At 45.3% G+C, this 71,329-nt stretch overlaps 1 protein-coding gene across 1 annotated transcript; it reads left to right on the forward strand.

The window, feature by feature from the left end:
• The first annotated feature begins 388 nt into the window (after positions 1–388).
• On the forward strand, positions 389–30,167 carry LOC146757824 (uncharacterized). Its single transcript, XM_085520249.1, has 7 exons — positions 389–543; positions 6,254–6,483; positions 15,321–15,454; positions 16,455–16,614; positions 26,582–26,740; positions 28,916–28,985; positions 30,034–30,167. Exons 4-7 carry the CDS (start codon positions 16,466–16,468, stop codon positions 30,040–30,042), a joined length of 387 nt encoding a protein of 128 aa, XP_085376375.1. The 5' UTR covers positions 389–543; positions 6,254–6,483; positions 15,321–15,454; positions 16,455–16,465; the 3' UTR covers positions 30,043–30,167.
• The last annotated feature ends 41,162 nt before the right edge of the window (positions 30,168–71,329 follow it).

Consider the following 71,329-nt stretch of genomic DNA (forward strand, 5'->3'; position numbering starts at 1 on the left):
AACTTTGATGCTATGTAAAAAATAAATTTAATTACCCAGTGGTTATTTACACTGCATTTATTTCTCCCTTCTAGGACTCTTTTCAAATCTAAAACCTGAAGGTCACCGTCATTTTGGAGCAGTTTATTGTTCACAGATATTGCGAAGTTTCAAAAGGGAAAAATAGCTTTATTTTGAAATGAGAAGGCAGGAATAGCATTTTGAAATGAAGTGCATGGAGCCTGGTCCTGCAGGACACAGCTGCGGGTGTTACTGAAGGAAAACTGCAGGATTAGGGCCAGCATTTTCCTTCGTTAACAACAGTAATCTTAAAACTACCATTTAAATAACATGTGTGACGCATGCATATTTATGTAAAGATGTCAGAATATCTATCTTCTCTCTAAAGGTTTTCCCACGAGACTGGAGGGATCTTAGCAGGTAAATCTGCACGAGTGAAAGCCCCCAGGTGTCTGCGTGTTGGTGGGGATGTGCTCCATGTCCATGTGCTCCATTTGTCTGTGTTATCGGCAGCTGCTGACCTCCTCAAGGCAATTAAACAAGGTAGGTTGGCTTATGTCTGTCACATGAGTTGTTATTATCATTACAGTTATCTGTTAAAGTTAGTTTAACAACCTTTTTTTTATTGTGGTAAGGCAGATGAGTGCTTGGATGACCGGATTTGCCTTCTGCAAGAGGTGCAGGGTGTGGTGGTGGTGGCTGGTGTGGTGTCATTTGAAGGGTAACCCAGGCCTCAGCTCACCAAGGCCAGGTCTATCTCCATGGGAGTCAGGAAGCAGTAATGCTGTGAACACGGGGTGCCCACTTGTGAGAAGTAGAGGTTGAATTATTGCTGCGTTAGGGCTTTCAAGCAGTGGCTTTTTGTTTCTTGAGGCCATGTATAAACATGATAGTTCCGACCTCTGTTCTCCTTCCCCCATGCTTGTGAAAAAATGCAACATATTCAAGAGGTGCTGATGTGGGGATTCTCCCAGTCTATTCAGGTTGAATATTAGGAGGAGCAGTCAGATGCTGGTATGGGCTGCTCAGGGAGGGGTTGAGTCAATGTCTCCAGAGGTGTTTGAGAAATGTGGAGGTGTTGTACTGAGGGATATGGTTTAGTGGGGAAATATTGGTGGTAGGTGGGTGGTTGGACTGGATGACCTTGGAGATCTTTTCCAACCTTGGTGCTTCTATGATGCTGGGGCTGGGGGCAGCAGGTGATGAGAGCTCCTCACTGTGCCCACCTCTGGCTTTTTTAAGACTTAACTAAGTCGAATGATCAACTTATACATGAAGAATTGATTCTAAAGTAGCGAAACCTAAACCATGAAGGGAACCACCTATGTGGGCAAACTGCTGTGTGTGGTGTGATCAGGTCTGGAGCCATAGGCAGTTTTTGTCCTGCATGGAGAAGCTGACCGCAGGCAAGGCCTTGTTCCAGCACCATGGCACCATGCATCGTTACTGATGGCTCCTGTGCTGATGCCATGTGTGACAGCTCGGTGTTTTGCAGGGCGTCTGGGTGACTTACCATGCTTTTCCTACATCTTCCATATCATTGCCTTTAAACCACTCTTCCTCTAATTGGCTCAGGAGGAAGGGCTCGTTTCATTGCCTCTAACTTTTCTTTTTTCCTCCTATAAAGTATTTCGGGAAAAAAAAATGCAGAGTATGTAAACTAGAGATCATTAGAGGTTGCAGGGTTTTTTGTTGCTGTTTTTATTTTTATTTTAAAGTCTAGATTCAGCAAAATGCTGTTTTCTCTCAGGCTCTGGGTCTCTATTTAAGTGATTTTTAAGCTCTGTTATTTATTTATATATTTATTCATTAGATAGGCCCACAGTCAAGGAGAAGGGGAGCGCGGGGTTATTAATCTTTCCTGTCATCCACTCACAGATGTGAAGTTCACACCACAGCAAATGTGAAGTCAGCAGTACACAACCACAAGGTGGAAACTTCAAGCGAAGAGAGGCTTAGAGAAATAGGGTGGGAGAAGGGAGAGCAGGAGGGGAAGGGAGAAAGAGAATGGGGGAAGGGAAAGGAGGACAAGGGAGTGATGAATGATGGAAGGGAAAGATGGGTGAGCAAGGGAAGTGAAAGGGGAGAAATGAGACAGATGGAAGAGGGTAAAGACGAATGGCAGATAAGAGAGAAGAAAGTCTGAAGAAAGAGTGGGAGAGAAATGAGAGATGCCGAGACAGAATATTTAAGATAGGGCCTTAATGGAGCTGGGTCTGGGTGCTTGGATATCCAGAAGATGTGAGGGGTAATCACTCTCTCAGCATGTATATACTATTGATATGTTAATACAGTTTCCTTTTTTATCTGAAAGCAATGAAGTTTTCAAACTAGCTGATTAAGTAGGTCTGGCTGGTCCTGGGTGCACACACGTCTTCACAAACACGTCACATATAAATATTTATGCTCTGCACACAGTGGTGTCTGCAGAGTCCCGGAAAGCAGAGGCCAGATGTCCTGTTTGTATTGATGTGCCATTGGACAGATGTGTTTGTGCTGATATAACTTACTGCAGTAGCAACCCCAGCTCAGCTTTTTGTGAATGCCAAAATGTGAAGCCAACATTAGTGTGTTGTACTAAAAACAAGCCTACACTGATCAAAAGGAAGGGTCTCAGTTTACTTCTGGCTGCAGGTCAATTAACAGGGATGCCTTTCTTTATTATGATAAAGTTCATCTGTTTTTTTTTTAACGAGTAATTTCTCTTTTGTGTTGTATGTGACTTAGCTGTTAGAGCTGGTTATTTTTATACAGTAAAAAGAACACAGCTAAGTTAGCTCCTAATGTATCATAGAAGGTTTAAAGTTGGCAAAGACCACCACGATCATCTGGGCCAACCGCTGATGTGTAATATGTACCCATAGATCCACTAGTCCTGGAAACTACTTGTAAACCACTGTTTGAGTTGTATTTACTGTACTTCTGGATCTGTGCTGGCAAGTATTGGAGCCTTTCTGTGGCTGAGCTCATGCTGATGATCACAGCAATGCCATCTTACTTTGCTTTCTGCACAATGAGCCAACATGGAAGCCGCACCAGTGGGAATGTACACAAAAGACCCTGTTTTAATATCTTTTAAAATTCCCTATGTAATCTTAACGCTGCTCATTAGGACCTGAGGATATCTTCTCTCTGCTGTCCTGATTGTTACAAAATGGGAATATGCTACAAAATGGGAATTACAATATGCAAAGGTGCATATGAATATGTGGAGGCAGTTTGTAACGTTGCTGTGGATGGGTCAAAAATAAGCCAGGGGATTTAGGTTCAATTGCACAAGTTGGGAATTTGGCCCTTTACACCTCAATACTTATTTAATGCCTGAATTAATTTGGGAGCCAGTATGACCGAGGAAACTCCATTGCCTTCTTTTCCTAGCTGGACTCTCATGCTCCTGATAGAATGCCACTTTAATGTAGATTTCTGGCTTTGGTCTCTTGTGTGTGTGTGTGATAAAAGCAGAGATGAGACAAACGTCCCATTTCTTCTGCAAAGGCTCAAGATAGAAAGGGATAAAAAAAAAATTGTATAAAAATATAACTGCAGATTTCCCCTTCTTAGAAGGACCTCCCACTGACTATATCATTATCCGTCTCATGTAGGATATTGGATTCAGGATCTATAGGAGTGAGCTGTGTTAGTATTGAATCTCATTTGATGTAATAAACCTTCCTTCTCCCTTACTCACTTGGTCTTTCCAGCCCTTTTCATATGGTTGTAGCCCCCCCATAGTTCTGACCATAGAAGGATGCATAATTCACTGCCCTCTCTGTGGCAACATGGGGACCTACATGTACTATAGGAAATGCAGATGTTTGTTTTGCAAATACAGCTCCTTCTTCCCTCCCATTATGCATGTATGTCATATGGCCCATTTTATATGTTTGCTATTTGCTTGCTGTTGTTCTCCATAGGTGGACCCATTTACAGTGAACTTTTTCATCAATAAATATTTCTATTGAGCAGACTTAAGATCTGGAATTATTTCAGGGTTTTTTTTAAGTGTACAAAATACAGGTTGGGAAATAAGCTCTCTCAAAATGGGAGGGAAGAAAACAGGGGAAAGGATTTAATCTGTAGTGAAAAAGTGCATCACGAATGGTTGTCAGTGGACATTTTCAAGGCTGTAGGAAAAGGAGGACGTTAAAGCAGAGAGTAGAGTTTCAAATCTTGCAGAATTAACTGTGTAGCAGAATCAGTGCTTCAGGAAGAGGGAGCTTTCAGAACCTGTCTTTAATTTTCACATGGGAGCTTTTCTTGCAGGATGCGATGAGGGCTGGCGTGTCTCTTGGAATGTATACGGATAGCAAACTCGGTGTCTATGGGCTCCAATTTCCCCGAAAGAATTTAAATAAACCTTTCTCAAGCCAATCCGAGCTAACAGTACAGTAAGAAACTGTGCTCTGTGTCTATATGGAGCTTGGAAAAAATGGAATTCTGCTCTGATGTGTCAGGCAAAGCTGGCTTCAGTGAGTGTGCAGATGTGAGATTTTGTTTCAAGAACTGGAAAAGACTGAGGCTTGACTGCAGGCAGTAGGCAAACCAGCAACCCTTTTCAGCTTGTTTTAAGCATATGCTGTGTGTAGGTCTGAAGGATATTAAGTTGATAAGAATTTTATGGCAATGGGGTGCCTGGTGAGTTCTGGGTTCTAGCTGCAGAAAGAACTGTATTGTGAATGCAACTCCCAGTTTTACAGCAGAGGCTCCATGAGATCAAGCCAAAGAGATTGGCCTCACCTGAAGCCAATCAAAGCCTGTTGTAATGAGGAAATCCAAATATATTATATTAATCTGTAAAGTATGGTAACTAATGGAGCAACTTGAAGATAATATGCCGTGGCCATGGGAATTAGGGTAGCCAAATCCTCTACATCAACGCCATCAATATACACCAAGAGAGGTTCTAAAATTCACCTGCCTCTGCTGTAGGTTACTGACTCAGAGGAAGCAATGAAAACTTGGATCCCAGTAATTTCCAGCACAATTTTTCAGACCATTGAAGTACTATTATTCCTACTCAAGGAGATTTGTGGACAAAAGCACCAAATCCCATCCCCAAACACAGTAATTGTATTTTGAGTGCCTCCATCAGTCTCTTATCAATCCCTTTGCTTTCATAAGGGGTGTGCATTTCTTGATCCTGAAAGATGCAGTGTCTCCTAAAGCACTGCCCAGCCGTGCTAGGCAGTGGGAAAGGTGAGAACTGTTGTTTTGAATTGTAAAATCACCCTATTCATAATGCATGAAAGGACCTGTGCCACCGCACAGCGTTTCAGTCCTCCTGCAGCTCTGGAAAATTGGACAACTTCATAGTCTTTTATGAAAATATAATGTATCTTTGCTGCCTTTTGAGTAGTAAATTATGAATTTGAAAGTGACAAATATTAGCAAGCTGCCTTTATTGCTAACAAAACCAAAAGAGAAAAAGAGTCTGCAGAGCCTTTGACAGAATGTTTAATAACTTTTGTGATTACTGTTTCCCAGAGGTGATGTGTATAATATGTACTTTTCCTCTTTCATTTTATCAAAACACTTACGCTGGAGACCACTGTTGTGTCTCTGCATTCCTGAACTTCTTTGTCAGTCAGGGGTTATAGAGGTTTGAGCAAGCACAGTAAAAGCAAAGCTGTGAAGGCTTCAGCATCTTTAAAAGAGAATTGCACTACTTCAGCTTGGCCAAAAATTATGTAAATAAGCAGTAAGGTGCTGAAAGTCTGCAGTAGTAGGGCAGCTGTGACAGAAACATTTTGCAGATGGACGGAGAATAATAGTAGATCATGCCAAAATAGACTCCATCTTTGAGGTATTCAGGTAGAAGAAAATTCATTTTCATTGGTGGCTTTGGTATCTTGACATAGAGACATTCATAGGATTATATATACAAATTGATTGTTGAATAAAATTTCAAGAGAGAGCATTCTTAACTTCAAGTATAAAAGCAATATTTTTGGACTTAGCACACAGAGTGCAGTTGTAGTTGATGTGAAGGAAGAACAGAGGATGGGCAACAGCATGTGCGCTCCTGGGACAAGCACTCAAGGAGCTCGCCAAGGCTGTGGTTCTCAAGTCAGTGATAACAGGATGAGGTTGCAAGATACATTTAGGATGATATCATGCAAACAAGGAACATTTCTTTTGAATGAAAACACCAGAGCTGGAGTGAAAGCTGAGTTCCCACTGAACTAAGGAATGGTCCCACAGCTTCTAGACTGAATCACGTCTATTTTTTTTGCATCTGTTTTTGTAAATGCAGAATGAACTGCTCAGGATGATTTAACTTCAAGGAACCAGTGCTGCAGACTGTTACCCATGCTTGGATGAATGCTGGTATCAGCAACAGGTCAAGGATGCGGATCAAATCACCAGCAACCGTCTACTCCGCAAGGCCGAAGCTGACCATAAAGAATAGCTGCGCTATGGAGAAAAGGAGGAGTTTTCATCCTTTCATCAAGCTATCGGTTACAGAACACAAATGCAATTAAAGTAAGTATTAAAAGAGTGATCCTAACTTTTGGCATTGGTAAATAGCTCAGCTAAAGCAGTGCACATTTGCTGCTGTTCCGTAGGGCTGCCGCAAGGTGGGTTCTAGACAGCATCTAGATCCAAAACTGGTTGGTTCCTTGTAACAAAGCTCAAGCTACAGTCAGACAAACGTACTGAAACCTAGCATGAGCTTTGCTGCCTGCAGTTTGGGGTGGGCTGTCTCCAGCTTCACTTCACTTCTCTTTAATATATGGAAAAGTATTCAAACTCCGAGTATTGCTTTGAGGGTAATCTTCACCATTCCTAAAGACATCTCAAGTGCATTGAAGCACCTACACTTACTGGTCTCCATCTTTCTCCCTCTTTACTTTCACCCTGGTTTCTCTCCAGTCATGGCTTTGTACTGCACTTCATAGCACCTCCGAGTAAGAAAATGTATTCTAGCTTCCATCCCAAATCTGACTTCAGCACTCTTTTTTTCCCCCTGAACTTCAGTATTTTCTGTTTTGGTTCTTCCTTTAAACATATAGGATGATAAGTGGAACATGTTGTTAGTCTAAATGTTTTCTGCTCTTGGGTAGTAAGGTGATACAGTTTTGCCCACTGACAACTTTTCTTATTGGTAACCTCATAGTTTGTGTAATCAGAAAGCATAGTATTAGCTTCACAGACTCAAAGCAGAGAACAGATGCCTGAGAAAGGGAGGTGGAAAGTCACTTGAACTGTTTTTATTACCGGCTGTAGAAAGCCCAGGAAGGTTCCAAATTTGGAGATGGAAAGTAAGACATGATGCTATTTTTATTTGCCTGCTGTCCTGAGAATAGAACAACCGGTGGAATGATGCCCCAAAGTCATTTCTGGTACAGATGTACTTATGTCGTTAAGATCTACTAAAAGCCTGGATTTTCAGTGCTTAAATTCAATTGAAAATGTGCCTAGGGACTCAAACTGCACAGACTTGTTGAGAAGTTTGTTTTGAGGGAACTTCTTCATGGGATGCTCTCTCATGGAGCAGCCCCCAAAATATCTCATAATTTTAGGGCAAGGAATTGTTCTAAGTCATCACAGAAGTTCTTCGGCAGCACAGTTTGGCGCTGGTGATAAAATACACGTAGCTTTTTCATCTTGAAATATTTGGTATTTTAAAAAAGAAGACAATGTTATTTACTTCCCCCTTTGTCCCCCCCAGTGGATGGTGTTGCTTATGTGCTGTTGGCAGATGGGATGTGGATCATTTTAATTAGATTTTATTGGACTGTTATACGGCCCATAATTGTGATCATTACTCATTTTCACTGTGGTTCAGACAGATCCTCTATTTAGACATGATGATATTTTGATGAGACAAGCCCCATGTAACTTGTTATGTTCGGGGCCAGTAGCCAAAGCAGTGGAATTGGGTGTTTTCACACCATAAAAATTAGAGTAGATTAATAAAGGACGTAATGGTCAATTTGTGTTTCTAATTGTGCTCAGACTGTGGATGCTATGAGCAGAGTGTCTCCTTGGGCTGCTGGGTTCTGCTGCAGGCTTTTGCAGCCAAAGGAAGGGAGATATGGCAAGGGGGCAGGGATTGGAAGCAAGGTCTGAACTGTGAATGGATCCATGATCCAACAGATGTGAGGCTGTGTCCTTTTCTCAGATAGGACCATCTGCTTACCTCCACCCCATGGTCTCCTTATTGCTTGGTGATCAGAATCAGCTTTCGTCTCCTGGCTATCCAGAAGCACAACTGGCATTTTGGATGTAATATTTCTGGAGTATGGAGCTGCCTCTCCTTTTGTGCCCTGAGGAACTCTGGTCATACATGACCAATGACAGGGATCATGGTTCAAGGATATTGCCAGAAATACTTGGAAGAAAGATGTAGGTTTTGACATCTTCTGACCCCAACTACACTGTGTTTGCAGATGTTTGTGTTGGAGAGTTGAAAGTATTGGGGACTGTGGGCTTTGGGGTGCAATATTAGCAGCTGCTGATGCACAAATGTTAACTGCAAATATCTCCATCCCAGTAACAAAATTGTGAATATATTTCAGTAAAGCAATCAGCCACCTCCCTCCAGCTGCCTGGTTTGTGTGTAGAGCCTTTATCTACTTTTACTTTATCTGTCTCCTCCTCCTTTTAAACAGGGGATGAAACAAAGCAGAATATTCCAACAAATGGACACAGCTGACTTATAGATCACTTTATTAGCCATTATGCTCTTGTTTATGGTCAATGATTGTCTCATGCTTGAAAAATACGTAGTGCTCCAAATAAAATGCTTCCTGTGAAGAATCAGTTAGAAACTCAGTCGCTTTGTTCTGTCTAGTGGTTAATATTCTAATTTATTAATAAAATGCCTTTTTTTTCCTTCTTGGAATTGGATGAGCTTACCTCAGAACACTGTTTTTCTCTTTCGGTTAGTTCTAATAGACTCCAAATCAATGTTACTGCATAGGATGAGAGAACCTTTCCTAACAAGAGAATAATAGTCACTAAATTCTGGTGTGAATTTTCACAGAATGAAAGCGTACTAAAATGGATGAAACATCATGTTTCATTTTCTCATGCTGATTTTTCAAGTGAATAATTGCGAGCCATGATTAATGTCACCCCAGAAATCTGGCATGCTTATTTGTGAACATATTAATGAGTCTAGTTTTATTATTATTCAACCAACTCTAATGCCTCAGTGTGAGCCTTACATTTCCCAGTGTTTCTATCCTTATCCTTACAGAACTTTTTTTCTTCTCATTGGTTTTGCAATCTAGATTTTAAAGGCAGTAAGTTTTGGCTTTTCAGGACTTTTAACAGTCCCCTTTGTGCTGATGGTGCTATGGCAGAAACTGCTTTCCTTGTGCCATTTAATCTTAAGTCCCGCTGTGATGGATGCTGTAGATATGTGGGATAGGCAAAATAATTACACGAAGAGCGTTGGATAATCTTTTATTTGGTTCTTGACTAAATGCTCAGATAAAGAACATTACTCATTAAAACTGAATCTGTTGGGTGGAAAATTCATGCACATTTTCGCTGCAAACCAACCAGGAAACCTTTCCGAGTTGAATGTTTTAGGGGAGTGAAACATGCATTGGTTTTGTCCTTTGGTGTGTATACAGTTTGAATAGACAGTGGTTTTTTTTGTCCTCTTATCTCAAATACATGTTGGGAATCGAAAAGTTAGAGCAAAGGGGAACAAAGGTGATGTAAAAATGCAAAATAATTAGTCACACTGTATGGAGATGCAAACTTTGGATTCTTCAGCTTGGAAAAGGAATCTCTGCTGTGATAGAAGTGAATAAAAGCCTGAGCTGCCAGGAGGAAACACGTAGGGAGAACTTGATCATTGTGTTTCTCACAAGAGAAAATGAAAGACATCGTAATGATTTATCAGGTTGCAAATTTAATATAAACAAAAGATGATACTTTTTCATATGACATATGGTTACATTAAGGAGCTGTTTGCCATGCAGTAATGGGAGATAGAAGTTTGCCTGGGTTCCGGTATCCTGATACATGGGAATAATGTTATCACTAGATACTGAATATGTTGTTATGTATCTTGCTAAGGCTGCTTGACTTGCTCCTACTTTTTGTTTTTCCCAGGCTGGCTGCTGGTTGGAGGAAGGTCACAGAATCAAACAGGCTTTTAGCTGCCCCGTTTCTGTCATTAATTGTAATGATTTCAGGAGGGATGTGAAAAGGATCCCCCAAGGCCTGACATCTCATTGATTTCCCCATCAGTGTACCAGAGGGTCCAAGAAGCAGTTATCTTGGAGGTTAACACCTTCAGGACTGCACTTGCTGCTACCTGGATGAGTTTGTTCCAGCAAAGCCCCGCTGAGGTCTTTGAGAAATACGTGCATGCAAGTCGCTGCAAAATCTGAGTTCATTTCTGCGTTGCCAAGGATGAAAAGGGGAGCATGTCTCAGAATGGCAGAGAGGAAGGTAAGGAAGAGGGGACTGTCAGCAGCAAGAAAAGTCCTGCTTTACCTACCGAGAACAAATCGGACTAGGAAATATCTGGCAGAGTTCACAATAATTCAGACATTGTCCCAGACCTTAATTGCTGGCACAGGCAACCGTGTCCCTGGTAGGAGGGAGGTGGATCATGTCTGTGTGCTCCATCTGCTGCCTGCAGAGACGGGAACATTCCAGGCCAGGTGTTGCTGAGCATTGCTCTTGTCTAGCAGCAAGATAAGTTTAATTAAAGGGCTAATTATTCCCATTCTGGAATGGACCTATTCATTGTACTTGCAATTGCTTTCTAACTCTCTTCCTCTGGTGTTCATGCATTATACATTTATCTTCCATTGTCACATTACTGACTTGTTTTGCTTAAGTCTTTGGTGTGTGTGAAAATTGGAAACAAAGGGAATTGGCGAGACTTGAGTTTAGGTGATACTTCATTGTAATGGCATTTGTCAGCACAAAAAGGCACTTCATGCTGGCTTTCTAACTTTCTTGTGAAATAGGTATTTTACAGTTGTGGTAACGAAGGGCTCCTATCAGTGGGGAATTGGACCCAGACGGTTGTGTTCTGCTACAACTGTTAAGAGCATCAGGCAAAACTTTTCTTTCAGTTCAACAAGGAGTAACCCACTGATGTCCAAAGAGCTGCTGGATTTACTTCAGGAAGGCAGTCCACTGGAATATGTCTGATTTGAAGTGTTATTCTTTTACATTCAGTTTAAAGTCTTTAATGTAACCTATGCTTGCTTTCTTTGGCTTTGCGGGTCATGCAGAGCTCTGAATGTTTGCACTAGTAGTAGCAGATGATAGTTTTCTCTGCCAAAATGTTACAGACTTGCTCAATAAGATGCTGTGTTCTTGTGGGTTACCTTCCTTTTGACATTTTTGGACCTCACTCAAAAACAGCCAGTCTGGGTGAAACATTGGTTTAGAGCCATATCTTCCTCCTCACTCTTTGGAAACCTGCTGTCCTTTTGTAGGGTCCACAGAAAGGATGGTCATAGATCACGCTGTTGACAGTGCAGAGCTATTTGTTGGAAACAGGAGTAATTCAAGTCAAATCTATTCTGAAAAATGAGCAGCTCGATTGCATTTTCACTCTTCTCTTTTCTACCATACAGTAAGGACTTTGGTTTCTGCACATGTCCTGGAGGACTGGAAAGAGAGAGGGAATCTTCCTATGCCTAGTTTTGTACCTATAACATCCTACATTAAACATAAACGACCATTTTTATCTAGAGCAGGAATTTTATTTCATGTCTTTTTAGGCCTTTTGTCAGTTAAAGCTTTGAACCAGGTCAAACATACATGTGAGCTTTTTTACCCTCCATGTAGCCAAACTTCAAAAGTCACATTACTCATCCCATTTTAGTATTCAAGGCTTGCATTAATTAACCACGAAAGGCATCTTCCATTCCTTTTCCTTTCTTTCCTTTCCCTGGAAGCACTTTTTATCTTAATCATGGAGCCAGGAGAACCATCACTAGGATGGATAAGGATATACACACAGTGTCGGTAACCTGAATATAATCTCTGAATATTCCATGACTCTGTAATGTCTGTCATGCTGGGATTGAGCCCTGGTGCTGATGAACTGCCCGGGGCACTGTGTTGCAAATGCATTCTTTCACAAGCTAAAGCAAAGCAGAGAAAACCATATAATGAATTCCAGTCATGTAACATTATGGACTAAGCAGAAGTGCCACTCCTTTACTAGGATAGTTGTAAGAAGACATTTTTGAAACCACATAGCTCAAATGATAGCAGCCACCAGCCAAAACCCCAAAATATTTCTGCATATGAAACAGGCACATGTGGAATACATGGAAAAGCTTCGGACTGGTTTATAAACTATATTTGTAGAAAGACCATGAAATTGGAAAGTGATAGCACTGCAAAATATACTGCGAATATAGTTTTGTCAGAAAAACTAGAGGGAGGATTTGGATCTGAGAGCTGATCAGAAGAGCCACAGTGTGGGCAGTTCTGCACAGCAATCTTTTCTCATATTTAATGCCATGGAAGGGAACAAGGGACGTTCAGTGTCCTTTGTGAACAGACAGGATCTGCTCATTGACTCCGCTGTCAGTCCTTTTCCCCTTACGCAAGAGGAAAACTTGCAAGTACCCAAATTTTTTGCTAACTACCGAGGAGAAAAGGGGATAAAAATAATCTGCAATCTCTTGAAACCTATGCAAGCTATCTAGGATATACAGCACTGTGATAGGGCATAACTAAGCTCTGAGATCTCCTATCTACGTTTTCAATGTAAATGCATCTAACATGCATCCCATAACTACAATTGAAGGCTGGGGAGAGATAAAACCCTAAACCACAATTAAACATTTTTGCACCATGGGAAGACTGGAAGATGTAAAATGGTGGCAGTGGGACTCAGACTTGGCAGTATTTATGTGAGGAGACATTGATTTGTTTCAGCTTGTGTTTTGAAAATACGGTGTTTCAGCAGAGGTTTATGGTTGATGCATTTGTTGTGAAACCAAAGAAAACGTACATGAAGTTCTTGTCAAAACCATCATGGGAAGGAAAAGGGCAGCCAAAAGTGGAGGAACGGGCGTTCAGGGGCTTGTCAGAGAAGTCAGATGTATTTGAATGTATGGGTCCGAGAGAATCCACCCAAAGGTGAATTTCAGACCTGTGGGTTTGAAGGAACAAGGTGAGAATCTGAAAAATCAGCATGGGTTTATGAAGGGCAAATCATGCTTGAGCGGCACAGCTGCCTTTGGTTAAGAAATAACTGTATGGGTATAGCGCAGGACAAAGCAGCACATCTTATTTGTGGAACTAAAACCATAGCCTAATGCTGGCAACAGTACGGAGCAGCAGGTGGGATCAGAGGGCCCTTCCAACCATCATTTCCTAGATTTTGTGGGTTGCTGAGCTGAAGCAAACGAGGAGCTGTGAAAACATTTGTATGACTTGGTATGGTACTCAGCTATTCAGTGCCATGAGGAGCTATTAGCTTTGGGAAGAGTTCTAGTATATACATTTCTGTAAGAAGAGAGGTTTGTTCCAAACATTCATAGGAAAAACCAACCTTCTTTAATTGAATGTGGTCAGAGAAAGAGTTTATAATCAGGAAAGAAACCTGGCCTGTCATGGGTCAGCAAAGACCAAAAGCTAGGAACCCAGATTATTTATATTACCAGTGTCTTAAAATAATTTAAACTTCAGTCGGTTTTCAAAGCTTCCAAAAACATTAATCCACAACAATGTAGAAATCAGAGATCTCCAGCTTTCATTTCCACTGCCTGTGCCACTCAGGCTGAGCTGGGTGCAGAGAGGCCAGGGTGTGAGCAGGATGGATAAATGCTGCCCTTATCCACGCATCAGATCCTGCATGTAGAAATCCTTTGTATTCGTTATTCATGAATGCAATATGGCATGAGGATCCATGATCTTTATGGACAATGAATTCTGAACTCCCTGGGAGAGGAGAATATTTGCCTGTAGAAACCCGAGTCCAAGAACTGAATGTGCCCAGCTGGGGAAAGCACACACAGAAATAGTCTCTCGTTTCTGGCTGCAGCTCATACAGGCAGATCGCTTATTTACCTCATCTAAATATTTGACCTTTATGCTTTTTGGAATTTGTATTTTTTTTTCTTTTTCTTCTTAATTATGTGGAAGGAGCACCTCCTTTCAGTGCTCTGATGGACTTCTCTATAAATAGCCCCTCACATCCCAGAACTTCACAATGAAACCTTCAGCAAAGTCAGCATCCTGAGGACTTTTTAAGCCTGAGATGGGAACCACGTGGAGTTTAATCATTAATCACCAGCCTTTAATTAACAGCTCTGGGCTTTGAACAAAAGGTGCTTACTGCAAGGCTGCTGAGGGGCCCTGAGCTCTTCTGTGCGCTTTCATTTGAGGGACCCAGTGGCATTCCTAAAGGGGGCTGTTGGAGTAACCTTCTCCTTGTGGGAAGGGGTCACGCTTCCCAAGAAGAGCAGATGTTTGTGGCCCAATCTCCATTTTCACAACTGCCCTGCTGGCAGGCTGGAGGTCTGAGATGGCTCAGTGCAGGGATGCTACCAGTTCCCTAAGCCCTACTTTGCTCTGGAAAGGGCTTGAGCATCTCCAGAGCCTCGTTGCCTCCATCAGGTGAGGTGGGTTTTAACCAAAGGAAAGAGGAAAGTTGCTCCAGGCTTGGAAAATTTTATAGGGGAGTGTTCAAAATTGAGCACTTGGGAGAGAAAGAAAACATTGCTATAAAAGTTGACTCGGCCAATATTTTCTACATTCTTGCTGCTGTGATTGAAGATATTTGTTTTTAATATAGGTTTCTCCCATTTGTAGTCTGGCTTTCCTGTAGTAAAAACTAAAGGGCAGATCCTCAGCTGATATAAATTGGCTCCACTGAAGTTAATGGAGCCATGCTGGTTTGTACCAGCTGAGGGATCTGGCTAGTGCTGCAGTGCTCCATACCCCCATTATCCTGCCATGATTACGATACTAATTCAGTAAAATGGCTTTGCAGTGTAATAAAACCAACCCAGAGCATGGAAGATGAAAGGACTCCCTTCTCCATTTGACCTGATATTTTTCAACAGAATGTTTTCCCTTATTTTCTCTTTTGTTAGGAAATGCACTAAACTTTTTTCTTGCTTGCTTGCTTTCTTGCTTTTTGGCTTCAGCACGAAGGCTGTGTGTGTGCAGAAAGCATGTGGCACATGCAGTGGTGTGATGGGTCAGGGCACAGTGAGCCTCGTGCAAGGGAATGAATTGGTTCTTCAAAGGGCAGGGGTGATCCTGCAGAGCAGTTAAAGCCCTGAGCTAACCTTGACTTCTGAAAAATGGGAGTTATCATACTCCAGGGCAGAGCATTGATCATTTTACTCATTCTCTGCCCCGTGTAGTTTTTCTTGATCTGCCTGTGGTGGAAGACGCAGCCCAAGAAGCTCAATAAAGCTGCATCCACTTCTGTCATAGGGGAAAAAGACATGTTGGTGGCTTTCCTCCTTGTGATCAGCTCTTCAGCCATAGCAGAAAGGTGAGCAGTGGGGAGCAGGACGAGCTGTGCTATCTGGTTGCTTGGAGCTGTTGAAAACCGAAGGGGATAAAGAGACACAGAGATCTGAATGAAGGCAGACAGATGCGTGGCTGGATCCCTAGGATGAAACGTTTTGTTTGCCACAGCGCAGCTGAACTGCACGCAAGTTTTGTTCTGAACCAGGAGGGAGTTTCACAGGGATGTTGCTAAATGGAGGCAGTAAATTTAACTTTAAAGGGCCGTGAATGGAGGCTTTTGGCTAAAAGCTGAAGTGCTGTTACTTTTTACTGGGCCTGTTTAACTCCACTTGGAACAGGACAGTGCGTTTGACTTATAAGGCTCCTGGAAGGCTTGGCCTGTGGGTCCTGCTCCTGGCAGAGTAGCAACGAGCCATAAAGGTGAGTGTGTGCCAGCCTGGCCCTTCTGTGCTAAAGGAAATACAAACAGATCTCACCTGTAGCTTAGGGAGAGCTGTGGGTAAAAGTGCTGGGAGCAGGGCTGTGCCATGGCAGCACAGTTTTAACTGTCAGAATAGCTAACGGGTTCAAAGGCAGTCAAAATGTCCAATGTCCAGAATTGGCAGGTTTGCTTGAATCTTGCTTCCAGACCTGTGCTAATCCTCTAATATCATTGTAGTAATCCTGATTCAAAGGAGGGTTTTCTTACCTGTTTTGAAATTCATCATTTCAAAACAGTCTGAGCCTTCTTGTAGCATTATCCAATTTAAAACTGTTTAAACCTTCTGCTTCTTTTAGGGAAAAAAACATGCGTTTTGCACCAAAGTCTGCTCAGAAGCAGCAAAACCTCTCATGCTCATATCTACTAGTGTCTCATTGCAAGCAATTTTAAAACATGCCCTGTGTTTGGATTGTGTTTGAGACTCGGTTATTTGTTGTGGGTTTAGCAGACTGCAATCACCCGCTTAAGGTGGAACTTGGCCACCTTCATTCCTTTCCTCCCAACACTAAGGAAGCATCCCAAATTCTTGTATTTGGCACAGGTTGGCAGTGGATGCTGTCCCAGACTGAGACGACCATTCCTTATGTTGTGTGGTTGTGGTCTGAGTGTCTTGGCAGTGGGAAGCTCTGGTTACCAAGAACGATGGACCCAAGCTGCCTGGCTGAGGGGACAGGAGCATGCGCACAGGCCTTACCTGTGGGGTAAGTGCACCCTTTTCTTGCATTAATTGGAGAAAAGAATGAATGATCTGGAAAGCTCTGCAGAACACAGGTGTCTGTGTCCTTAACCAAGCATTGGTGGCCATGTGATGGCTGTGCAGAGCCCACTGTTCCTGAGAAGGGGAGGCATAGCTGGAGCAGTGGGTGCGGGCAGCCATCACTAGACCTAATCAGGCAAGGAAAAGCTTTGGAGCATATGGACCCCAATGTGTGGTCCAAGTACAACAGCTTGGTGAGTGTCCTGCAGGGAGACTTTTACTAGCGCTGCAACAATAATTCATCACTGCCTGAAGGCTTGATGTGTCTGGTACTCCTTGTCTTAATTGACCTCGGCTGGAGACCTGCGTTTCAGTCCAGCTTAGTCACAAAGGACTTGGGCTGTACCTGGGCCTTAAAGAGGATATTTATCAGAAAAATCACATGATTAATGGAACTGAGTGATGTCTGCTTGAGAGTGGATGGGAATTGAATTAACAGAATAGAGATTTTGGCAGGTGTGAAGTGCTGAGACCGATGATGTCTGGAGGACAGAGCACCCCAAGCCCCACTGTTGTGCAGCCATAGGCTGGGAGCTCAGGGTGGGGGGAAGAATAAGTGAAGAAATAATCAGAAAACACCCGACACTTACTTTCTTGCCTGCTTTTTTTCCCCACTCTTCTTTTTCCCTCCATGTCAACACCAAACAAGACAGGACTAAAATTAATGGGGAAAGCAGCAATTAGCAAATTAGGTTAGCGGTGTGTTGCAGTGTGCCATGGCTGCCAGGTGTGAGGGGCTCTGGCAGTATATTTATTAATGGCTGTCAGAAAAGTGACACTTTGATGAATGAAGCTGGGTAATCGGCACCCTCCGACAGCGAGCACTGAGAGGCCTCAACATGCTAAACTGCAAAATCAAACCTTTTTTAACCCCCATACAAAAATACAACAACAGAAATCGCTGCAAGAGGAGTGTGTTTTTCCATCAGGGGCTGGAATTCATGTTCTCCCCTAAATACCTCCTTTCTGTAACTTGCTGGGAGGAGTTGTCAGCATGGGAGGTTTTCCCTTTCCTTCTAATATGGGCCTTAAGAATTTATAAATGCAGGCAGCTTAAAAGTATGTTTTGGTTTGGGTATATATGGCAACCCTATTAAAGGCAAGGGTCCCATGCTCGCGCTTTTGGGCCTTTGCCCTTTAAACATGATGGTATCAGTAACCTACAGACTGAGATGGTGTGTTAGGTATCGTTTTCTCTTGACTGGTGGTCAGCACTGCTCCTCATTAGTGCCACTGATGTGTGATGTCCAGGAGCCCACGCTGCCTACAGGAAGAGAGAAAATGCAAAGATATGTAAGGTTAAATGTGTCTGATGAAACTTCACCTGCAGCACTGCTGCATACTGAAGTTTCCACTCTTGATAACCTCAGCTGTGGGCATCTCCCTTCTGATGAATGTGTGTGTGCTGTGGGACATCAGCTGCCATGCTCCCAAGTGAGCGTGGCTATATGCTATATGGCAGGGTGCATTGCTGGTCACTTGGTGAATGGGAATTCAGAATTACTGGCCAACGAGATGTGAGTTTAGAAGTTCTTTTCAGGAAAAAAAGACCACAACAGAACTGTACTGAAGTTGTTGAGATCAGCCCAGCTGCTGGGATAGCATCTGGATTAAAGATTGCTCTGCAAAATGCTGCACTATGTGGAATATTTCTTCCAAGTTTTCAGGCTTTGCGTTGCACGCCGGAGGTAAGTTCTGTGCACTGCTTTGATAGCTCAGCACGGTGTTGCTCAAATCCCCCAATTCCATAGAGAAATTGAATACCTTTCTACAAAATCTTGGTTCTGGGTTTGGCCAGCTAAAAGGACTGTGTAAGTTTTGATTAAAAACATGAGAATCAATGTAAGTCATATCCCAGGCATTCATCTGGTCTTCTAGTTTGAAATGAAGCTGAGTGATCTGTGTGGAGTTACTTGCCAGGATCTGTGGGCTTGTTAAGTTTGAATTGGCACTTGTAGCAGATCTGAAATTATTCTCTTATGCTTTAATAATTGTATTTAGTTTCCTAATTTGGCCGCTGAGTTTATCAGAAGATAATTGAACTTTTAAAAAACATAATCTGATCGGGCTGTAGGAAATACTTTAAAATAAACTTCTTCTGTGACTTTGATCTGTTTTCACGCCCTCTCTCACGAAAGCAGCCTGTCTGCAGGGCTCCAACCTGCTGAGGTGCGTGTTCCTAAACCAGGCAGTTCTTGAGCAGAACCGGGTTGCTCCCTGTATGCAAAGGAAGCCAGCAGCTCCCTGCCAAGACAAACTCTGGCTGCATGGACTGCTCCTGGGTGCAGCCACCTGCCTGCTTGCTCTGCCTGGGTGCAAAAATCCCCTTGTAAATGATTCCAGGGAGCAAGAGAAATGGCTCTCAAGTCACTTCAGTTTTTTGATACAACTAAAATTGTTACTTAAAGGTCAGAGTATTGTTTTCTTATGCACTGAGCGAGTAGAAGGGGATCAGTTGCCTTGCATGGAGCTGTGGGCTCAGTTCTCCTGGGCAGCTTGGGTTCCTTGCAAGCTGTGGTTTCAAGTGATGTGAGCTTTCCTGCCTTGTGCTGTTGGCTTCCATCAAACAGGCATGTTTTCCCTTTTTGGTGAGATTTAACCCAATTCCTGAAGTTCTTATAAGCAGTTCCTGAGTTTTGGGGGTAATGGAGTGCGGTTCTCCAGTTTCAGTGATAGCATGTAGAAGTTTATGGGCCCACTGCAGGCCTGTAAACTCAGGTTTTCCAGGTCCTACATTAGCACATTAACTACTGGGCTGTTTTTCCTGCTCACCTACCTGACTTCCTTCCTGTTTTAAAAAGGATTTGCTGCTTTTCATGTTCTCCATTTTATGAATTTGCAAAGACTTCTGTCATTGTATAAGCATGCACCAAACAGTTTATTTTCACTTACTTCAGTGCTTATGGTTTATATTTACTTCCCATTGACTCGCTCAGGACTCAACCCAGGGAAGACCTCTGACTTTCCTCTTGGTCTATGACATGGCTGGGAGGCTCCCAGCCCAGCAAGCAATCACTGCACCAAAGCTCAAGGAGTAAGCAAAGATGAATGATTGTCCAGGCTGAGCTTGTCTTGGTTTTTAAAGGGGAAACGCTGCTTGAAGTTCCCTCTGTGAGTGCCAGGAAGGTGAAATCACCCACTGCTCACTGTGGCTCTGCTGCACAAATGGTCTCTGGGCACCTGCAGTGCTGCCCCTCACAGCTCTGTCCATCCCCTCCATATAGACACAAAGGTTTGTCCATGACTTGTTCCACCTGCACAAGCTATTTTCTGATTCCTTGTCACTGTCAGCTCAGTAGTGCTGTCATTTTCCAGATACGTGGTGTGTAATTAATGAGAATGTCATTTCCAGATTGTTTCAAAAACTAGATTGAGCGCCTGAGAAATCATTTCACTCAGTGCCTTAAGATAGCTCGTTCTTTCAGAAAGCTATCTTGGCTGCTTGATTTGAGGGGAGTTGTGGAGGGAAGCAGCTGTGCTTATATTTTTAAGCACTGCCAGCCTTGAACTCTTCATGCAGATGCAAAGCATGGGTTCACGTGCTGCCAACCAGGCAGCTGGGTGCACAGGGCAGGGGAGGGATGTGCCCAAATTGCAGCAGCCCTGGCCATGACAGCCTCATGTCTGTGTGTTGTGAGCATGGTCTCCTTGTGGTGGTCTCTGGGGGCAGCAGTTGCATGCTGCAGGGCTGGAGGGATAGGAGGACACATTGTAAGTTGGCCTTGTCCACTCACTGCCCCTGGGGGCTCACCAGGCTGGGCAGAGATGTTGGCCAGGATATAAGTATTTTATTAGATCTATTATTTCTTTCATGGGGGCAATAAGTCTGCTTTATGTGAGACCTCGAGTGACTCTGTATGGAGCACGGAGATTGGTTTTAGCCACCTTTGCTCCCCAGGACATTGCTGTCCAAAGCACTGGAAGACTGTGCCCAGGTGCGGGCTCCAGTGATGCATGGCATATAGCCATGGCAAGGGCATCTCCCTTGGGTTCTTACTATGAGCTGTGTTTGGGGTTCATTTCAGGTTATTCTCTGCCATTTTTCTCCTGAGCAAACATCTCCAACTGTCTCCACTGAGGCTTATATTGCTCTATAATTTTATTTTGCTCTTTGTAAAATGAGGAGCGAAGGGAAGGACTTTGTCAGCAAATGCTTCTTTGCCTCCTTCCTGCCTCAGTGGGTTAAAGCAGCATTCCCCCAGCTGATAATGCCTCCAGGCATTCCAGCAATGCTTTGCAATTTGCTCTGCAGTGCCCCTCATGTCCTACAGGCTGGCCAAGGCTTTGCCTCCATGTGCTGGGGTGGGTTTGTGTTTCTACATTTTATATGTTTAATTTTTATATATTTGAAAGTAATTATTGGAAAACAATGAAGTGGTTGCTTCCATCAATTTTCTGTGGTTATTTTATTCCCAATAATCTTCAGGTGCCTCTTGAATGGGTGAGATTTGCACAGAGCTAAGCGTGTGCATGTGTCCGTGTCTTCTGTGATATACGGAGCTTTGGTGCTGCAGCTGCCATTAGTGTTAATGGGCTAAAAACCCCCCACATCAAGCTGAGAATACACTCCTGCTAATTGTGTACCAGCAGTCCCCTGAGACCTCTGTGAGAATGATGCATCCGAGGATAGGCGCTTCCGATGGTAGGATGCTTTGGGATAAATAAATAAGGGGCTAAAGTTAGATGCTGGGTCAGTGCCAGCATTATAACACTGGGAAATCAGCTAACGGCCATGCCAACCTTTATCCTCTTGGTCCTGGCCTGGTCCACTGCTGCACGGTACCATCTTCTGAGCCATACATCACTACTCAGCCTCACCTTGATGATGTATGATGCCCATAGATCCTTATAGCGGGAGTGCACTCTGATGTATTGCGCCAATACATCATGGACAGGGTTCGCCCAGGTGATGTATTAGTGCCCTGAGAATGTATTACTCAAACGCTGGTATTGTTCAGGGATAAAGCCAAGCCAAGGAGTGGATTCAATTTAATTACAGCGCAGATGATAGTCCAGAGCCAGCAGCACTTTGATGCTGAGATGCTGGCACCCTGTGGAAATATGAGTTGCGACTCTGGTGCTGTTGAGTCACATCGCAGTGTGCCATGAGAGGAGGTGCCGTATTTTAAGGGAATGGTCATTTTTCAGAGAAATATAGGAGGACCATTTCAAGAACTCCATAGAGAGCAATGTGGCTGCGTGTAAGAACTCCTGAGCAGCAGAGGAGGGACGTGGTGGTGCAGGTGAGACACGGGGACCTTTCTGGAAGGTTCTGAATCCAACCTGCTTGCAAATATTTCTATTGTTTTTGGCAGAATGACATGATGAGAAATTTGGAGAGATGATTCTGTAGTTTCCTTGGATTGTCTTATATAGATGCCATAAAAAAAAACAAACCTGGAGAAAAAACACTCAGGCCATTAAAAGCAGCCCTGATTATTAAGAGTGGGAAAACCACCTAATGATGCAGTCAAAAAAAGATGGAGAGCCAGGAGGAGCAAGATGGCAGCAGTATTTGGCTCGTGTTCATTGTTCTATATCTATAAATGAGTGCATTTTCTAACAAAGGTAAATATAGTTTTGCAGATGAGACACTTTAAGCACAAACAGATAAAGTGACTTGTGCAAGGTCACGTAGTGAGCTGGTGGCAGGGCCTGGAAGAGAATCCAACTGATCTGACTCAGTTCTCCTCCTACATCCCTAATTTTGGATGCAGAGTGGAGAAGGCTTAGTCTGCTGCACAGGAACAGTGGATGCTCCCAAGAAAGTGAGTTCCTTGCAGAGCTCCTCAGTTGTCCTTCCCTGCCGTAGCCATACCTGCAGGTAAAGCAGCACAAATAGTTTTCTGTTAGTTGGCTGCTTAAAATACGAGAGGCAGTGTGATTCAGGAATTCATACTCCTTCTTGCAGCTCCTGAGCTTGCTGAATTTGGAGAAGAGCATGTGGTGATTCTGAGTGTGTTCATAGAATCACAGAATGGGCTGGGGTTGAAAAGGCCCCAAATGCTCATCTAGTTTTAACTCCCCTGTGTGCAGGGTCGCCAAGCACCAGACCAGGCTGCCCAGAGCCACATCCAGCCTGGCCCTGATTGCCACAACCTCCTTGGGTTCCTTCAGGGCTCATCCTTATCGTGCTCCAGGACACACACCAATGTCCCCGTCTATGTGTGACCTAGGAAGCTGTTGATTCCTTCTCTGTTGTGTGGCCTCCTCCTGTGACTGGTTCATCACCACTTGTCAGCAGAGCCTGTGGTTAACAGTCATCCCTATCGCCCTGTGATAACCATAGTAAACATTTCTATAAATAGAATTTTCTCCTGTCCAAGTCATCTTGCTTACTCAGCTGTTTTATTTTTAATAGAAAGGCATGTTGATGCTAAGCAGATTTTTTTCTTCTTCAAATCTCTATTAAACATAAAAAGATGCTGCGTCTGAATAAAAAGAAAAGGTGCCCCTTAGATATTTTTAAAGCTTCCAAAAATAGTCTCAAGTCTGCGACAAAGATTATTGAGTGGGAATATTGCGGACAGTGGTTCTGCAATGGAGACAGTCATGGCTCCATGCACTTTTGGCTGGGAGCTGCAAGGAGGGAGACTCGTAGGACAAAGACCTCAAAAGGAAAGAGTTTACTGAGGGGCTGCTCTTTAGATGGTGAAACTGCAGCACTGCACAAGTAGTTCTGCTGGTGATCTCACATCTCTTTTCCCTTCTGGGTTTGCAACTGCCCTTTGAGGCTGGCATCTCATTGCTGGAATTCAGTCTTTGCTGGAGACCTGCAGCCCCACCGCGAGAAGCACCGCTGTGCAGTACAGGGGTGACAAGGGAAGGCAGTGAGTTCTCTGTCTGGAATTTCTGAGTATAAAGGCAGAAGGAAAAGGGACTGCTGATTTTTGCCTTGTAAGCACAATTGATGTTTGACTTGAAAAAAAGTAAAACTTGGGTTATTGTTTCTGCTGCTGCACCCTCGGGTCAGAGCACTGCCATATAAGCAGTTGGTGCAGAGCAAGAGGGGAGGCAGAAACTTGGAGGGGAAAGAAGCACATGGGAGTGGAGCTGTCCCAACAGGGTTCCCAATGCTTTCTTTCTCTCCCATCGTGAAGGCTTTTGTTTCCTTACTTGTGGCAAATGCCAAATCTACCGCTTGTGCTTTAATGCCTGGTGAGAGGGGAGAGGTCTCCAGAGAAACCATGAAAATGGGGAAAGATAAACTGGTGATTATTGAAATGACAAAATATTGCATTGGTGAATGCTGAATGGCTTATATGGAGAAGAGAAGAGAGCGTTGCAGAATGGAGGGAGCTCTTCTATTGTTTGCACTTAGGAAAAAAAATAAAGGGGTAGTAAATATTCGCCTGCGTTGATCACATAGTGAGTAGATTGCTGTGCCAAAGCAGCCTGCATCAGTGCTCAGGGTTAGTGCTTATTGCAGGTGAACTGCCCATGCAAATGGTGGGTAGTTTGGAGGAGCACAGGTAGTTTTCATCCTGCATGGGCAGACACGAAGGTTGGTTCTGCTGGGCTTTGTTGGCCCTCATAGCAGAAAAGGAACAAAATGGAACGGAGTAGTGGATAAGGATTTGAGGCTCAGTTCTTATTTCTCCTGTAAATACCCTGTATCCCCTCAATAAAACTGATTTATGGCTTTTAGCCATGGTTCCTCACCTGTAAAATTGGGAAAAATACTTCCTTTGTGCCCCATTTATTTACATGGTCATCTCTTCCTATCTAACACGGCGCTTGGTGCAGCGGGGCCTTGTTCCTTTCTCAGCTCTCCATGCGGAATTTATATTGCAGCGATCCTTGTAACTATCAGCAAAAGAAAATTACTGCAGACAGGCCTGAGGTGCCGGTGCTTCAGCTCTGCTCTGATAGTGCTGCTGGCTGTGGTTTGGTGGCTGTCCCCTGCCCGTGGCTCTCAGCGTGTACCCACAGCTGTCAGTGTGAATGACAGATTAACAAATGCACAGTGGCTTTGTTCCTCACTGTGCTGCCCCAGTGCCATGCTGGGTCTGCAGTGCAGAGGGATGCATGGCATTGTCTCACCCACTAACACTCTGTCTGGCAACTGGCAAAAGCAATGCTTTTCACCCATTGCAATGGGTGTGCTGTAGAAAATGAAGACCGTAGGGATGTGAGGGTCTTGTTTAATTTGTTTTATTTCTTAATCCAAGAGTAAGAGAATGTGAAACTTCCAAGCTGAAAGGCTTTGTGCTCTGCTTGCTCCAGGAGATATTAGTGAGGGATCAGCTGGGTTCACCAGACTCCACAAGGTACCTTTGTTTATGGATGAGGCCGTGCAGTTGGGGATCAGAGGTTGTGCATAGCTGCTGTAGAGCACGCTGGGCTGCGAAAAGTCGGGCACCAGAGATTAATTTCTTGGTTTCTTAGAGCCAAGGTTTAATAGCAGACCTGGGGAGGACAGTGATTGAGCTCACAACCAGCAGAACCTATAGTTCAGGTCAAGTGAAAGGAAGGAGCTAAGGAACTCAGCATGCTGCTTGCAGGAGGAATTCTAATGGCTTCATGGTATGGGGTCTGCACAAGGCATACAGGAGCTAGTGCCCAGGCTGCCCCATGAAGCCTGCACAGCCCCAACCCCCTGCTCACTGCCCTGCTCACAGCTGGGCATGGCAAGAATAAATCTGGAAGGGAACAAGAAAAAACAGAAAATGTTGGCAGTTTTTCAGTAGGGAGAATGGTGTGTTTGAGCTGCAGTGGAGAGGGACAGCTTTTGGTCTTAACTTTTTGAGCTGTGTACTTCAACAAACCGTGTAGATATTGGATGAAGGCTGGGTGACCTATTCTGGCTGGATTGAGGACTGATTCTGAAGCTGAGATTTAACTCAACTCTGACATTTCATGCTACTGTTCCGTTCCACTTCAGTTTCAAAGTTTTCAGACTTTTTTTTTTTTTTTTTTTTTAAAGATGTGCCCTTTATGTAACTCATTTAATTGTGTCTAACTACACGGTGATTTTTTCCCCTCCCTACCTTCACAAATGCGGTTGGATATACGTGTAGATCTTAACTTATAGCATATATTACAATAGGGTCAAGAGAATCCGCCTTGACCTTTCATATTTATCCTGAATAAGGCTGTACCAACTGGTTCTGCCTTAAATTCTCTACCTCAAAGTCTCCTGGTGTTCTGTTTTCTCAGGAAGGTAACAGAGGCTGCACCAAATGCAAACTGAGCAGCATGGATTTGCTGGTTAGACACAGATGGGATTCCTCTGTCAAAGTACTCTTGTGTTGTCTACATTCATTACACTCTCTTGAAAAGCTATTGACGTGACAGCATTCTCCTCTTAGTTTTTTCTGCTCTTTTTGAAGTACTTGTTGGGTTGCAGTAGCCTGAAAATGCAGTGACCGAGATTAGAGGTTTGGACCTTGAGAGCCACAGGAGAGGAGCCTTCAGTGTCTCCTGTATTTGTTATGACCAATTCATAGTGACTTGAGTCTGCAAATAAAGACGTTCTTATGAAATGTTTTTGATTTTATGCATTTTGATTCTGGTATTAAGTAGTGTGAGAAAAGCAAATCAGTCTTTTTGTTTGGCTGCTGGTTTAACGTCCAGTTCACATTAGCAGGATGTGTGTATCTGGATGCTTGTTTGGAAGCCACTTATGAGATGTTCGATTTCCTTCTATGGAAGGAAATACTGGAGAAGACTTCTAATCTTATGATTCAAAGCATGAATCAGTCTCCAGATTGGATCTGTGCCTGCAGCAGTGGAAGGGGCAGATTGTCACAGGGTTGCTGCTTTGTTCTTCTGTGGAGCACCCTGTATAGCTACTATCAAAGGCAGAAGAGCAGCATCAATGGAACCTGCTCTGCTCAATACAAGCTCTGAGTCTGGTGATTTTAAGCAGCATATCATCTTAAATATATGTATTTTTTCTTTCTCTTTAGAAGTTTTGTGTTCCAGCTGACATCCTCCAAGAGAGCTGCCAACGTGCTTTCCCATCAGAATTACGTGAAACACCTGAGTTCATTGGAACTGGAGGAAAACTGTCTCAGAGACAAAGATACACAGCTTCCCTGGATTGCTGGCTACGTGCCTGATCTGAGGTCTGTGGTCATTTACTTTGCATTCATTTGCCTTGTATAGGTATCACCAAATGGTTTATGCTTTCTGCTTTGCACTGTCTTTTTGGGGGAAAAACTACACAATAGCTCTGCACACTCCTTGTGCTGATAATCCCTGATGTGGTTGAACTGAAACAACACTCGGCCTGTGCCACTTAGCTGCTGCTGGAGAGGACAATGCAGTGATGGTGGTATTTAAGGGAATGATATTCTATCACAAAGGGAATTTGTTACAACCATAATTTTACCAACACAAACGCAGAGAACAGCACTGATCTGAAAAGTCAGAGCCCTGCCTGTGAGTGAGCACAGTCTTACTGCAGATGCAGAGAAGCAACTTTCTGATTTCATTGCTTAACTTCCCCTCCTCAAACCAAAACAGTTTAATCAGTCAGATTCCTGTTTAATGAGTTGCACTGCTGCCTCTAACCAGGGCAGTATCTTAGATGATGGAAATAATGGTTTCAGTAAGACTTACTGCGATCTCATTACCCCATAGATGGCCTGTGCACATTCTTCCCCTGCCTCTACAACTCACCTTCACAAGCAGGACCCCAAGTTTGAGATTGAACCCCTCTGGCTGTGTGAGCTGCCACATGAAGGTGCTTTCCTGCACACTGTCCTCTAGTTGCTGCCATCGAGCAGTTGGTAAAGTCTGCAGCTTGCGGACAACTTTTCTTGCCAACCATGCATTACAGAGGGCTAATTGTAAAAGTGGTGCACCTGCTGGCTCCCTTGGTGGCTGGAGCCAACAGGAAAAAAAAAGAAAGTAATAGTAATTTATTAATGATCAAGTCACAAATAGTAATGAAAACAATAGGAGCATCTGAAGGAAGCGCTGCCGGGGGCAGAGGTGCAGGTGCTCTGTGCCCTGAGCAGGCTTGTCGGCATTTTTATAAAGCTACTTTACAACCCTTATCAATTTCCTACTGCTTTCTGTGTACCCCCTGCCCCTTTGCAAATGTTTTGCCTGCACAACAGGCTCAGCATTTCTTGTTGTAGGTGATAAAATAGCTGTCACCCTGTGGAGGGAGAAAGGAGGCAAAAAAAAAAAAAAAGAAAAAAAAGTTAGGTCCAGGGAAACAAAGCAGAGGAAGCAAAGCATTTTGGAGCAAACAAATGAGTGCTAAGGGAGACGCTGAGTCGGCACAGGGAGAGCGATGATGGGAGCTGAGCTGAGAAATGGGGAAAGATTGGGGGTAGCAAGAGCTGGAGGGCGAGGGTGGCTCTGCTGAAAGTGAGGCAGGGCTTAGTGCATGGCCATGGGTTTCAAAGGAGACTGTATGTCCAGCCAGCACCATCCATGAGGAGTTTGGGATCTGAAAATCCCAGCCATAGTCTGAATAACTGCACTGCATTGGCAAGGTGAGAATTTGTTTAAGTAAGGAGAACAGAAGGCATATGAGCAATACCAGTTCAGGTGACATCCCCATACCAGGTGTCTTAAGTAGACATGGTAGAGATTAAGTAGACATTAAGTAAAGATGGTCGTGCTGTATCTCAAAATACAGTTTCTATATCCATATCAGAAGCCATGCTAGAGCTGATAGAAGGCAGATAGAGCAGACACCAACCAGCCCAGCGTTGTTCTTTGTGCCGTAGGTAGGGTCTTCAGTGCTCCTTAGGGGTACATCTGCTAAAGTAATATAGCAGTTTGATTCAGCTTGCAACAAAATAAAGCTGAACTAAGTGGAACACTCTAGAGCTGCAATGGCTTAATTGCTCATACATGAGCCTTTACTTTGCAATTTGGAAACTTTAGGCCGTGGGAACTTGCTTCCGTGTTCTTGAGCCTAAGAACTGCCTTAGTCTGAGGGTCTAACAACAATCAGCTCATAAAATGCTGTTAGTGCAGATTTCAGAGGTCAGCCTGAGTCCGTATCCAATCCATGTGGCTCCTGTGCCCTGCATTTGGTGCTCCAACAAGGTCAGTGAGCTGGCGAGCACACAGTCAGTGCTCTTTAAGCTACTGCGAATCTACCCCTGCTTTCTCTTTTCCCTTTTCTCATTCTCTCCTTCCTCTCACACACCCCCAAATCACAAACCCTCACACCAATGCCAGAAGCCTCGGAGGATGTCGTAAGCCTGCAGTTATCTACATTAGGAACAAAGCTGCCATTTTTAAAGCTTTTATACTTTTTATTCTTAACCCCACAGGACCCAGGAATCTTTTCCTGAATTCAGGAGGTGCATGTTTTTAAGAACTGAGCCGGGTCCTGTAAACGAGGTAAGAACCAGCAGTTTGCAATGCTAATTATTGCCCGGTGATTTGAGGGGACCTGCACAACGTGCTAACGTGCCTATGATGACACGCAGCATGATACATGGGGAAAGGTGAAGGCAAGGCTCGTATATCCCCATAACACTGAAGGCATATTTCCCTCTCTAATAACTTACAAACAGTCACCATTCGCTGTCTGCAAAATTAACCTCTCATCTCCTCCAGCCTGCTGATCTGGTGCACAGATATAGGATTTTAAGCTTCTCTATTGAAAAATGTCCCTGCAAAGCTGTCCATCAGAACTCCCGCTGCTTTCCAGAGAGTATTATTAATAAGTTCTTCCTATCAGAAATGGGACCCTTTTAGAGCTCAGATAAGGTTTTTTTTCCCTGTTAACCAGCTGGGCTGCTTGGCTGCGGACAAATGCCATGATGAATGACGGGTCAAGGATGGAGCAGGCTGATTTCTCTCCGAGCCTGACCTTGTCTCTGGTGTGACATCTGAAATGACAGGTGCATTAAAAAGTTATTTATGTAGGGGAGCTGCGATGCATTGTACCCTTTGCAAGGTAGCACCCAGTTTTGCAAGAGTATTAGAATAAAGGCTGCCTCTGTGTCTGCTGCCTGTTGTACTGCTGGCTTTCTGCAAGCAGCTGCTGTGAAAGCAAGAGGAGAAGCATAGAGCGTTTTTTAGTGCACAGAGGATGCTCTGGAAACTGAAAGGCAAAAAAGGAAGCAGGGTCTGAGAGCAGCAGCAGACAGCTTCCCAGCAAATCACCTGCGTGTCTGCAGATTACTTGCCTGGAACAGCAGTAATCAGCTCTGGAAATGCACCTGAAGGGTTCTGGGCTGTTGAAGGGCCAATGTTGTGGATAAAATGCAGCACTGAGGATTAAATGATTTCTACTGTTCAGCTCTTTATGGCCTCAGTGCACTTGTAAGACTTTCTCTGTTGAATCTCAGACTCTTTGTGAGTAGTTGTGCTGTGGCTCCCTTCTGTCTTTACTGTTGCTGAAATTAAAGGGACACTTCTGGCTTTGTCCTTCTTCCTGTAGGACACATAAGTGGAACTGTAACCATCCTGTGAACAGTCACTTCATTCTGGGAGATGAATAGTTGCTGAATGGCAAGAGATCGCAGCCTAAATCTCCAGAAAAATGGATGCAAACCCCATCAGGTTTCTATTGTCATCTGCCTGACATTGTGCTCCAAGTAGGAAATAGGAAAGGCAATAGGAAAGCTGCCTGTGTTTTGAAATCCAGAACTTTCTCTGGACAAATAACACACTTGCTGTTGCATGGCCAAATGAGGACACAACATCCTATGGCACAGATTAAGTTGTAGAGCAGGGTTCATGGAAGAGCCCATGTGCAGTGATTTCTGCATCCTTCAGAGTGCCGATCAGATTAATGAGGACCACAGAAACATTGAAAAGCTGTCGTAGTGACACATCAGTATCCTGTTAGCTTCAACAGAATTACAGCATTTGATATCAGCTCTTCCTTCCTTGCTGTTTCTCCACCCCTCCAAAACACCCCCTGAAACACTTGCAGGAGAAATTGTAAAACACATGTAACAGCTTATTTTGTATGATGGGACTGTTAGAAGAGCTGCATGTTGGTGCGCATCCAACTCACATTAACTTCAGTTTTGGGCTGCAGCCATACTCGAGTGACTTTGCAAGTCTTTTTTGACTGTCCAATTAAAGTTGATGCGTGCAGTAAATCTGCAGTATCTGAACAATATTTGATATCTCCATTTTGGATCAGTGGTTGGGTCTGGGAAGTGGATGAAGCTTGCCTGAAGGCAGCATCTGCAAGTTGTATTTTTTCATCAGAAAAATGAATGGTCTGGTATAATGAATGATTTTGTATAATATCAAAGAAAGAGAGTATCAGCTGTGCACTTCACATGCAGTATTGATTGCAAGTACGCTCATTAATTTGTGTGGTACAGGAAATTCCAGCCAAGGTTAGGAGAGCTTTGCACTGTAGTGGAACTGTGACTCCTATTGCCTTCAAAGAGGTTTGGATCAGGTTGCAAACAACCAAAATTCATCCTTTAGTTATTTTGCTATAGAAGTGTGTTGTCACAGACCACTTCTGGTGGAATAGCGAGGAAAAATGGAAATGTCCTGTCCCTGTTTGAGCCTGCTTAAGGGTTTGATCTGTACAGTTTGGGTGCTCTGGGCAAATGTAGGATGAACGGTGGAACTCTGTTCTCATTGTAGCACAACAAAAGAGAGGAGCTGGGGAGGGGAGGGAGAAGGTATGTTTTCCACCATGGCCTGTTTAAAACATTATGAGCTACCTCTCTTCCATCATGAGTCGTGGTTTAAAGCTACTGCCCAGGGGCATAAAAATCAACTCCTAACAACTTCCAGTGGGACCACTATTCCATCAGTGCTCCCATCAAATGTTGACTCCATGATTAATATTCACCCTCTTTCTTCGTTAATCATCAGTCTTCATTCATTTCTTTGTAACTTCCTGCTGACAGGGGCAGTGTTCATACAGCAGCTGGTAGGGAAAACAGAACGAGCTGAACTGCTGCACGCAAGCTGTGAAGGGAAAAAGCCACAACAGTGCATTGTGTCAGCTCAAAATGATTCCTATGGATGCAGCTTTTTCTTTTCTCCTTGCCCTATATGCTCAATTTTCAATAGACGTTGTGAGGCAGGACCTTCAAACAATCCGTGGTTACTATCGCACTTCTTTACCTTGAGTGCCATTGGCACTTGGTAATTTAGAGCAGGAACTCTGCTGATGAAGAGTGAACTGTCAGAATTTGGCTTGTCAAATAAAATCTGTGTACTATCCTAAAATAGACAGTTTTGCAATTAACGCTTGCACTGTGATTTGCCAACAGGAAGCCCACTCCCAGCTTTACCACAGCCCTCCTGAAGACCTTGTGTGTGAGACCAAACCTCTTCCCCATTGCCCAGCCTATGAGCTGAGAAGAGCTGCTGATTTCTCTATCACTCTGACTCTTTGGGCAGCTAATATTGCCCTTCTGCAGCACAGGGATCCTGTCCAAGATGCTCAAGGGGTACAAGCTCTGCACCAAGGCAATACTATTCTGCACAGCCAAGGAAGTTACTTCTTCCTCCCACTAATTTATTCCCAAACAAAGCTGCAGTAGATGTTGCCACGTTTATAAGTACACAGATATTTGCTCTCAGTGCCAGTCAATGAATGCTGCAGCTATGCAGCGTTAACTGGAACACCATGGATAAAGATAATTCCATTTACATGTGTGAGGTGCCCAATAATTAAATTTGGACATTATTCCTTTAATTACTACAATTTCAGATCACGGTTAGTATTATTTTGGTCAATAAATAATAGTTGGAGCCTGGAGGGAAATTTTCATTGTCTGTCCTCTACTGTTACCCCAGGGATTGCTTTCTGGAGCACTGACAACATGAGGAGGAAAGGTCTTCAAAGCACAGTTTTCCTGCTCGCTCAACTCCAAACTGCAGCAGCCAGTGCTGAAATAAAACAAACATCAGCCACTGTCAGCCGTGCTGTAGGAAGAGTTGCTGTCAGCTAAAGAGGCCATATAGGCTCTGTTATACACAAGTGGCCGGACCTTGGAGGCTGCCCTTTGATGGCCCAGTCCCAGACCCTTTCTTAGAAAAGAACCAGCCCTGATCTGGAAGAACAGCACCAGAGTCAATCTGCCTCCAAGCAACAGGTATGTGGGATACATCATGTAGGGCTTCTGACCTCTCAAGCGTGCAGGGTGAATATCTAAGTGATTTAATTTAATCTCTTGCTTTAATGAGTGATTCGGTGAAGACCAGAATCTTTCCAATGCCTGTGCTTAAATGCCCAATGAAAAGAAATCTGCACTTCAGAGTAAATTTAGGACACAGAAGTGGACTGTGGGGTTCTGTTGCACTCTGTCCATGCAGTGCCATCTCAGTGACTGCCTTGGAAGTGGTAGCAAGCCCCTTGTCCTGCTAAGGATGGTGGTGGTGCTGCAGGGCACAGCTTGCACCCCAGCCCTGGGTGTTCCCTAGAGGGTCAGACACATGTACTGGGTCACTAAGGAGGAAATGTGTTTAAATCATGATGATAAGTGGCAATGATTTTGGTTGGGTGTTTAGTTTTTGAGTACTGGGCTGTTCCCCACTGTTCCTTTCTTAAGGAAAGGGGAAAAAAATATCCCATGTATATTTCCCTATTGCCAAGAACAGCGAATACAGAGAACAGTACATCAGCAAGGGCAAGACCTTTATGCCAAGGTTCATTTGTGGAACAAATATGCAGAGGTGTCCTCCCTGGGGCTGTGAATATTCCCATTGAGCTGATGCAGGAAGGACTGCTGCCTGGGAAGCTGGGAAACGTGGGTTAGCATAAATAGAGCCAACCCCTTCCTTCCTCCTTGCCAGTCACATTTGTTTAGAAAATCCAAATGTTGCTTGAGCATCCCGACAGCAGAGAAGCAATAGGGCTGGTCACTGGGCTCCTTTCATGGTGGTCCTTTTCTTAGGGTGAGGCAGCAGGAGGAGAGGGCTTGTCTCTGCTACAGATGTGCCACAGCCTCACTTTCCACCTATATACTGAAACCAAGGGGTGGGTATCCCACCCATGGAGCTCCCACCCACCCAAGCTCTCCATGCTCTGGCAGGGCCTGGGACAAACCCATCTGTACCAGCCATGTGTCTGCTGGCTTCCTGAGGAACGATGTGTCCCGTGGTGCTTGCAGTACTATGCAGAATGTGCAGCTTGAAGATGTGGTGGCAATGTGGTTCTCCTCCATCTCTCTGTGGGCAGATCGTAAGACTTTGATTTTATTTTCCTGCTAAGCTGGTCTACCCCAGGTTGCAGTGGAACTGTGAATCTCTTGCATTTATCAGCATTAAACAGAAGCAATAAGCTCCTAGTGGTGCCGTGAAGAGCTTTTCTTTCCTGGGTAGTAAATCTGCAGTAACTCTCTCTTACAGTTTTATTGAGGGTTATCAAGTGTTTATTCAAAAGGCATTTCCGTGCATTCAACGTTCTTCTAATTGGGCAGTGACTGGTAACGTCCTCCCCAGACAGACTATTATTGCTGTGGTAGAACTCTTTGTGTTCAGGCAATAGATTGTCCATGTTGCTAACTTGCTGGGTGGAGAGGAAGCAGGGCCCTGTCAGCACGTGGTTTCTTCCATGTAGAGTCCAACTATGGAAGAAGAATCTGGGCTCAGCATGGAAACTGTCAATAATCAGAGTGGTTTGGAATGAAATCCCTTCGTAGGGACATTTGGAAACATGGAGATGGAAGTAGGGGAGGGGTAAGCTTGGAGGTTGGCTTGGTTTATTAGAGGAAAAGTGTTTTGTTTTGTTTTTCCTCCTGGTTGTCATGATGAAGAAATCAGAAATGAGATGGACACAAAATATGGGATGGAAGAAGAGTCTCCCAAACCTGCCACATAACAGGAAATTCTGTTGGACTCAATAAACACAGGCACACACTTGGGTGAGGTGTGACCTATGCACAGCCAAGCCTCCAGCGATGTCTATGGGCTCCCTCATCTTCTGCTATAGGAACCTTCCCCAGGCACAGGGTGGGAGACAAAGGGAGGTACAGCCATGCTGATCCGTGTGTACCTGCACAGCTGGGACTGCTCATTGTGTCTTCATCCTACAGCTACACATCATGCTCAGGGGATCACATCCAGCCCTGAACTGCAGAACTGGCACCTTGGGAAGTGCTCAGCTGTGAAAACAGACTGGCAGGACAGCTTTGTCATGTGGAAATAAAACATGCTTTGACTTTCTTCTTTTTGAAAAGTGCTGTAAATGGGAGCAGCTGAATCGAGTCGTGGGCACATTCAGCAGGTATGTGCATCTCCTGTGCCCTCTGAGTGCTGTTGGATGCAATGAGGCATCTGGTGCTGTGCTGAGCTTCAGCCTCATGGTGATGTGTGTACCTCTGTGGCAGGAGTGATCCAGGAATTGGAAATGGGGACTCCTAGTTCAGAGCTGCAAATGTTTGGGCTGAGGGTTGGCTGCAGCAGGGTCCTACAGTGCTGCTGGTTGTGAAATTTGGGTTAGGCTAACAGTGAGCAAAAGGCGTCTAATCCCTGAGCTGTTTGAATGTCGCTCTTTGGGATCTGCATTCACCCAGGTGGGAATGCCTTGAGGTGCCCACTGACATCAGCGGGATGATCTGGATGTGAAGCAAAGTCAGACCAAGGAAGAGCTGATGAATTTTCCTTGGTTTTATTCCCTGTACTTCAGGTAACATAGGCTTAGCAATTTGCTGGAGGGGAATGGATTGCATAGAAACAATGTGAGGTTTAATTAATGTGCAAAGTGCTTTGAGATCTTTGAGGGAATACATGCAGATAGTTACCTTTCCTCCTCAGAGGCTGTATTTCAGTAATGGATGAAGTGACCCCTAAAACATAATATTAATTCTGCAAAGCATTTGGGAGTTCTTAGGAATCAAAGGTGCTATGCAAATGCATTCTCACTTTGCTTTACTGGCCCCTTTGAGCAGCCAGTGCGCCATTAGTGGTGATTCTCACTTAATCAGAATTCAGCTTCAAATTTTCTGCAAGTCCATAGATAAATAAAGCAGCAGCCGTAGTTGATCATTTATTTATAAATCTATTTATAATCTATGTTTTGCATATTAATCAAAACCCCTCCATGTGGCAACTCCTGATTAAGAGCCATTTTTTTTTGTGTCTTGTCTCTCTTGCCCCCAGATAATATGTGAAGAATTAGATTAGAAATAGTTTTTATAAATAAATCATGATAAACTCCTGCTTTATTTATATACTCAGACAAAGGTGCAGTCTCCCAAACACCAGATTTCTCCCTTCTCCTGGTTGTGCTTCCATCTCTGTGCCATGTGGAAAGCTGTGGCATTCAGACAGGCCCTTTGCATGGACAGCTCTTCATTTTACATGGAAAAATGCCATGTTCCACTTTAAGTGGGAGGTCCGAGGCCTGAGCCAAGGCTGGCAGTATCAGGAGGAGTTGAGGAGCTCATGCATGCAGAAACTAAAGGGGAAGAGTTGATAAACTGGGAAGACATCTTGCAAGGGTTGGGGCTGTGCAGTGTGAGCTGCCCGGTCCAAGAAGTGTTAGGATAAGATGGGAAAAAATGCTTCTGGAAAAACAGGAGTTGTCCAAACCTGCTCCTGTGGGAAAAGGATAAATGCAAACAGGTTAAGGTTGGTTGGATAGAGGTGCAGAAAGCAGGTTCCTGCCAGGTCTTTTAAAGTACATCTATCTGGGAAATAGGGAACTCAAGTACCCTATTGTGAAGTGTAATTAAACACTGATAGAATTCCATGTGCTGCATATCTGAATTGGCCTTGGTGGAACCACAACCATTTTATTTTAATCTGGGGGTCTGAGTTATTGTGCACTTTACCTGTTGTGTGTGCATTTCAGATCGCCAGGGAATACAAAGGCAGCAGTGCAAAACCCATTGGTAAGAAATCACAGGGCAGCATTAACTTCTGGAGTTGTGTATCTGTGGTTGTGGTTCTGGCCTGAAGGGCTGGGCGGAAAAGGTTCAAAATAAAACATAAATACATTCTGAGTACAGGAAGAAAAAGAAACAAAGGAGAAAAAATCCCCAGATTCCTTAGGTCATGATGAAGGAGATCAGGAATCGGGGTATGACGAGGGCCAGCAGACTTGGCTTCGTTTCCACTCCTGCCATGTGATTCTGAGCAAGACAATGTTCTTTGTCTGGTAAAGTGGGAAAAATAACCACTTCCTACCTTGTGACGACAGAAGACGTCTCAATATTGCAGTGATTACCTTGGTTAGAGAGGTCAGAAGTGGGGGCAGTTCTGTATTTGCCAGTCAGAATTTAACAGATCTCCAATGCAGAGTGACAAACACAGAAAGAGAGCCATTCTCAAGCAATAGAGTTCCTAAGTGCAAAACAATTACTTTTTGCTTGGCAGACAGGATCCTTTTATTACTTTTATTTTTGTTAGGTATTACCAGATTCCTCAAGCAACCCCATCCATGGGGAGAACGTCGTGATTATTGAACCACAAATAAGCTGTACGAAATAAGACAAAAGAACAAATTCAAAGGTGATCCTTCTTTCACCACCCAAAACTCACTCATAGAAGGCTGCCCCATGGATGCAGGAAGGAGGAAACTCACCCGAAGGCTATTACAGATATGGGTTTACATTATTATTTTCTTTAGCTGCAAAGGCACTTGGAGTAGCAGTGGAAAAGAAAAGCAAGTGAACAAGCTGCCTGCTGCTTACTGCCAACAGCTCCTGATTACTTCAGCTAATTTCAGGGCCTGGAAACACTGTTGACAACCTGATTTCTGAAACATAGGAAGTGTTATTTGGTCCTGCAATCTGCACCGCGTCTGTGTCAGGAGTTTCACTGCTGTCACTCGCAGCAGCTTTCACTGTTCAATCATCATCTCCCAGAACTAATTACCTTAAACTGATGAAAGTAGATTTTTAAAAGTGAAATGCTTTCCTAAATTTGCTTTTCAGGTGCTTTATGAAGTTGTTTTAGCATGCTCCGTTGAGCTCTACGCTTACCTACATCAGAGAGAGGAACAGAGCGGTAGTAAGACGTTTTGGAGGCTGGCACCAACAGAGGGAAGAATTAAATAAGCAGCAAAATGTGCTGCCCACATTGCCCCCACCTCGCTCTGCTTCATGCAGCTCTCTGCTGCTTTTGCATCTCCCTTCCATCTGTTCCCCATGGCCTGCTGAGAGCCACATCTCCTCTGCTGGCTGCTGCTGCTGTCACTGCACCCCTTTCTGGCCCCCATTTCTAATAGATGTATGTATCGTGTGTGTATGTATGTACATATGGTTTTACCCATCAGTCTGCATTAATGCTTGTCTATCACATCCAAACAGAAAACTTCAGAGCATTCCTGTTCTTAAGGCAAACTTCAGAAAGTGAACTCTGGCCTTGCTTTTGCGTCTCCTTGTGCTGCCTAAACTGAGTGCTGTAGTTCATCAGCCTGGGTGCAGGACTGGGAACGGGGAGGATGTCTGTGTTAACACACATTGAACAAAACCTTTGGATTTTAAAGCATTCAGTGCTGTATGCTGAAGTTTGGATGGGGTGGGAGGGAAAATGCTCACAGAGTGTAATCATTTGGTAAAATTATAATTAAGGACATCTGCTATTTTACAGTTACTTCGTATGTGCTTCTTCCTGGGGCAATGCTTGCATCAACCTGATAGTACTGCTCACTAAGGCAAGTTATACAGCACCCAGACCTTCCCTGCTGCATAATATGTGTGCCTGGATTTCCTGTGTCTCACCTTCTGAAGCAGAGTTATATAATATAAAATGAAGGGGGTGAATCCTACCCAGTAGGTTAAACAGCAGCTGTTGTCCACTCTTACTGGATGTTATGCCTGAATGCTGCTTATAGCTGGCTTTGCCCCATGATCAAGTTTGTTCTAGTGATTTTTAGAATGAATCAGAAAGGTCAGAGCTCTTCACTTTCATTTGGACATCGGTGAAAAGCATCCTTTCTTGCTCCTCACCTTGCTGAAAATACTCTTTTGTATTAACAATCTTAAAACTACCTTAAGACTGAGATATTTCAAATCACTAATGACATCTTTATGAAAGAGGAAGCTAAATCTTAGATGGGTTTAGTGTGTGTTTATTGCTTTCTCAGTTGCTCAGAGATAATTCTAATTAAAGGGAAAACTAATTTCACTTGTATGAGACTTTTTACTAAGCAGCCACTGATGAACTTCTGCTGTTTACTGCTCATTCAGAATTGCTGCCTAAACAGTGGCTGCATCACCTCTGTCTGTCTGGCACCAATCAATAATTGCCTTCTCTCCTGAGCTTCCCTGCCTTCCTCCATATCCTCAGTGCAACTTTTTGCCCTCTCTTCGCCTTTCTCTCATCAGCTCCTTGCACTCTGACACCTCAGATATGCATATACTCAGCGTGTGCTTTAAAGGCCATCCTTGGTATCCAAACAAACCTGACATGTGCAGAACAGACCTCTGTGTTATCTTATGAAAGGAATCCGCTGCCTTTTATCTTCTTCTTCTTTTTACCTAATGGATCACTTGGAAAATAAGTGGCACTTTTAGTGTCCATTAACTCTCACTTAACTGATGCTAGACTGCACTTGAGCACCTATGGATGCACTTGCGAGAGCCATGTTAATACCAGGTGAATTAATTAGAAGTTGGACTGCCACTTCCAATGTAAAATGAATTCATAATAATGGGAAATCTAAAATAAAGGCTCACCAAAAAATACTTGGTACCACGTAAAGTATCCATTAATGCAATGGAATGACACTCACGCTTCTGCAAAGAGAAACAAAGTCCCATGAAGGAGGGTGCCACCACGAACCTCTGAGCAGAACATCTGTAATATGAACATGGGAGTTCAGCCCCTACCTGTGATCACGTGTTGGGGCAGAAATTAATACGACACTTCCCTGCTTACAGGTGTTGATAAATATAAATCACACCAAAAGTTTCCTTTGAATTTTCAGATTTTCTCCTTTAAGAGAGAAAGGCTCATTTCTGTTTCTTCTTTATTCCAGTTAACGCTGTTGCAAAGGCTGGAAAAGGCTCAGAGGTGATGCAGTGGCTTCAGAGGTCCCAGCGGTGCTGACCTATCCTTGCCCCATGTGGAGCTGCCGAGCATCGTGCAGCTCTTGGTGCTGCTGCTGTGTGCACACAGGTGCCAGCTGTGCCAAACCTTCTGCTGTCCCTTCCTCATACCACGCGTCCCCTCGTTAAAAAACAACAGTGCAGCAAAACACAACAAGCAGTGTTAAAAATGTGTTGCAGATGTGGCAGTGACTCCCTGTTGCAATCGGCAGATGACTATTTTTTCCTTGTTTCTATCCTATTATTGGGTCCAGCTGAGACCACGGTTTTACATGTAACTACAGTGTCCAAGCCCTGCAGGTCAGAAACTGGTGAAACTTCAGAAATCTGAAGAGACGAAGAAACTTGTTCAGCAGCACGTGGTGCAAGCAGCGCCCTTCCCATCTCCCAGACACCCCAACACATGGAGGCTGAACCATCCTGCTGTAGTTCTGTGCCACAGAGATCATTTTGCTCTCAAACCTCGAACCACTTTTGTTCTTCAAGAGCTCTTTTATTTCTCTCTCTCTCTTCTGGTGTTGCTTGTATTTTCCCCTCTCATTAATTATACAGATGTGCTGGGGGCCATGTGCTTTGCCACATCACAAAGGAAACCACAGGCCTCCAGATCAGAGGATCTGCCAGATGTCCTCGCCTGGCAGAGCACTGTATGAGGGTCATGGCTACCAGAGCAGGCTTTCCTGCATCCATGGGGCATGGTGGGGACAGCACCCAGCAAAGGGGCCACAGAAGAAACAAGCTTAGTGCAAGCACGGAGTAATAGCTATGGATTACTTGAGTTCACTGCTGGGATCTTTTTTCCCCCTTTAATTGAGGCACTAACACCCAGAATTTCTTAAGACCAGAGCTGCCCATCTGTGCTTTGGTTGAACATCACCTTATTTCCTGACAAGCCCTTTGCCCCTTGGTGCATTTTGCAATTTCAAGTCCAGAACTCAGACCTTCAGGACTGTTCCTGCTTGGGAAAATGTGCTGTTAGCGTGTGGTTCACTTTGTTCTCATGTAGTCCATTCTTTGGAGTGTCAGTAAGAGTTATTAATGGCAATGGCTTTGAAGTGATCGTTTCCTTCAGGTACCCGCTTAGGACCAGGCTGCACGTTGTCTCCTTTGGCAATGTCTCCAGCAGTTCTGCTAGGGAGGCTTTTTCTTTTGAACTTGTAGAAATGGCAGAGAGAAATGGTTGGTTTCATGTTTGGGACTGTGCTTATTTATCTTTTCTGCCTTCAGAAGGGTGACCTAAGATTTATTTTTTGCTGGAGGAAGCAGGTCCCAGCAAGGCCTCTGCAAGAATGGCTTGAGAGTACAGGTCCCACATGTGGAGGGGCAGGGAGAGGGAAGAAAGCCACTATGCTATTTCTCTCTCTCAAAAGAAACACAAAGAGGAAGGCCAGCCACTACATATCCAGCTGTTATCTCTGATCTTGCTGCTATTCTTTAACTGTTTTCTTTCATGTTGTTGAGATTTGTGATCAGCAGACACATGATTAACACAGGAGCACAAAGTTTCCTTTCTGTCACTGGTCTCTGGATCCAGATTTCCACTCTGGTAAAAGCAGAAATCATCATCAAAATAACACTTGGGGTTCTGCCCCTGTGCTTCTGGCTCTGGACTAAGTTTATCCTTGGCTTAGATGGATAACTGTACTCAAGCATCAGCAACAGATACCCAGTGCATGGGTAGTCTTTGATACAGGACTAAAGGATCCATAGCATTTCAGGCACCCTTGGAAACTGTGCTCTCTCTCCTCTAAATCCTGATGACTTTGTCCTTAGTTATATTTGTCCAAAGTTTCCATTAAACAGATTATAATTCCAAATTCTCTATTTTCAAAGCAAAGGTGAATGGCTCATAGCAAACGGATTTGCAAACCCACCCAATGCATGTAAATGCAGGATACCAATTTCAATTATTTGATACATTCACTCTGCCCAAAATAAGCTGAAACCAATGCAGTGTTTCAGTAGTCAAAAAAGCAAGGATCAAAAGTACATGGCTATTATTATAATTGTCTACAAGCATTCCACAGTTTCTGAAGAAGTGAAAAACTGCTCTCTAGGTTAATTTCTACTGCTCCTGGATATTCCATTGGTGTCTTTTGCTGCTGAACGTGGGATAAATAAAGATCAATCCCCTATCGCCCCTCACAGTCATGTAATCTGTGATCTACAGAACTCTAAAGCAAAGGGAAGTAAGAGAGAATCCTCTGCAAGAGGCAAATAGTGCAAATGATTTCCTTTTCTTGCTGAAAATGGTGCCATGGGAATTCTATGGCTGGTGTTTAATGGTGCTGCTGATCTCCGTGTAACTTCACTTGGGCCTTTGTCTGAACCAACGAGGCCTTTTCTCTCTCACTCAGAACCTGTAACTTTGTGTAGCTTTAAGGAGCAAAAACCTCTTCATTTTCACGTGTCAGCCTTAAAGAACACCGCAGTCTCGTTGGGGAGCTTTCTCCTCCCTTATACCTCAAAAGCACACCTAGGAAATCAATGATTTGACAGCAAATCATTAAAACTTCCAAACCATCACAAGTCGGGGAGGACAGAACCCTCCCACTTGCTCCCCTGTCCCGTGGCCCATTGCTCTGCCGGCGCCGGGGGGATGGGCTCTGCCACCTGCTTTACAACAGGGCAACCAGCAGCAGCTGCAGCCGCTTTGTAAACGAGCACGTGCTGGGTAAGGCAGGTTTGTTCTGGGCTATAAGCAGAGTGCTGTTGGGTTGAGAAGGTTTTCTCTCAAGTTCGTTGTTCTGTGGTAAGTACGTAACATTGTTTTTGTTGCTAATGAGGAAAAGAGATGTTTTTTTTTTTTTTAATGGTTATGTGTTACAAAATGCTGTAAGCTCTGCTTTGGTTAAGCTTTCTGGTTTGGCCTTCCCAGCTATGCAGTGGTAGGGCAGGTTGCTGTGTGCCAACACCAGCGAGCATGGGAGGAGTTCTCAGTTGCTTTGCACAGCTTTGTCTTTTGATGTTGTTGGTGCAGAAGTGTTGGAATAAAATATCATGATGGTCATATCAAGCTGCTAATCCAGCCTATTTCTCTAGGGCAGATTATCTTGTAAACCAAGAAAGGATCCATCTTGTAGACTTTTTTTCCCTTCCCTCTTTTCCTGTGTGAGACTACTGGGAAGCACTGCTGCAGTTCTGTGTTGGTGTGGGCTTGGACCTGATGATGAGAGATGAGTGTGAGCTGAATGTAACTTGTATCAGCTATTTCAGCTTTAGGTGCTCCTGGCTAAGTTTCGGTTACTTGTCAGGGTGGTTTGTCTGCCAAAGGGACGTTTGTTTGTCACCTTAGCTTCTCCTGTGGTAGAAGAAGCTGGGGTTGTCACTCTTCTGGACTTTCCCTAAAGGCCTTCAGCATGCAACAGATTTAATTCACTCAGTTAAGAGTTTCTCGAGTTTTCCAGTGCAGGCTAAAAACTATAAATGATGGAGGAACTGAGACAGTGGGTGTGAGTGAAGAGGGAGGAACAAAACTGTGATGTCTCCCAGATGTTAAAGAAATTTCTGTGCAGCTGAACAAAGGTGCTGTCTGTCCAATATCATTTCTATTCCAAACCTTCAATATTGCAGCTGACGGCAGAAAATGTGCAGTAAAACATGGGGAGGCCACTGGGTAATATCCACTGTAAAGTGTTAATTGCCTATTGAGGCTGTAAACTATGTCAATATGCCTGGATCTGAGTTATTGACAGACTCCTATTTATTCCAGCCTCACAAAGCTGGGCTCTTTAGAACTGGGCTCTAATCAGTCATGCTTTACTGATCCCACCAAGAAGCACCAGTCAATAAACGCGCTTGCTGCCTTAACCCTTTGAAGTTTGTAAAATTACAAGTGGGATTGATAACATTGATTTGGGGAGAACTCCTGACAGTGGAAACCCTTTGGAAATAAAAGCTGCCTGTGGTAAATGACACCTCCTCTGGAGCAATGGTTATTCTGGGTCTGTGGGCTGAATCTCAGCTCTGTTGTCCTGCCAGCACCTGAGGCCTGAGCTGGAGGAAGGAGGAACTGCATATCCATGAACTGAAACCCCCAAAGCATTCTGCCTTTCCAGGATCAATGGGTTTCTGTGTCTGAGCTTCTGCATCGTGCGTTATTGCTGCTGAGTGTTGATGTGAAGGAGCTGTGGTGGCATTTGAGGTGGGAAAGAAGCATCAAGCAAAGGGCCAAATGCTGTTCAGTCTGGGCTTGGGGAGGAGGAGGAGGCCTTTATGTGCAAACTTCTGTGTGTTTTGTACACTTCTAAGGTGTCATCCAGCTTCTAGAAAGATGAAGGATGCTTGCTGGTGTGAGAGCAAAATTTTATTGGTGGCTTTAGCAGAATTCACCTTACTTGGTTACTCATGAGTAGTGATGCTAAGATAGTTCTAATTTACTGTGTGGCTTTTTCTTTTCTTTTTATTTGTTTGTTTTTAAGCAAAGTAGCTGAAGGCTGGAAATAGCTACTTTTTTTCCTCACATATGGAATAAATACAGATGAGTTTTGTCTGAGAAAGGCAAAGCTAAGGTGATGCTGTGGCTTGACATAGTCTGTAACCAGAAGAGGTCCTAGAATCATAGTAGAGAATTAGAAATGAGGCAGAAAACCCTTCCTGTTGCATTTTCGTGTTAAATATGTTTGTCCTATAAATGAATCTTGTTTAACTGTTTCTTTCTCAGTCTTTTTTCTTTGATTCTGCTCTTCTAAACTGATGCAATTTCATGCTAAATGTGGGATGCAAGTCTGTCCTTGCTCGGACCCCTCAGTATTCTGGAGTAAGATCCTGCACTGTTGGTTTTTGCAGACCTACAATATGACGTAGCTCCTGGTGCAGGAAAAAAGCATTGGATGGTTCAAGCCTTGTGATACTTCACTGACAAGCTGTGTTGGTTTTTTTAAGCCCTGTGCTATGCTTGTTCTTCATGCTAAATGGTGTTTTGATCATTTGTATTATAATAATTCATACTAATTAATTTGTAATTCCTAAATTAAGTGCACGTGGGTTTCAAGCAGAGAGGTTACGCTCAGGTTAACTATTGATTTTGGTCTTTGCTGTAAAGAAATTTAGATCTCGTGTCTATCAGATTTAAGACAGCCATCTTGACATCTATTAAGACAGAGATACAGTTAAGAATCAGATTTTGTGCCTGTAAATATATGCTTGCCTGGTGACTTTTGGGATCTGTTCTGCACACAGTACTGCATTCCTTAAGGCACCAACTGCTATACATGCTGCAATGCCATTCAGCAGTGAATTGGTGCTCTTGCAGATGCTGATATTATTAATGTCTTCTCAAAGAAACTGTGATTTTTAAGAAAATCCAAGTTGAGTAGAGTCTCTGTGAAATAAACAGCTGTTTTAAATACATATGATGCTTTTGCAGCCTGAGGAGTAATGCTTTAAACAACCACTCCCAAACTGCAAAGGAAAATAAGGTGTTTGATTTGTTTTCACTTCTTTCCAGCCCATTTTCTTTCAATGAATAGATAGAGATTTTAACAACTTAATCATTCTGGTGGACTTGGAAGGAATTTGGCTGGATGCTACTGGCAAACTCCTCAAACCTGAGGCTGGAGGTGCCACAGTCCGTGTGTTCTGGATCGAAGGGACAGAAGGCAGCTGCTCATGGTTATGGATAGCTGGACGTATAGAGTGCTCTGAGCAGCAGGAACAGTTTCCAACCGTGTAGAAAGAAGAGTTTCCTTGAACATGGTCACAATCTCATGTTGCTCTTGTGCCTATAGGAGTATGAATTCTGGAGTGGGGGGAAAGATAAGACTTTGCAGGGGAAGTAAATGTTCCCATTTGCAATAAGCGCGATAGGTTTTGCTTATTTCCTTTTCCCTCTATTCGATGGAGAGGAGTTCGATTACTCTTGGAGACGTTTTCTTTTGCATAACTTTTTCATGCGCTGTGTTTTGAGCGATGTGACCACTAGAGAGCAGACTTAGCCAAGTAACAGGAGTTAATTAGTTCTTGGCCTCTTCATTTCCTCCTGTCCCCTTTCCCCTCCCCCTGAATACACAGGCAGAGGGGGTTTGGGTGGCTCTGAGCTTGCCTCCAACGCTGTGCAATCTTAGGCCTAATTAAAACGCCGCAGACGGCCTGAACCCCACATTAAAATTTGATGAGGAATTGATCAGCCAAGCAAACAGGAAATTTAGCTGTGTGAGTGAAGGTAATGTTTGCTCAAATGTGTAATGAGGTCCATGGGGAATATTTATGGGGACCTCAGTGACAGTTTCAGCAGTTCCTTCTCCTTGAAGTCATCTTCCCTACCTGCCCTCTCTGTTATGAGGCTGTAGGCAGAAGGGAATCCAACACTGCGTCAGCCGGGCTGTGGAAAATGGGCTGTGTGTGGCTGCGATGGTGCCATGGAAAGGTCTGCACGAGTTGTGAAACTGCAACCTGACTTCTTCAAAAACATCAGTGGCTCCATAACATAAGGAGTTGTGTAGCACAGTTGCTGGTGGAACTCCTTGCAGCGTGTTACAAAGCAAACCTGCCCATTAAGAGGGTCAGGCGTTGTGTTACAGCAGATGTTACCTTTATCTCCATGGACTGCAGGATTAGCTATACATGCTGTCAGCACAGGTATTTGAAGGCAAGGCGGTACGTTCACAGGGTAGGGAGCAATGCCCTCCTCAGCACATCTTATCTATTTCTAATAATCAGTTAAAGTGTAAATGCCTTCTACTTGCAGCAAACAGATAAATTTACATGCTTCTTATTTATCACTACTCTGTCCAACATAAATCAGCATGAGAGAGTATTAACCTAAGCTGTTACTGACGGGTAGGATCACCCTCACACCTGTATCTGCAAGTCACTGTTATTGCCCTCAGCTCCTGGCAGAGGCTTTGCAAAGATGTAGGGCTCTGCATTCAGGGCTCACACAGGCCCCAAGCTGCAGATGTGCTCGTCCCAGCCCTCAGACTTCATGTGGTTCCTTCTTGTACCACTTGTGACTACTTCTAATTTTGACTGGTTACAATTAGAGTTGAAGCTGACACTGTAAGGACTTGGAGCGAAAAGCAGAAGGATGGGCAGCCAAAAGTGTGTGCCCAATGGAACAAAGTAGGAAGGAGAGATGATGGGTGTGAGCCCTGCAGATGGGTGAACATGGTGGTTGCAAGCCACTGCTTTGCTTTCTAGTGCAACAAAGCTGTTCAACCTTATGGCTTATCTGGTCTGCACTGGGTGTAGATGAATTGTCTTGGGCCACGCTGAAGAGTGAAAAGGACCACATAATAAATGAAAAGGGAGCACTTTGCTACTGAAAGGGAAAGGGGGCCTCATAGAAACCAAAGCAAAGGGTAGTTACAGATAGTTTATGTTAAAGGGGGCAGAGAGAGGGGGAAGACATCAACATATACAACATTATATATGGTTTATATGAGTAATCCAATTTATTTAGTGTATTTTTTGTAATAAAAACTGGGAAAGATACAAGATCATAAAACTGTTGGGATACTAGACCTTGTATTTCTGAAAGAAATGCATTGGTCTGGTTTGGTGACAGTGGCTGCCATTCTCTGTAAGGCCATGTTTGGTTGTTGTGAGTGCCGGGTGTGCACTGGGGCCAAACTGAGATTCACTGCCATGATGGCAGGGGATGGCTGCAGGATGGGGTGGGTTGTTTGTTAGTGGGTTGGGATAGAAAAGGGAAGCTGTTTACAGTGATGGTGGCAATTACTGTCACTGAATGCAGCATGAGAAGATGGCAGAGCTGTAGGGTTACTTCTGCCAATAAAATCCAGGGAAGTTTGCTTAGTCTAAAGCATGTGTAGGGTGGCTGTTGCTGTATACATCTTCCAGGTGTTGCAGCAACAGCAGGGATGGGATTAATGCAAGAGATGGTGATTTTTTTTTTTTTTTAGAATCTGGTGGCAAAAATCGAGGAGAGCTTTATGTCCCTTTTCAGGGAGCATTGTAATTTCTTGACAGTGCCCAGCTCCCCGTGCACCCTGTGTGTGGCAGGAGGGCCATCCCAGCCCTGTGCTCGTGGTGGTGATGTTCTGTTCTTCCATCTCTCAGCCGCTGTTGACTGTGCTGTGTGCAGTGTGCGGCTCTGTGGTACCGGCAGCCCTGTCCTGGGCACTGTGTGCTGAGCAAGGCTGATGAGCGGGGAGCGGAAGGATGAGCTGGAGCTGCCGGTGTGTTGTCCAGCGCGGTGCAGGGCAGTGATGCTGAGCGAGAGCTGAGGCCAAGAGCTGTGCAGCGCCTCAGCCTCTGTCCCGGCCGCGCTTTCCGTCCCCGTTGCCGTTCCCGGCTGAGGTTGGGCCGCCCGCTCACACCTGGGGCCCGTCGTGGCGCCGCGCGTGGTCTCCGGCGGCCATCCGCCGCTCCTGGGCCACCCGCCTCAGCCATTCCCCGTCCTCTTCTTCGCGGGGTGGCTCCTCGAAGCGGCTGCGCTGGTTGGGGTCCCCGTGCCAGGAGATGCTGCGCACCAGCGGGCGGGGGGACCTGGAGGGGCTGCGCTGCGTGCGCCGTGCTGGGACGCTGCGGGAGCGATGGGCAGATCTTGATCTTGTCTGCCGCCGCTCCCTGGTGCGCTGCAGCCTTCCCCGGGGCCGGCGGGTCGGGGGGCGACCCGAGGGGCGCCAGCTGAGGCGCAGCATGCCGGTGATTAACCCCCGGCACAGGGGGCAGTTGGGCGTGTTGGCCGTCCAGTGCTGGATGCACTCCCTGCAGAAGATGTGCCTGCAGGGCAGAGCGCGGACGGCGTCCTCCATGGGGCCCAGGCAGATGGGGCACGGCTCCTCACGGGCCTCCACCGGCCATGTCCATGTCTCCCTCCTCCTCCTGTTGGCAGCCGCCTCCCGGCTCATGGCTGCGGCTGCCCTGGCGCTGTGTGGCTCCAAGGATGGATCTGGATGAAGCTGCCTCTTGCAGAGCAGTCGGCAGCCTCCGGGCCTCAGCGCCTGTCAGGCGTCCTACCTGTGGCAGACAGCTCGTGTGCCACCGGCAGGAGCTCTGAGCTCTGGGGATCCTCCAATGGGATCCTCAGTCACTCGCAGTCCTCTCGCAGGACTCTGATCTCTCTCGCACTGGCAAGGTCTCAGTGTCTCGTGCTCCCACAGGAGACGTTCACACCTCGAGAGTCGCCAGCAAGACTCAATGCGGGCTGGGCCCGCTGGCTATGGGTAGGCACCCGGCCCATTGTGAGGTCACGGGGCGACTGTGACCCTGCGCTGCCATCACAGACTGCACAGACAGGTGGAGGTTTGCTGTTCCGTGGTTGTGGTGTTGATATTTGTGGCGTTTTCCTGCCAGAGTCCATCCAAGGGCTTTCACTGGGACATTTTCACAAACAGTGAGAATAAATGATTTACTGAAGCTGCCAATGTAACAGATTTGTGGCTGTCGTTGCTCAATGCTGTAGCTGTGATCGTGCTGGTATTTGATAGCAGTGGTAGGAAAGCAAATGCTATCCTGGGTGTTTTTGACCAGGAAGCAAAGGGGCATTGCTTACCAAGAAGGGATCCCTGTCTTGGTTGTGAAAGAGCAGCCCAGCTTCTCTGTTTGTCTTGTCTGCTTAATCTCTCATCCCACCCCTCCTTTGCACCCTCTAGGACTATCCCTCACATCCCAGCCTTCTCTCTTCCCTTTTTGGGTGATGTTTCACATGACTTGGGTGGAGAGTTATGAACGTCAGCCTCATGTTTATCACAGAATCACAGAATTGCAGGGGTTGGAAGGGACCTCTAGAGATCATCGAGTCCAACCCCTGTCACACAGCTCGGCGTCCAGGCGGGTCTTAAATATCTCCAGAGAAGGAGACTCCACCACCTCCCTGGGCAGCCTGTTCCAGTGCTCCGTCACCCTCACCATAAAGAAGTTATTCCGCACATTTGTGCGGAACTTCCTATGCTGTACTTTCATCCCATTAACCCTAGTCCTGTCCCCACGCACTACTAAAAAGAGACCAGCCTCACCACTATGGCTCCCACACCTCAGGTACTTATAAACCTGGATCAAGTCCCCTCTCAGCCTTCTTTTCTCAAGGCTAACATATAGCATGTTATAGCATGTTCTTATGGATTGTGTGATCCTACTCAGGGCTTTGCTCTTTAATATTACACTTCTGCCTCCTGCATGTCATTTGTTAGCCATCAGTTCACCTGTCTTGTTTGTTGGAGGGATATGGGTTGAATATTTCCTGTCCATTTTCTGGCCAATGTACTTTGGTAGCCTACGTTTGTCTCCACGTCCCTTGCCAACGTTGCTTCCATGGGGCTTTTCTGCAGGGCTGCTTTCCAGCTGGTCACTCCCCACATTCCCTTGTGCCTTATTTAGCTCCTCCCCAAGGGCAGAACTTTGCCCTTCCCCTTGGTACAATCTTGAGATTCCCCTCAAACTGTTTCTGCAGCCCGCCTGGATCCCTCCGGATGGCTGCACGGCCTTCTGCTGCATCAGCTGCTCCTCCCAGTTTGGGATCCTGCGTTGCCCTGTGAGGGTAACGTGTTCCATCACCCAGAGCATCCTTGGGGCTCTTCTATGGGACTGGACCCACTTTTGTCTCCTGCGATGAGCCTGCAGGGTGGCTGCAGTTCTCCCACATTCAGGCAGAGCAGCAGAGGTGTAGAAATATGAGGAGGTACAGATGCATCTGCTTTTCATTGTCTGCATGTTGCCCTGAGTCATTTTCCAGGTGCAGGTGAAGTTGCTTCATGGCACAGTTACAACTGTCCCCCAAACACCTACAGTTGCTGATGGCCCTGCTAGTGTGTAAACATCTCATGCTGCCATCTGAGTGTGGTCACTCAGCTTGCAGCCCTGTGTCTGAGCTTCGTTTCCCTTCCTCAGGATCCGGCCTCATGTCACAAACTCGTGTTTCACTCCAAAGGCCTGATCTTGTGAATTGCTACGTATTAACAGCCTGCGGCTTCAATATTTCAATGCCAACAGACTTCCCTGTTAACGATTCTAAGCACCACTGCATCTCTCTGTGTTCTTGGGTTCACCTCATGGCTTAGGTTGGAAAGGACCTTAAAGCCCACTCACTTCCAGCCCTTTGCCATGGCCAGGGTTTCTGTGCAGCTGTTCAGGCATCACGGGCTCCATCCATCTGGCCTTGAAAGCCTTTGGGGTTGGGGCGCCCACACTTCTCTGGGCAGCAGTGCCAGGGCCTCACCGCCCTCTGAGTAAAGAAATTTCCCTTTGTGTGGAACCTGAATGTCCCTTGTTTTGCTTAAAACTGTTTCCTCTTGTCCTGTCTCTGTTTGACAGTGGTAAATGTTGCTCTCCGTCCTGTTAAGCTCCCTTTAAATACTGGTAGACTTGGAATCCAGAACCAAGAGGTGTGAGATTTGCTCGTAAGCATATCTGGGTGCAGGCTGACTGCCTGCATGGGCAGGTGAGCCTTACAGGCAGGAATGAGCCGCTTGGTGGGGCAGAGTCACTGCCATGATGGCAGGGGATGGCTGCAGGATGGGCTGGGCTGTGCGGCTGTGGGTTGTAATGCAAAAGGGAAGCTGCTTATAGCGATGGTGGGAATTACTGTCACTGAATTGTCCGTGTGCTGCTGCACAAAGCCATGGGCACACCAAACCCGCTCTGTCTTTAGCATGGTGCTCCACTGTGCCATTTCAGTGTGCGTATTTAATTCAAGAGCAGCTGTATTTAATTCCTGTCTGCAGCAGATTAGAAAATTTGAGGCCTGGCAAACCAATCACACTGCAGCCTGCCTCTGGTGGGAGCTCCGGCCACCCGGCCTCGTTTGGTTGCACAGGGGAAGTGTTGTAGAAACCATAAAGTGTGCTTGAAGTTGAATCTGATCATTTGTACTGTAGCTGGGTGTCACCTGTTGTCATCCAGCTTTATGTCTGTTACCAAACGTGCTGCTTCCAGCCTTGCTGACACTTTGGCTTATGAGATGTGTCATTGAACAAAACACTGGAATTGCTGAGTGCTGTCGACTGACTTGGGCTGGAAGGGACCCTGGGATGCCTGTTGTCTGTGGTGCCCCATAGACTCGTGCATGTTCAGTCTTATCAGGTGCCTGTGGCAGTCATCATCTCAGCAGGAGGGATGATGGGGTGTCTTGGTGTGAGCCCTGCAGATGGTGAACATGGTGGTTGCAAGCCACTGCTTTGCTTTCTAGCGCAACAAAGCTGTTCAACCTTATGGCTTATCTGGTCTGCACTGGGTGTAGATGAATTGTCTTGGGCCACATTGAAGAGCAGAAAGGACCCCATAATAAATGAAAAGGGAGCACTTTGCTACTGAAAGGGAAAGGGGGCCTCATAGAAACCAAAGCAAAGGGTAGTTACAGATAGTTTATGTTGAGGGGGCACAGGGGGAACAAATCATCATGTACAACATTATATTTGGTTATATAAGAAATCCAATTTATTTAGAGTACTTTTTAAAATAAAAACTGGGAAAGATACAAGGCCATAAAACTGTTGGGATACCTGACCTTGTATTTCTGAAAGAAATGCATTGGTCTGGTTTAGTGACAGTGGCTGCCATTCTCAGTAAGGCCATGTTTAGTTGTTGTGAGTGCCGGGTGTGCACTGGGGCCAAACTGAGATTCACTGCCATGATGGCAGGGGATGGCTGCAGGATGGGGTGGGTTGCTTGTTAGTGGGTTGGGATAGAAAAGGGAAGCTGTTCACAGTGACGGTGGCAATTACTGTCACTGAATGCAGCATGAGAAGATGGCAGAGCTGTATGGTAACTTCTGCCAATAAAATCCAGGGAAGTTTGCTTAGTCTAAAGCATGTGTAGGGTGGCAGTTGCTGTATACATCTTCCAGGTGTTGCTGCAACAGCAGGGATGGGATTAATGCAAGAGATGGTGATTTTTTTTTTTTAGAATCTGGTGGCAAAAATCGAGGGAGCTTTATGTCCCTTTTCAGGGTGCATTGTAATTTCTTGACAGTGCCCAGCTCCCCGTGCACCCTGTGTGTGGCAGGAGGGCCATCCCAGCCCTGTGCTTGTGGTGGTGATGTTCTGTTCTTCCATCTCTCAGCCGCTGTTGGTTGTGCTGTGTGCAGTGTGCGGCTCTGTGGTACCGGCAGCCCTGTCCTGGGCACTGTGTGCTGAGCAAGGCTGATGAGCGGGGAGCGGAAGGATGAGCTGGAGCTGCCGGTGTGTTGTCCAGCGCGGTGCAGGGCAGTGATGCTGAGCGAGAGCTGAGGCCAAGAGCTGTGCAGCGCCTCAGCCTCTGTCCCGGCCGCGCTTTCCGTCCCCGTTGCCGTTCCCGGCTGAGGTTGGGCCGCCCGCTCACACCTGGGGCCCGTCGTGGCGCCGCGCGTGGTCTCCGGCGGCCATCCGCTGCTCCTGGGCCACCCGCCTCAGCCATTCCCCGTCCTCTTCTTCGCGTGGTGGCTCCTCAAAGCGGCTGCGCTGGTTGGGGTCCCCGTGCCAGGAGCTGCTGCGCACCAGCGGGCGGGGGGACCTGGAGGGGCTGCGCTGCGTGCGCCGTGCTGGGACGCTGCGGGAGCGATGGGCAGATCTTGATCTTGTCTGCCGCCGCTCCCTGGTGCGCTGCAGCCTTCCCCGGGGCCGGCGGGTCGGGGGGCGACCCGAGGGGCGCCAGCTGAGGCGCAGCATGCCGGTGATTAACCCCCGGCACAGGGGGCAGTTGGGCGTGTTGGCCGTCCAGTGCTGGATGCACTCCCTGCAGAAGATGTGCCTGCAGGGCAGAGCGCGGACGGCGTCCTCCATGGGGCCCAGGCAGATGGGGCACGGCTCCTCGTGGGCCTCCGCCGGCCACGTCCACGTCTCCCTCCTCCTCCTTCTGTTGGCAGCCGCCTCCCGGCTCATGGCTGCAGCTGCCCTGGCGCTGTGTGGCTCCAAGGATGGATCTGGATGAAGCTGCCTCTTGCAGAGCAGTCGGCAGCCTCCGGGCCTCAGCGCCTGTCAGGCGTCCTACCTGTGGCAGACAGCTCGTGTGCCACCGGCAGGAGCTCTGAGCTCTGGGGATCCTCCAATGGGATCCTCAGTCACTCGCAGTCCTCTCGCAGGACTCTGATGTCTCTCGCACTGGCAAGGTCTCAGTGTCTCGTGCTCCCACAGGAGACGTTCACACCTCGAGAGTCGCCAGCAAGACTCAATGCGGGCTGGGCCCGCTGGCTATGGGTAGGCACCCGGCCCATTGTGAGGTCACGGGGCGACTGTGACCCTGCGCTGCCATCACAGACTGCACAGACAGGTGGAGGTTTGCTGTTCCGTGGTTGTGGTGTTGATATTTGTGGCGTTTTCCTGCCAGAGTCCACCCAAGGGCTTTCACTGGGACATTTTCACAAACAGTGAGCATAAATGATTTACTGAAGCTACCAATGTAACAGATTTGTGGCTGTCGTTGCTCAGTGCTGTAGCTGTGATCGTGCTGGTATTTGATAGCAGTGGTAGGAAAGCAAATGCTATCCTGGGTGTTTTTGACCAGGAAGTGTAGGGGCAGTGGTTACCAAGAAGGGATCCCTGTCTTGGTGGTGTTGTGAACATCAGTCTCATGTTTATAGCGTGTTCTTATTGGAGTGTTCTATCCTATTTGGGGCTATGCACTTTAATATTAAACTTCAGCCCCCTGTGTGTCAGTTTTTAGCCATCAGTTCTCCTGTCTTGTTTTTAGTGCGTTGTGGGGTGAATATTTTCTTTCCTCCCCCTTTTCTGGCCAATGTACTTTGGAAGCCTCTGTTAGTCTTCACGTCGATTGCTGACATCACTTCCACTGGCTTTTCTGCAGGGCTGCTTTCCAGCTGGGCGCTCCTCACGTGCTCTGGTGCCTCGGGTTGTTCCTCCCTTCCTCTTGGTGCAATCTTGAGATTCCCCTCAAGCCGTTTCTGCAGCCTGCTCGAATCCCTCCGGATGGCTGCACGGCCTTCTGCTGCATCCACTGCTCCTCCCAGTTTGGGATCCTGTGCAGCTCTGTCAGGGTATCCTGTGTTTCATCACCCAGCGCATCCTTGGGGCTCTTCTATGGGACTGGACCCACCTTTGTCTCCTGCGATGAGTCTGCAGGGTGGCTGCAGTTCTCCCACATTCAGGCAGAGCAGCAGATGTGTTGAGATATGAGGAGGTACAGATGCATCTGCTTTGCATTGTCTGCGTGTTGCCCTGAGTCATTTTCCAGGTGCAGGTGAAGTTGCTTCATGGCACAGTTACAACTGTACCCCAAATGGCCCTGCTAGCGTGTAAACATCTCATGCTGCCATCTGAGTGTGGTCACTCAGCTTGCAGCCCTGGCTCTGAGCTTCGTTTCCCTTCCTCAGGATCCGGCCTCATGTCACAAACTCGTGTTTCACTCCAAAGGCCTGATCTTGTGAATTGCTACGTATTAACAGCCTGCGGCTTCAATATTTCAATGCCAACAGACTTCCCTGTTAACAATTCTAAGCACCACTGCATCTCTCTGTGTTCTTGGGCTGATGTCATGGCTTAGGTTGGAAAGGACCTTAAAGCCCACTCACTTCCAGCCCTTTGCCATGGCCAGGGTTTCTGTGCAGCTGTTCAGGCATCACGGGCTCCATCAACCTTGGCCTTGAAAGCCTTTGGGGTTGGGGCGCCCACACTTCTCTGGGCAGCAGTGCCAGGGCCTCACCGCCCTCTGAGTAAAGAAATTTCCCTTTGTGTGGAACCTGAATGTCCCTTGTTTTGCTTAAAACTGTTTCCACTTGTCCTGTCTCTGTCTGACAGTGGTAAATGTTGCTCTCCGTCCTGTTAAGCTCCCTTTAGATACTGGTACACTTAGAATCCAGAACCAAGAGGTGTGAGATTTGCTCGTAAGCATATCTGGGTGCAGGCTGACTGCCTGCATGGGCAGGTGAGCCTTACAGGCAGGAATGAGCCGCTTGGTGGGGCAGAGTCACTGCCATGATGGCAGGGGATGGCTGCAGGATGGGCTGGGCTGTGCGGCTGTGGGTTGTAATGCAAAAGGGAAGCTGCTTATAGCGATGGTGGGAATTACTGTCACGGAATTGTCCGTGTGCTGCTGCACAAAGCCATGGGCACACCAAACCTTCTCTGTCTTCAGCATGGTGCTCCACTGTGCCATTTCAGTGTGTGTATTTAATTCAAGAGCAGCTGTATTTAATTCTTGTCTGCAGCAGATTAGAGAAGTTGAGGCCTGGCAAACCAATCACACTGCAGCCTGCCTCTGGTGGGAGCTCCGGCCACCCGGCCTCGTTTGGTTGCACAGGGGAAGTGTTGTAGAAACCATAAAGTGTGCTTGAAGTTGAATCTGATCATTTGTACTGTAGCTGGGTGTCACCTGTTGTCATCCAGCTTTATGTCTGTTACCAAACGTGCTGCTTCCAGCCTTGCTGACACTTTGGCTTATGAGATGTGTCATTGAACAAAACACTGGATTTGCTGTGTGCTGTCGACTGACTTGGGCTGGAAGGGACCCTGGGATGCCTGTTGTCTTTCGAGCCCCATAGACTCGTGCATGTTCAGTCTTATCAGGTGCCTGTGGCAGCCTCTGCACTGGCCGTGCCAAGTCCACCTCCCTGGCAGCCCCACACTGCCCTGCTTGCAGCAGCAGCCCCGACAGGGCAACAGCAGGCAGAGCTGGCACCCAACACGGGGGCTCTGGGCAGAGGGGAGAGATGGGCACCAGGGAATGGTTCCTATTGGAGGAGTTGAGTCTGATGGTGTTGAGATTAACCAACTCCAAGGAAGTCATTGTACGTAGAGTGCTGGCACCCAGTTAGGTGTTATCCTCTGAGGGTTTGGAGTCTCAGTGTTCTGGGAGTAAAGTGCTGAAAAGCAGTGGCACCTGGGTGTCTGAATCGTTTTCTTTTTGACAGTCTTAGGCTGTTCTGTTCCCAACAGGCAAAATCACGGTGGTGGTTGTGACTTGATGGTGTTGCATCAGAAAGCATCGGTCAGCCTAAGTAGCATGAGAGACCTTTTCAATATGTTCGTTTATCATTTGCAATTAAATGCCTTAGTCGTTGTCTGCTTTGCGATTTTAGCAGCTCTTTTACAACAATGGCCTCTTTAAGACAAATTGTCCCCAGCTACTCCTATAGGAGGTGGCCAGAGCTGGGCTGGAAAGGAAGGAGAGCCCAAGCGGGGGCTTATGTGGAGTAGCCCTGAAGGAGAGCTGCCCCAGCAGCAGCCCTGAGGCTCAGCCCCGTGGGTGGCTGCTGCCGGGCAGGACAGGGCTATTGCCCTCAGCTCCTGGCAGAGGCTTTGCAAAGATGTAGGGCTCTGCATTCAGGGCTCACACAGGCCCCGAGCTGCAGATGTGCTCGTCCCAGCTGTAGGACTTCCTGTGGTTGCCTTCTTGTACCGCTTGTGGCTACTTCTAACTTTGACTGGTTACAATTAGAGTTGAAGCTGATACTGTAAGGACTTGGAGTGAAAAGCAGAAGGATGGGCAGCCAAAAGTGTGTGCCCAATGAAACAAAGTAGGAAGGAGAGATGATGGGTGTCTTGGTGTGAGCCCTGCAGATGGGTGAACATGGTGGTTGCAAGCCACTGCTTTGCTTTCTAGTGCAACAGAGCTGTTCAACCTTATGGCTTATCTGGTCTGCACTGTGTGAAGATGAATTGTCTTGGGCCACATTGAAGAGCGAAAAGGACCCCATAATAAATGAAAAGGGAACACTTTGCTACTGAAAGGGAAAGGGGGCCTCATAGAAACCAAAGCAAAGGGTAGTTACAGATAGTTGATGTTGAGGGGGCACAGGGAGAACAAATAATCATATACAACATTATATATGGTTTATATGAGTAATCCAATTTATTTAGTGTAATTTTAAAATGAAAACTGGGAAAGATACAAGATCATAAAACTGTTGGGATACCTGACCTTGTATTTCTGAAAGAAATGCATTGGTCTGGTTTGGTGTCAGTGGCTGCCATTCTCAGTAAGGCCATGTTTGGTTGTTGTGAGTGCCGGGTGTGCACTGGGGCCAAACTGAGATTCACTGCCATGATGGCAGGGGATGGCTGCAGGATGGGGTGGGTTGTTTGTCTGCGGGTTGGGATAGAAAAGGGAAGCTGTTTACAGTGACGGTGGCAATTACTGTCACTGAATGCAGCATGAGAAGATGGCAGAGCTGTAGGGTTACTTCTGCCAATAAAATCCAGGGAAGATTGCTTAGTCCAAAGCATGTGTAGGGTGGCTGTTGCTGTATACATCTTCCAGGTGTTGCTGCAACAGCAGGGATGGGATTAATGCAAGAGATGGTGATTTTTTTTTTTTAGAATCTGGTGGCAAAAATCGAGGGAACTTTATGTCCCTTTTCAGGGTGCATTGTAATTTCTTGACAGTGCCCAGCTCCCCGTGCACCCTGTGTGTGGCAGGAGGGCCATCCCAGCCCTGTGCTCGTGGTGGTGATGTTCTGTTCTTCCATCTCTCAGCCGCTGTTGGTTGTGCAGTGTGCAGCTCTGTGGTACCGGCAGCTCTGTCCTGGGCACTGTGTGCTGAGCAAGGCTGATGAGCGGGGAGCGGAAGGATGAGCTGGAGCTGCCGGTGTGTTGTCCAGCGCGGTGCAGGGCAGTGATGCTGAGCGAGAGCTGAGGCCAAGAGCTGTGCAGCGCCTCAGCCTCTGTCCCGGCCGCGCTTTCCGTCCCCGTTGCCGTTCCCGGCTGAGGTTGGGCCGCCCGCTCACACCTGGGGCCCGTCGTGGCGCCGCGCGTGGTCTCCGGTGGCCATCCGCCGCTCCTGGGCCACCCGCCTCAGCCATTCCCCGTCCTCTTCTTCGCGGGGTGGCTCCTCGAAGCGGCTGCGCTGGTTGGGGTCCCCGTGCCAGGAGCTGCTGCGCACCAGCGGGCGGGGGGGCCTGGAGGGGCTGCGCTGCGTGCGCCGTGCTGGGACGCTGCGGGAGCGATGGGCAGATCTTGATCTTGTCTGCCGCCGCTCCCTGGTGCGCTGCAGCCTTCCCCGGGGCCGGCGGGTCGGGGGGCGACCCGAGGGGCGCCAGCTGAGGCGCAGCATGCCGGTGATTAACCCCCGGCACAGGGGGCAGTTGGGCGTGTTGGCCGTCCAGTGCTGGATGCACTCCCTGCAGAAGATGTGCCTGCAGGGCAGAGCGCGGACGGCGTCCTCCATGGGGCCCAGGCAGATGGGGCACGGCTCCTCACGGGCCTCCACCGGCCACGTCCACGTCTCCCTCCTCCTCCTGTTGGCAGCCGCCTCCCGGCTCATGGCTGCGGCTGCCCTGGCGCTGTGTGGCTCCAAGGATGGATCTGGATGAAGCTGCCTCTTGCAGAGCAGTCGGCAGCCTCCGGGCCTCAGCGCCTGTCAGGCGTCCTACCTGTGGCAGACAGCTCGTGTGCCACCGGCAGGAGCTCTGAGCTCTGGGGATCCTCCAATGGGATCCTCAGTCACTCGCAGTCCTCTCGCAGGACTCTGATGTCTCTCGCACTGGCAAGGTCTCAGTGTCTCGTGCTCCCACAGGAGACGTTCACACCTCGAGAGTCGCCAGCAAGACTCAATGCGGGCTGGGCCCGCTGGCTATGGGTAGGCACCCGGCCCACTGTGAGGTCACGGGGCGACTGTGACCCTGCGCTGCCGTCACAGACTGCACAGACAGGTGGAGGTTTGCTGTTCCGTGGTTGTGGCGTTGATATTTGTGGCGTTTTCCTGCCAGAGTCCACCCAAAGGCTTTCACTGGGACATTTTCACAAACAGTGAGAATAAATGATTTACTGAAGCTACCAATGTAACAGATTTGTGGCTGTCGTTGCTCAGTGCTGTAGCTGTGATCCTGCTGGTATTTGATAGCAGTGGTAGGAAAGCAAATGCTGTCCTGGGTGTTTTTTACCAGGAAGCAAAGGGGCAGTGCTTACCAAGAAGGGATCCCTGTCTTTGTGGTGTTATGAACATTAGTCTCATGTTTATAGCGTGTTCTTATTGGAGCGTGTTATCCTATTTGGGGCTATGCTCTTTAATATTAAACTTCAGCCCCCAGCTTTATATTTTTCAAAATACTGGCCAGTGCTGGACCCCAAACCAATCTCCATGTGATTGCTGTTTAGTTTAGATATACTTTTGTTTATACTTATGTTTAGATATACTGTTTAGTAGCTATCCCTTAATTGTTGCAGTTTGAGGTCAGTCAGTGACTGATCTTATTTAATACATTTGATGAGCAGAACTTTGGACTTTAAGTTAGAATTTAGGTACAGCTGAGTCAGAAAACTTAGAGAAGTTCAAGTCCTCCTTATTCTCACAGCTGCCATTATCAATCAGATTTGTGATCCTGCCAAAAAGAGTGGAAAAAGATAAGTGTGGTTTGTTTAAGCCAATTTTCCACGAAGCACAGCAGTGGCAGTTCTAGTCTGCTGTTCTTTGTTGATAGTTCGTGAACAAATCTTTTATTATTTTGCCAATGATTAAGACTAGGCCAGACGGTCTTCAGTTATCCGGAGTCATTCGTAACTCTTTAAAATTGAAACTTCTTGGCAATCCTGCAATTTCTGGCATTTATGAGGTTGTTTTCCATGATGTTCTTAAAGGTTAACAGTCCTCTAATTCCTTTAAACCCTTTGCTCTTTGTTATCTTGACCTGTTGATTTCGTTGTTTCCTTGAAACCTTTGGCAGACAGCCAATTTTAATGCAGGCAATTTAGTTGCTTGATTATCAGTAATCTGATCAAACCAAGTTGAGCTGTAACTTTTCGTTGAACTCCCTAATCCTGGCTGTAACTTAAGAGTGTCTGTGAGGCATTTCTGCTCTTTTTGCTTCTTTCTTTGTATAGTCTCACCATCCGTATATACTTGCAAGTAGGGTTTTCAGTATGTTTTATTAAATCCTTCGTTATTAATTTTGACTGCTGATATCTCATTTATTACATTAGTCGCCTCTTATCAATTTCTCTCTTTTTAGGTATTGCTTTTATGTCTTTTAAAAAGCAATATTTTTGGCCTGTGAATATTCTTAATTATTTTTGGGGGGTTTAATTATGGCTTTTTCAGCTGCCACTGGAAAGTCCCTGAACAATTTGTAATTATCTGCAGTGCTTTCCCTGTGAAACACGATGCTCCCAGTCAGTTACGTTAACTATCGTCTGTGCTTACAAGACTTGTCCTCTCTAATGCCCTTAGTCTGAAAGACGTTAAGGAAACACAGGGCTTTTTATACCGGTGACTGAGTTCTCCTGGCTTTAATCTTGCAGACTTCTCCACAAACATCAGTAACTTCCTCTGCTTGTAAAGCTCCTGTTGGTTTTAAGGTGCTGTCTGTGCAAGTATATTTGAAGGATCTCCTTTTAACAAAGGACCCGTGTCAATGGGAAGGTTTAATGTGAAAATAATGTGATCAAGCGCTAAGTTGCCTTCACCAGCAATTAAGTGTAACAGCACCTAATGGCAGACTAGGAAGGATCTGCCTGAGGGCAATTTCTACCGCTGCTTCTCTGCGGCATCGCTGTCTAACTTAATAAACTTTTCATGCACAAAGTTTCAATTAAAGGGAATGCTCATTGTATTTAAAATCAAATCAGGCATGTGCTCTCGATAGTCGTGTGGCAGCTGAGATGCTATGGTGAGAGTGCTCTCTCACTGCCAAAGCCGATGAGAAAGGAGCTGACACAAAGCTATGCCCATCACACTGCAGAGCATCCCCAGGCCTGATATTAAGCTACATGTTGTTACGGTAAAGGTGAAGGTGTTTTCTTTCCATTTAAAGGCAGACTGCTAAGTTTCTGGTTTCAAGCAGCATTTGCTCCCTGCTTCCCACCCTCCCCACTGCTCCAGTCTGAATCCCCTGTGGGCATTGCCCTCCTCCCAGGCACAGTGAGGTTTATAATCCACTTGGGATGCCTCTTTGTTTCCTTACTGTAGTTCCTCACCCAACCTGTAATTGCTGTAGGAACACTAATGAGCATGTCATCAGACCTCCCTGTGATAGTGGCAAATGTTATATTCATTTTACAGACAGAGGATGTATCAGGGCAGACTCGTGCTGATTTTATCAGTGGAGCCAGGAACAATCATCTTTTGCTGACTTTTAAAGAGGACCCTTCTTCTGGGGTCATCCCTTGCTTATTTTTTATAAGAAACTCAATGTCAAGAAAATAGTAGGCTGCGCAACTTCCAGCAAGGTCAGATATAGAGGAATTTGGAAAGAGGGGATAAAGGCAATGCTGACCGTGTGAATGGAGTTAAATGGTGTTTCCCCAAAGTAGTGAGGTGTAGAGAGGGGCAAGGCTGACCCACAGCTTGCTTTTATATACAATTGTATTCCTGAACATGTGTGAGCACTACTTCTTTGTTCAGTACTGGGACCTCCGAAGCAATGGAAACTGCTTTGTAAGGTTGGGAACGGAAGACTAGCTGGAAAGCTGTAGAGTAACAGCAGTTTGGGATGCATGGAAGAGTTTGTATTGTATGGTCTAGCTGGTCACGCACCCTGCAAGCTTCTCTTCTATAATCATGAGATCTGCAGAGTTCAAACCCAACAGTTTAGTTCCTTCAGTATTTCACAGGGTACCTATGCGTGTTGCTCCTTACCAAAATCCTTCAGCGTTTTTTGGAAGGACTCCTCTGGACTGAAGGCCTCAAGAGCCCAATCTTCAAGTTGATTCCTTGTGGAAGTCCTTCAGCATCCTCGGAAAGACTTCTTACAAATGTCTTGTCATCACTTCAGATTCAGTTCTGACAAGAGGCCACAAGGGCCCCATTTGTAAAAACCTTGCACATCACATTATATGCCCACAGTTACTGTAGACATTTCTGGGCCGCAATAAACTTGCGTGACAGAAACCATTCTTTCTTTTTACTTGTGACATCCTCAAATTGCTCAGTCCTTTTCTCCATTGCTTTGCCCCTTAGCTGGTGTTACACAGCTATGCAAACTCCTACCAGATCGGAACCGTAGCATTTCATCCTCTTTCCCTGGAGAGTCAATGTCGGCAGAAGTGAAAGGCAATGGAGAATTGAGTTATACAGCCTTACTGTTCTCCCCAAGTGAGCGTTTCAAAGTGGTTCGTTCCAGACATAAATGAAGGTGTGGGATTTGGAGATGGCTTGGATAAATGCATTCCTTTGTGTGTGACCTCTAAAAAGGTGGAGGCAAACTTGCTGCAATGTGTTGCAAGTTGCAAAAGAGCAATTAGCAGGGGAAGGGTCACCCCGTTTGTCAAAAAGCAAAATGAGATTAGAGAAGGCATTTTGGCCATGGGGCCTTCCTTAGGCTAAAGAAGAACAGGATGTTGTTCGGTTTTGCTGTGTCCTAGTTTCACCATGCCCTGAGGAAGACCCCCAAGGCTGAAAACTTATTTCTGATGGTTTTATAAGTGACTTTTTCTTCCCTCTTTGGCATTCAAAATAACATCAATTTTGAACGGAAGTGTTTCTGTTGGAAAGATGCTTCCCGAACTGAGGAAGAATTTTAAAACATATTTAAGTAGTCATTAATTTGTTGATGCTTCCTTAATTTTCTTCCATATTCTCTTTTCTTGCTAGGCTGAGTGTGTGGTTTGTCTCCCAGCTTAGGTGTTCATTACACATATACACAAATATATGTATTTTTAAAGTATATAAATTGTGCGTGTATATATCTAAGTATATACAGGTTGCCCAGAGAGGCTGTGGATGCGCCATCCCTGGAGGTGTTCAAGGCCAGGTTGGATGGGGCCCTGGGCAGCCTGGTTTAGTATTAAAAGTGGTGGTTGGTGTGTGTCAGAGGGGGGTTGGAGCTTCGTGATTCTATGATACTATGCCTATATATAGGGATTAGGAAGACAAAGATGTAGCTGTGTGGATAACTTGTTATCAAAACCACAAGTTATTTACACCAAATGAGTAAATTACATGCATGTTGAATTCAAGTTCCTGGAGTACTTTGATGTGTATTGGTATTGTATTATGCAAGATTTCTTCTTGCATAATATTGAACATGGATCACACTAACCATTACAGGTTAAACTATTTCTCTCTAAAATCTTCATAGAATGAAAGAAATAAAATGGAATCATAGAATGGCTTAGGTTGGAGGGGATCTTAAAGATCATCCAGTTCCAACTACCTGCCATGGGCTGGTAGTTTCAACTGTGGTCATTTACTTTCTAAGCAACTATGAGATAGTTTAATTAATCTTGGTGAAAACTAAATAGTGTGTCTTTCTTTGGAATGACTCTTAACTCACAAGTAGGGATTTTGTTTTTTCTTTGGTTTTCTCTTATGAAAAGCCTGTTTCCAAATGGTGAAGTTTTCAGGGCCAGTCGCAGCACTGGCAGCGCCTGATGAATGGTTAAAGGTTCTGCCTTCTTTCCCCTGTCTCTGCAAACTGTTTTGTGATTCTTTGATAATTTTAATAAACGTTTTTCTTGGATGTATTTTCTGAATGGCTTTTCGTGGTGCTGTGCCTGCCGATAGCTTTAGGTTGGCTCTTTGCGATGTTGGTCACATCAGCTGTGTGAAATCGCACATTGATGCAGCAACACTTCAGACAATGAAATGTGTGGGGAAAACACTTGAATCCTCGTTATCTTTTCCTTCTTTGGCTGCAGCTGGTTGTATTGAAAGGGAACCCCTTTTTTCTGACTGGAATTTTAAGAATTAAAAGCTTCGTAATCAGCATTTCCTACCAACTCCAGAAACATGCCTAGAATTTACAATTCAGTCCAGATCTTTTTAAGTGGATGCTAACTTCAGATGATGATTTCTGACGACCAGCTGATACTCAAAGAGTGGCAGTCAGCACTTCCTGAAGCTGAGGCTTTTAGATTAAGGTAAGCATCTTGTAAAAGATCACCTGTATGAGTGTAGGTTCTGCTGAGGTTTACCCTGATGAAAAGCAGCATGGACAGACCCCTTTGTAAGATTTATTAAGCAACATGCAAAAATTGCTGTCACAGTTAGAAGCTGAAATACACAATAAGACAAAATAAAAGCCAAAATCAACATGAGATGATGATGCATCAAATAAAAATGTCTCGTGTGTTGCCCAGAATGTCAGGCTGTCCTCTGGGAAGAATGATTTCCATGGGGGCAAGGGGCCTGCTGGTTAAAGCTGGGCTGCCAGCCCTCTGTGCATGTACACCAGATATTTATAACATGCTTAGAAATGTAAATAGAGGGCTAAATATAAAATATTATCAAAGATGACATGGATTGTGGTGCTTAATGAATCTAAGCAACCAGCTTTACTACTTGTTTATTAGATGTATCTTATCATACACACAAATCTCTGATGAATGGGAAGAAGCACAAAATGTTGCCCCAGGCTATCGAGCAGATCTGGACTGATGCTGCCAAGTGAGCACAGGAGGCTTTGGATGTGAGAATGGTTTTTTCATGAATTTAGCATTTTATTTAGAAACACACCCGAAGGCATCACTGACTTTAAGGCTAACAAGGGGTCATTAGGCTGCGTTGTCTGATTATATTAGTAACTAGGAGCATATAAAAAACATCCACTTCCTTCATTTTGAAGACACTTGAAACTTTAGATGTCAGGATCACCCAGCCCTTCCTCACACTGCTCAGAGGGATCTGGCTTTGTCCCAGTACAGAAAATGTCAAGCCGTATTATGTGCTTTATTATTACCTTTCTCTTCTGGCTCTTACTGTTTTGTGGCAAATTTGTTGATCATCAAGTCCAGCTCCTGGCTCCATGCAGGCCCACCTGAATCGTATGTCTGAGAGCGATGTCCAGATGCTCCTTGGACTCTGGGAGGCCTGTTCCAGTGTATGGCCAAGGAGAGTTCTGTATTCATAGGAAAATGCCCTGAAAAATCTTGTCCAAGACCAAAAACCTCCAATAGTTGCAAGGAGGGAAGTCTATGAACTGACAAGGTAGTTTGATGCCTGCAGAATTGGAGAGCAATGTTAGGCAAGATGGTGTCTGCTGGTCAGGGTAGTTGTTATGTCTGGGTTATGGGTCCTGGAGAAGGCACAATGGCTTTGTAACCCTTAAATGCATGCAGCAATGTGCACAAACAGTGTTAGGAGAGAGGAGGCAGTACTCCCACCTCTACTTGCCCACCTCCATCAAATTTAGAACTTCCATGTGCAAGGAGGGCAGGGGAATGAAGCGTTTGGCTTCACACCAGCATGAACTGAGTTTAAACATTTTAGTGTGTGGATGCCTAAGTCAAATACCTAAACTATGGCAAAGAATAGAGTAAATAGACGTATCTGTTTGGAGAATTCCAGTAAAAAGAGTGGGGTTTGTTTAGAGTGACGATGTTTGGGTTCCTGGCCAAAAATAATAGAAATGTTCATATTTTTTTCCAGATTTGTGAAGAATGAAAAAATCGTGTGCTTCTGTCTCAATTAGTTTTTGTTATTCATCACTGAAACACAAACAACATGCTATTTATTGCCTTAGAGTGATTTTCCTCCTAATGTAGCATAATGCCTTTACCAAAAAGTGTAGTGTCTGAGTGTTAAAAAATAAATCCTTACATTTTTTGTTATTTTGGTGAATGCTGCTGTTGTTCTTACCTGGAAAAAGTGCTTTTTGCATTGACAGGAATAGTGAAAAACGACCCAATGTCAGATTGTTTGCACAAACTAGCTTTCATTCCACACTTCACTTAGAAACGTAGATCGCAGTACTGTGGTATTTAGAGTCAGGCTTAACTTTGCACTTGTGAATAGCTTTATTGACTTCAGTGGAGCTGCCCATGTAGGCAGCTCAGTGTGTTGCTACGTGTCCAGCAGATCACTTACAGAAAGGTTGGGTGGTTTTGCCTGGGAGATGCTGGTGTGCTTATAGACTCCCAACCTGGGTCTGCTGTATAGCCCCCAAATAACTGTTCTGTGCCACTTGATTCCCTGCTCCCCCCCCCCCCCCTTTTTTTTTTTTGGCTGTTTTGGTTGTAAATCCTTTAAGATGGCATGACTTTGTGACCTTTCAGGTACTGAGCATGTTTAGGTGCACCAATATGAAAGGTGACCTGTCTCTGTATATCCTTCTTCTGTTCTGCTTCTCTTCCATGCTAAATGTTCTGTGCTTTGAACAGCTGGTGAGACTTCGCTGGTGTTCAGGTTCTTCCTCACTTGCAGGTATAAGCATGATGCACAGCGGCACAATGGAGTCCTGCTCCCTTCTGGAGCAGATGCCCTTGTAATTTACACTCTGTGACCATTGTTAATGCAGTCCTGGCTTTATATTTATTAATTAACAAATTTAGGAAATTGTAGACTTAATAAAATCATAAATCTAGGTCAAATTGAGCCTGAAATACTGAAGTGCATGTGTAACGCATTCATCCGCGTGATCTTTTCTATTAATCCAACAAATGTCTTCCTACAGTAAGCAATTCTGTTTCCTGTTTTTCACCCTCATCCACAATAAGCAGCTACATTTGTTTCTTCTTTTCCTTTAGCCTAAAGATAATTCATTAAAGTAGCTCTCCCTCCCCCTTTTTCTGATCCGCCTCTCCACCTCCAAACACCCCCCTAAAAAACACCATCAATATTTCATAAACTTACAGTGACAAATGTATTTTAATGTGGTCCACAGAGAACCTGAGATTGATTGGCCTCTCAGAAATATGACACGTTTCAAAGCAGGATATTCATGGAGTGTTTTAGTGCCTACATTAGTCAGAGAGAAGCAGCGCCTAAATTTATCATAGTTATGGCTTTCTCGGTATCCATTTTCTTTTAGCCGCTGACAGCAAGTATCTGAATGGTCCCTATTGATTGGCTTTGTGGTTCTGTCTTTAGAATGCATTGGCTGTGGGGGTTTTCAGATCAAATTAAGTCTTGGCTTCCTGGAGTTTGTGCATATCTACGGCACAAGTGCGGACAAAGCGGGCTTCATTCATGCTGATTTTCATTCACAAGGGCATTACGCGTACGGGAAGGGAAAACTGAAATCTCCGCTGATATTGTGGGTGAACTGATCCTGTTTGAAAGCAGGCGATACATAATCCCAAAAGGAAGCAGCAGTGAAGGATGAAGGACAGGAAGCACCCACTGGTGTTCTGGCCATGATGGCATATGGCTTAGGGAGATGAGGGTTGGGAAAAGCTTGAGAAGTCTTCATGTCTTCAGCATGGCTCTGAATGCTTGAAAACAAGGAGTGTTGTCTGATGGGCTGTTCTTGTCTAGCTGTGAATGGGAGTCTCGTGTATTATTTAATATCCTTTCTATCATGTTAGAATCCTTCAAACTCTATGGATAACTCAGTATCACATAGAGGTGCAAGTGAATTTTAAGTGTGTTGACCAAATGTGATTTTATGAAGAAGTTGGTTTAAAATGGGTTATTTTAACCGTTAAATGAAGGAAAATAGCTTATGTGTCATTAAAGTTTCAATGGGAGTTCCTGTTCAGTGCGGGGGAGTTGCACTATATGACCTTTAAAGGTCCCTTCCAACTCTAATGCTTCCATAATTGCGTATGTTACACAACAATATCAAGGAAGTATAAAAGGTAATGGACTTCTTTTTTTGGATTTGATTTGTAAAAAGCTTCAAATAACTTGAAGATGGGTTCTATGAATCTGGTTTTGTAAAGAACCTATTGGTTTCCATTACCCTTTTTCTTGATTTGAATTGCAAGGCTTGAGGAGAGCAAATGTGGGTGATGAACTGCATTATTCCATTTATGGAATGTTCCTTCAGGCCTCTTGTTGGATGAGGTGTGCTTTGTGTGCTTTAGCCATTTTAGATTCCTGCTTTCTCTCCCCTCGTCTCCATCCCCTATGGTTTCAGTGTCTCCAATCTAATACTCCCCATGAGTGCAAAACTCATTTTTAAAGCCTAAGCACAATGAATTAGCTTATAGCAATAACTTAGCATGTGGTTCAGCTTGGCTTCAGATTGCACTCCAATCTTCTGTGCAGTCCTGTTGTAAAGGAGGAGTTCCCACAGTGGATGAATATGGGTTGAAAATCAGAGTGACTGGATTTGCCAGGAAGGCAGAAAGATAGATGGCTTTTAGAGTTCATAGATCCATGAGGCACGTAGGGACCATGGCGTTGTCTCTCTGACTTACCGTACCAAAAGCCATTGCATTTTGCCTAGTGACTACATCACTGATCCCATAACTTTTGAGCCTACCTACAGAGTAAGTTCTGTCTGCATAAAGCAGGAATCTAGACAGCATCCATTTCTTGATTTGAATATATCAAAAGATGGAGAATAACCGGAGTTTAAAAAATCATGGCTGTGTTTTAATTTAAGTCAGTCTGGCTTCAGTTTCCAGCTGTTGGTTTTTGTTACGCCTCTCTGATAGATTAATGAGCCATTTAATACCCTTTATTTTCTCCCTGTGAAGGTACTTAGACACTAATCGAGTTACCTCTCAATCTCTGTTGATAGGCTAAACAGATCGAGCTCTTTCAGCTCTCGTGATCTCAGTTACGTTTTCCCCAGTTGCTCAGGTCTTTGCTTTTTCTCAACCTTGTTAAAAAAGTTAGGGCACCGCAGCAGAGCTTTGTGTGCCTTCCGTTGGCCTCAGCGATGCCATAAATAAAAGTACAGTCACTTCATCAATCCTGCTTACTGCCCCTTTTGTTTATACCTCGAAGACCAACGTTAGCCATTTCTGTCACAACACTGCGCTGGGAGCTTACGTTGAGTTGCTTGTTCAGTAACTTTCTCAAAGTAATTTATCTGTGGAGTGGAGGCCCTCCTAGAGCAGGGAAGGATGACATTTCTTTTTCTTCATTTTTACTGCACTTTTCACTTATGGGCAGCGTTACTGATATACCAGTTTTTTGCTTTCTGGGAAGCCACTTCACACACAGGGTTTTGCACCATCACAACTGCCCACCACCACCATGGGCAGGATATGTGCTCTTCAAATGTAGCAAGACATCACTGTACTCCCCAGGGTTCCAGCCAAACAACTGCTGATTATTAAGAGGATGATTCGCCCCCCTATTTTGTGCTGCAATGCAGTCTTTTTGGTTTAAAAACAAACAAAAATCAGAGGTTGTTTAGTTGGTTTTCCAGCCAAAATAGGTAATTTTAATTGTTGTGTCAAGGTAGAGCAGGTATATCCAGCACCATGTGATGGGGCTGACAGCTGTGGTTCTTGGTTTGGCTGACTGTGACTTGACTCAGTCCCAGTTCAGAGGCAAGAGTTGCGTTTTATATGGTCAGCTCATTTATATACCCTTAGACTTACTCTTTTGTCATCTTCTTTAAATACTGAGTTACTGTAATGCTGAATGTGATAATTATGCTTCCCCCCTAAAGGAATCCATGCTGAGAGCAACATATGCTTTCATCCTCCAGGACAGACTATTCTGTTAGTCTCTTTTAAAAGAAATGATTAGAGCTGGCTGAGAGGGTTTGTGAGAAGGATTCTGCAGTCTCGCAAGCTCCAACAGCCTGCGCCGTTGGACTGTGATTTGTTCCTCTGTATTTACTCTTACAAATTAATTTCATTTGTATTGGGAATTCACCCAGAAGTCTTCATTAGGATGAAGATCGTAGCATGAAGATGGATCCAACCACAGACACCAAACTGAGACCTGATGATAGCTGATGATGGTTACTGGCATCTAATTTCTCATGCTTCAGGGCTGGCCGCGGGTGGTACAGTAGAGACGTGGTGATGTCTGGAAATGGGGCTTTACAGGAAATCTCAGGTTAAATCCTCAGGAATCGAAGCATCTGAAATTGCTTACTTTAATGTCATGGTATCTCTCCCGGAAGGTATTAAAATGAGTTTTGCTCATGCAGATCCTTAGGTAGTGACTGTTTTATGTCCAAAGGCTCATCTTTTGCATGCCAGCAATGGCTATTCAGGATCCAGCAGGGCTTAAGTTGGCCCCTAGGTTAGTGAAAATATCACTGCAGGTGTCCCGAAAGATAAATTTCATTGGAAAATTGGGAGGAGAATAAACCCTGACTTGTTAATAGCTAGGTAAGGTAGCACAGTAATGCATGACATCTTGTATTGTTTCATGCAGATGATGGGGTAGAACAATGGAGCCAGTGGGCACCTGTGTTGTTTCTGTTTCTTGTTATTGTGCCACAGCAAAGGCATCCTTGGTGTATCTTATTTCAGGACAACCCCAACCCCCATTGAAAGCAAATAGCCATAGGAAGGTTTTGCTCTGTTTTAGGAGTGAAATTGTGAAGAAGGATCAATCTGTAAAGCAAACACTTGATTGAAGCAGGCTGGGAAGAACGACTCAGTGAAGCATTCTGGTTCTGGGAGCTGCCTGATGTTTATGGGAGGTGATGGAATGCACTTGGAATGGAGGTGGTCATCTTGGTTGCCAATTTCTGTGTTTTGCATGGCATGCCTCATTGAAATGGCTCATCCTTACGGGGAGAATGATGCTACTATTTTTTTTCTTTCAACCAGAATGTAATTTTTGTGAGGTAATAAAGCATATTTTACATATGCTAGCCTTCAGCTGAAGACCATAAAGCAGGAAATGAGCTGATGGCTTAGCTCAGGTGAGCATCCAGCCTGTCCTTAGACTGCCCCATGGTGATCCCTTCCACAAGATGGCCAATGCACTATTGCACAGAAATCTAATTTTAATGTGTCTTTGACTAGCTGAACTTTGCACTATGATGTTGGCGATGGGCACAGCTTGCTTTTGGTGAGCTCAGTTCATAAACTTCCAGAACTCTTCTCATTTATTGGCTCAATTTACTAATAGCAACCCTTGGCTTTCCAAGCTGTGTTGTCCAGGGTAAGCAGAAAACAGTTTATTTACATGGAAAACTTGGAACGCTTCAGCATTTTCCCCCTTCCTTCTTCTGAATGAAATGTCAGAATGAAAAGAGGCTTTTTGGGTTTTGTTTATTGAAAGCAGAGGTCCAGTTTGCTGGTCCTGATTATCTTTAGAGATGCAACTTTGTGAAGTTATTTCATAATTAAAAACCTTACTTCTCTAAGGAAAATCCACTTGAAGCTGTTGGAGTGTTCCTGT

The sequence above is a fragment of the Coturnix japonica genome, chromosome 19 (genome assembly GCF_054131305.1).
Source record: "Coturnix japonica strain WE chromosome 19, WE-NBRP24, whole genome shotgun sequence".
Taxonomy (NCBI): domain Eukaryota; kingdom Metazoa; phylum Chordata; class Aves; order Galliformes; family Phasianidae; genus Coturnix; species Coturnix japonica.

Bases quoted from the DNA above. Each gene is read 5' to 3' on its own strand.
- LOC146757824 (XM_085520249.1), top strand. From the start codon at position 16,466: ATGCTGTCCCAGACTGAGACGACCATTCCTTATGTTGTGTGGTTGTGG. The intron at 16,615-26,581 runs GTAAGTGCACCC...CTTTCTCTTTAG, and splicing joins GCACAGGCCTTACCTGTGGG to AAGTTTTGTGTTCCAGCTGA. The intron at 26,741-28,915 runs GTCTGTGGTCAT...TTAACCCCACAG, and splicing joins GGCTACGTGCCTGATCTGAG to GACCCAGGAATCTTTTCCTG.